Here is a 72089-nt window from a genome sequence, read left to right as displayed (position 1 = left end):
TTTGCTACTTTCTGAGGGAGGATCCTCTCCTAAGCTTCTAATCTACCTAACCTGCCTAAGCTTTTAACAACAAAATGACACGTGTCCATACTTACATCTAATGGCTCATATGATTTAGCACTATATCTATCTATTTTTTATTCAATCAGTGCAACTACACCAGTCTCTCTCTCTCTCTCTCCATCTACTTCGATTTGCTTCACATGCCCTCCAAATCGATGTGTGCCGCCGACAAGAAATTCGCTGTCAAATAGAAAGGAGGCTTTGAGCAACTATCGAAGGTATTTCGTCCTCCATCATGATCAATGCTTTAAGTTCACCATTGACGCTTCGATTGGTTTGGTTTAGGATCTCCAGTTTGTTTGATTACTTTTGGTTGATTTTATTCTCTTTGTCTGGGCTTGTTCTTCATCCCTCGAATTTGGGGATTTGCATTTTGAATTGGAAGCACTTTTTATTTTACATTGCAAAATTAGCCCCCTTCTGATTTGGGATAACTCCTAATCAACAGTTCGTCATGAGGTGTTGTCATGCAGAATTTGTGTTCTATTTTCATTCTGTTATTGTTGTTTACTCTGATTGTAAAGAATTGCTCTTGGGCTTCACATATGATAGTCGTCAATTATGATTTAATTCTAGGTTTTCCATGTCTAGATGTGATCATTATATGTAGTTGGCAGGTCTTATTAGTTATTTGCCTTAATCTTATGGTTTGTAGTTTGTAGGCATATATCATGTCAAGATTTGATTATTATATGTAGTTGGCAGGATCTCCCAAGATTTAACAAACCAAGAGTGGTTCCTGAACTTGATAAAATTGTTGGTTGTTCTTGCGATGAGAATACAGAAAACATATAAGTATAAAACTATCTAAAATGGAATGAATATGCATAAACCTCCAAGAGCCTGCATATTCATGAAGCTATGTTAAATGAAATCTATTACCAAGCAAATTTACAAAGACAATATTTTTACAGAAACTGCATATCTTCGAACTAGTTTTGTTCAGATGGTATGATCATTGTATCTAGTATTTCAGCCAAATGCTATTCCTGGAGCTAACTGTTTCGCTGATTTTGGACTTGATGGTGGTAGAGAGAGAACTGGAAGAGGTCAGAGAGTTGTTTGTCCAAGCAGCATATCGTTGTTTGAACTTGAAGAAACCAGAATGAAGACGGTTACTAGCTAGCATTCTTAATGAATCGAGGAGACTGCAATTGTTATAATAGAGTGTCTGTACAATTGCCTTCTCCTTTTGCAGAAGTTTTTTGGGAAACCAATTTGTATAATGGAGAGTTCTTTTGGGATACCAATTTGTGTTAGTTTGTGTATAATGCAGAATTCTTTTGGGAAACCAATTTGTATAATGCAGATTTCTTTTGGGATACCAATTTGTGTTAGTTTGTGTATAATGCAGAATTCTTTTGGAAAACCAACTTGTATAATGCAGCATTCTTTTGAGAAACAAATTTGTATAATGCAAAATTCTTTTGGGAAAGCAATTTGTATAGTAGTGTCATGCATTTTGGGAAACAGGTTTGTATAATGCAGAATTCAATGCAAGCACACTTAAACATATTGCCTTCATGATTAGTACGTATGAAATGGATCTGATTAATCTTAAAACTGAATAGCCCTCCCTCCATCGAAGCATCAACAAACATTATTACTACCTATTACTAAACCATTTCTTTCAAAAATGAAACAGAACATAAAAAAAGAAACAGAAGTAGAATAAGAGAAGACAAGCATACATATATTTATAATAACAGATGTTACAGGGAACATGACCAGTTGCCCATCTGGAAATACAAAACCATAAAGTACCAGCTGCAAACTTTAAATATTATCAATATCTTCATCCTCAAACTCGATGTAATCATCAGCAATTCAGCACCACCTTTGTTTTTATCTTCAAGACCCCCAGTAATACCGTCGTTAAGACGTGTTCTCTGGAAGCTCTCCATAAACCTTCAGCATCCTACCCTTTTAAGGTTTGCAAAATCAACATAGCCCTCTCCTCTTACAAAAAATATGACATTTGCTGCACAATTGCATCTCCTCCTAAAAAAGTAAAACATAATGCTGCCCAAGTGCCTTCTTCCATTCTTACAAATCAAAACAGAAGCCTATACAATTGCAGAAGTCTCTTACAAAAACAAAACAGAAGCCTGCACAACAAAACAAACCATAGAGGACATATTCATATAAATTACAGAAAATGAAAGACCAACTAAGTGAATATTAATGTACCTGACTAAGTGAAGATGCACAAAAGTCTTGTTCTAGAAATTGATCTGCATTACTTGTTATATCAAAAGTATCACTCTCTGCATTGTTTGTTAGATCAGGAGTAGCATTCTCTTCATTACATGGTGGATCAAAGTTCACCTTGTATACATTATTCATTGGATCAGGAGTAACCTGAATCATAAAAATCAAAGAATGATATCTGTAAAATTTAAACAAACTAATAAGAAAGTAGTTTTATATACCTCCTCTGTTTTTTATTTTTGTTCATGCTTATCTCTACCTAACTCTTGATTCTCCATTTTCTTCCTCTAGATGTTTCCCTTTTCTTTAGCCCTTTTGCATTCACCACATTACCATCTGCATTGAGTTGTCCAGTAGGAGTGGATTAAGTTGTATGATCATTCTCATCCACATTAGCATTCATTTCAGACCGCAGCAAGTCTTCGATCAATTTCTTTTGCTAACTTCCCTGCAATATTTGTCATGGCTAATTTGTATGCTTTTTCATTTTCAGAAGCTCTGCTTGATATTCTAATGTAGGTGGAACATAAAGATCTATACCAAGAGGCTTGTTGTAACTTAGGGTCTGGTTGAATTTCATGTCCATGCATGTCTTGAACACTTTCAGCTCTAGCTTTTTTGGTCCATCTTTTTAAGATATAATGCTCAGGAATTTCTTTGATTTGCATCACTTCTCTAAGGACCTTGATAATGTGCCTACATACAATCCCTTTCATCTCAAACAATCTGCAACTACAAGAGAGTATATTATCACCATCTCTCTTCACTTGCCGTTCTCTAGAGTAACCATCTCTAATCACTGTATATATCTTTCCACCATCAACATCAACACAATTTGTTATAGAAGCTTCAAGAGACGATTCAAATTGATCTTGAAACTCTTCAAATATTAGTTTAGTGTAAACTCTTCTTGCTTCATATAGCATTTTGACTTGCATTTTCACAATAGGCAACCTGAAGCACATATCATATTCTTCTTTTAACTCCTTGTACCTTTTATCAGCAACCATCCTCTCAAAGTGTGTAAAAAACTCTGACAGATTGTGGTCAGAGTCTAAATATTTTTTCAAGGCAAAGTTAAAACTCTCACTCAGTTGAGTGCTTCTTATTCCAGTTGACCATACTCGCTTAACATACGGAAAGCCCCACTTTTCTCTTAAATCATATATGCTACTCAACCAAATATTGTCATGCGCACCATATTTATCAAGCATAGCATCCCAAGCAGATATAAACTCATCTTCTTCCTCAATATTTTTCATGAACCTTGACAAAATACTTGTGATTCCACCATCTTCTGTCAAAAAACTACTCCCATGCTTTATGGCATTTTTCATCATATGCCATTTGCAAAGCCTATGATATGCATCAGGCATAACATGTCGAAGAGCCTTTGTCATTGCAGCATCTTGATCTGTAAATATTCTCTTTGGAGCCTTTCTAGACATTGCCCTCAAAAAAGTCTCAAACAACCATATAAATGAATCTGCTATTTCATCATACATTAAAGCCACCGCCCCAAATATAATAGTCTCACGGTGGTGATTGAATCCAACGAACACAGCAAGAGGTTGATTAGATTTGTTAATCTTGTATGTTGTATCAAAACTAACAACATCCCCAAATTGGCCATAATCAATGATCATTTTAGCATTTTCCCAAAATAAGTTTGTTATTTGCTCCTCACTGTCTAATTGCATAGCATGGTAGAATGAAGGGTTTTCCAATGTTTGGTCTGAAAAATATTTCATAATATATCCAGCTTCTCCATACTCCAAGCTTCTTTGTCTCTTTGATCTAAGGTAATTTTTCACATCTTGTTTTGTATACCCAATAGCATCTTTTTCACCTGCTTGCTTACCCATCAACTCATATAGAGACGTGACACCAATTCCAGAATCATGTGCTAAGTCTATATCAATGCCTTGAGAGTCTTGTACTTTCCGTTGCGAAGGAAGCATGTGGGAACATTCTTTCACCACAAGAGGATGATTGTGCTCTTCAACAAAATGGGTAACAAAGAACTTATTGTTCTCCCTATTCAATTTAATACAAAGTTCAGCACGGCAACCTGTTCGTGTCTCTACTATGGGTTTTCTAATCATGTAATCCCTCTTATCTTTGGATCGAATACCTTCCTTACAGCAAACAAATACTCTTGAAGTGATTTCACCAGTTTTCTTATTCTTAGCATGACTCTCCCATCTAATACTAAATCCCTGTTTTCCTCCATATCTATTGTAGAAGTCATAAGCTGCTTGTTCAGAATCAAACTCCATTCCTTTTCTTGGTTTCCAATCCAATTCCAAATCAAAATTCTCTACATTAACATCTGTTGCACCCAATGCATTATCCATCTGCAACCAATTCCTTGTACAGTAAACTGAAAAGATACAATCAATACAGAGAACACAACCAATATAGCAAAAAATTTTGGCCCCTAGCCTCTCATACTTTTCACTTTACTAAGCAAGACCAAAGCCAATGCAACTACAGATACAAGAATCAGTCCAAAAAAAAAAAATTGTTACAAGAATGATCGCCTTGATGCTTTGTTATGGTTTGATATCAATATACGAAAGACAATAGATACATGAATAGATCAAAACTTGAATGAAAATTGCATTTTGGGTCCTTTTTTCCTGTAATAATGAAGCACGGAATTCCTCTTTGTCAATAGCAAATATAGAGTTCCTAAACTCTAAAACGCACAATATGAAGAGAGAGTTCAGAAAAGAAAACCCAAAATAAAAGGGGATTACACTTACATGTCGTAATGGAGTGCAGGGAAAGTGAGATGGATAGAAGAATCAAAGCTAAAGTTTTGAAATTTTGATTAGATCTCTCTGCATGTATCCATTGCATTTCACGACTGAAGACTCATGTGTTTCTACTTCATCAGGAGCGCCAAAGAACAAAAGAGGGAGAAAGCGAGGGAAACAAAACCAACAGCGCGGCAACCTGAACTCAAATAAAAATGGAGATAAAAAAACCTAAATTTATTGTAGGCCATTGGATGTAAGTTTGGCCACGTGTCACTTTGTTGTTGAAATCTTAGATAGGTTAGGTAGATGATTAGAAGCTTAGGAGAGGATCCTCTCCCTTTTATACTTCTATTGTTGATATGAGACTATGGATTGGCCCTGTGTTGCTGTGGTATCAATCTAAAATAGGTAAGTAATATAGAGAAAAATACATGTTATATAATTAATTATATGCCATAAAAATAAAGTAAAAATTAACAATAAAAAAATTCAAAATCGCCTAGGCGCCACCTAGGCACCCCCCTAGCTACCTGGGCGCCAGTCCCTTGGCCACCACCCAACTAGCGCTTAGCCATTTTTCGAACCTTGTTTTTAAGTTCACTTATTTTAGCAAGCCCACAATAGACTTGTAATGAGTTGCTTTCGCTTAGAGTAAAGTTCTAGATTTTCTTGCTGGCTATCTTGTTGCAAGTAAATGCAGACTCTAGCCATCGGCTATTGATTCATAATGATATCGATTTCTATTTCAAAAAACATGATAACCTACCATAGGTAGATGGCTAAGACGCTAACTTTGATATCCATTATTAGAAGTTTAGAATTACAATTACCCACCTTTTTCAACTTGGTATTAGAACAATAGCTATCAACTACTCATGGAATTAATCTCCATTTGAATATGCTACCTCAAATGCAGAAGAAATGTACTTAAATATCAATTGTTGCCTAACGGTATGTTCTAGTCCGGGATTTATTTATTTGATTTAGCTGTGATCAACTATATAAAATAACATAAACTTTCGACCAAGTATAATGAAATAGCAAGTTGATTTGGGCTAATTTTTCGTATAAATTATTAGAACACTTAGCAAATTTAACATACTAGCGTCGTATTGTGCTATGACTGGAGTAATATAGTAGAAATTTTATGTTTTTTGTTCTTAAATTTTAGCAACTAAAAAGAATAAAAGTTGGGAACCGCAACAATTTTTGGATTGAAATTGTGTTCCTGACCCTCTTTCTTTTTCTTTTTCTTTTATGATTTCCTTTTATTTGATTCGGTAATTTACCATAATGACCTTTTAGATGTTTTTCATACGAATAAAATTTAACTTATTCAAATGATATATATGATAATTCAAAATTCGGTGAAACCTTTGAACCAAAATTTTGGCTTCCTTTTATAGTAGGTGGAGATATACCAAATAAACCTCATACTCTTAGGTGTATGGAATCTCCATAATGTCATCTAGAAAGGCTTCGGTCACTACAGCTGGAGGGTCATTCAGGATACAGAGACCTTGAGAGTGTTGGATACTGTTTTTTGCCGACAGATCTGCGACCATATTTCATCATCGATGCACATGCTACATATGGATAGTGGTAAAACGACTGAAAATACATCTTCCTGTTGCCGCAGGTTAACCAAGACTCCAGAATCTGACTCCACCTGAAGATTAAAAATGTTTCGGAAACTACCCCCAGGCTTCAGCATGTTAAACATCCCCAGCACCAATATTAAGCATAAAACCACTATGCCAAGATCCAGAACTATCTCTAATGGCACCACTTGCACCAGTTAGTCTAGTACTAGATCTTGATCCATCAAACATTCAATTTAAAATGACCAGAGGGTGGCTCATGCCAAAAGAGATGCTCAGTTTGCACACATTTCTAAGCACAGAATTAGCATTAGCACGATTGCATTCATTAGACTAACTAGAGATGATGTCAGTTATATTGTAAGGATGGGTAAAGGAGAGGTCAAATACACTCTTGCACCTCCTTTTCCATATAAACCAGCAGCGAAAAAGAAAAAGGAAAAAACGACATTACAATTCAACTGTTTCATAAAGTAAGCTTTTTGCTGCAAGTTTGTTAGAATCCGGCTATTTCAAGGCATATTTAAAGTATTTAGAAAGCTTGAGCTAGGAGCAAAAGCTTGCCATACCTGCTTAGCTTTAACACAGTCACAAAACAAATGGAGCATAGACTTATTCATACATAACAGAATTTACAGAAGGGGTCACCAGCAGTATTTCTTCTAAAACGTTGCTCATTAGTCAGGAGCTTACCATGCACAAAAGACCACAAGAAAACCTTGAGCTTAGGTGGGATAGGAAAAAAACCCATGTTTTTAATCGTAAATGGAATCTTACTTGTAATTTAGAAAGATAATTATGCATTTTTCTTTGGCTAATAATGCAGAAAAGAGAAGCTAACCTTAGTAATTGAAAGGTACATTTTATTATCAGAACAAATAAAAACCCCAAGTACAGACAGCATTGAAATGGGCTTTTCCAGATACTCAAAATTCTGAAACAAAAATTGGGAGACAAACAAAACTCATTCCACACAAATGGCCTCAAGCAACTTCTTGCTGGCTTCACTAACCTCCACATTCTCCATTTTCAATCGATGACGCATGGCTGGAGTCGTCTTTCCAGCAGCGGCATAAGTTCTAATTAATGATTCAAACACCTCAGCCCCTAAGGACTCCGTAGCCTTCTTCAAAATCTCCAGAAAACCTTCTGCACCTTCAACATCCTTAGTTTGTTCAAAGTGCTCCATCAAGGTTTTGATGGTCTCATGTGATGGTATCCACTTCCCACCATCCCCTTTACCAATCGATATTGCATTGGCAACAGACTCAACTGCCAAGTCATATTCTGCATTCTTTAAATAATAGTCCACAAAGATCTCCCAGGTTTTTGCATTAGGCTTGGCTCCTCTCCTACGAGCCTGTTCCTTGAGCTCCTTAGCCTTCTCTAGCATACCCTCCTTAGCATAAGCTCCAATCAGAACATTTGCTACCCGAATATCATAGGTTGAACACCGAGATTCCCATTCCCTGAAACATTTCTCTGCACCTGGTAGATCTCTCAAGTTAACCAACACCTGGATCATATTCAGATAACTTATGTTTGCAGTTTTAGGGAAAGCAAGCCTCAAGGAACGCCATACCCTATGTACTTCAAGCAGGTTCCCGGTTCGACCATACAATGTAATAAGGAATTGGAAAGCTGAAAGATCTCGGTGGGAATTTTTTTTCTCCAATTCACTAAGTGCATTTTCTGCCTTCTCAGGCATGCCGGCATCAACATAGATGGAAGCTAAGTTGCTATACGTTGTCCAATCGCTGGCAACTCGTCCATCCCTCTTCATCTCATCAATAACCCTTTCCACCCCAGAAATATCATCGACAGCAGCTAGCGCCCGCATCCAGACATTGTAAGAATATGAATCGAGCATGACATTGCAACCCTTCATTTCTTGTATAATGGCTGGGATCTTTTCTGGCTTCCCAGTCTTTGAGTAAAGCGTCATAAGGCTGTTATAAGGCATAGAGGTCAAAGGAAGGTTAAGTTCCTTCATCTTCTCCAGTAGAGCTTCAGCCTCTTCAGTCATCAATTCCTTACAGTAACAGTTGAGCAGGGCCCCGTAACTGAGATGATTTTTGGACAATTCAGGAAGATTCTTGAAATAATCTTCCGCAGCAGGAATTCCTCGAGCTTTGGCAACAAGATCGAGATGTATAGCCTGATCACTAACGGTCTTGTTCATTCCCCTTTTAGCCATAGTTTCCGAGAGCTGTAGTAGGAAACAACTTAGCATCTATGTCTTGCAGTTCAGATTGAAGCACATAAAACAAATACACATAACAACAAGTAAATACAAATATGCAACACGATCAGCTTCATCCTATCCAATCACAATTCTACTAATATGGGGCTGTGAATCAAATTCAAAATGGCATCCACGGAATCGAATCATTCACATCCAGAGTAACTTTCCATTCACACATTCCGATACACCTAACCGTTTAGTACAACAGAATGTGACATTTCTTGAAGACTGCATTCACATTTACAACAAAAACTTCCGAAATTTCTATCAGGTTTTAATATCATTAGACATTTAAGGCTTCTGGGCTGAGCTATAAATTCTACCTCAAAACGAGATCAATTAGCTAGAAATAATGCTGTTTTGTTTGAGGTGAAAAATTGAGGAACAAAATTAGGGAGTACCTTAAGAGCAGGGTAGTAGAGCTTGCGTTGGCGAAGCTTCTTGAGAGTGTCGCCGACCTCCCATTTGAAGACTCGCTTGCGGCTCTTGATGAATTCATTGAGCTTCTGACAAACGCTTAACTCGGAGCCGCCGTCTTTGAAGAGCCAGACGTACAGAGCTTCCTCCACGTATTTCGACGAACGCTTCGTCACGCTCTTTGTGCGCCCAAACTGCTGCATCATCGCCATTTTCTGACTAGGGTTTTGAGAGGGACACAGAGAGAGGGGTTTTTCTCAGAGTGAAAGTGAGAATGCGGGTTCTTGGGTTCCGACTGTTTTTTGGGTCGGGTTTCTTTTGCAAATAAACTTACAAGGGAAATGAGGGAAGTTGGGGCCCTACTTGTTATTTATTTATTTTTCTTTACGAAGAAAATAAATTACAATACTAGGAATATTCACACAGTATCAAATAACAAAATTTCACCCAAGGGGTTTGGTCTAGCGAAAATCTGGTTAGGCCTGTAAGCTGAGTGAATGTGAGTTGGATACTTAAAAGAGATCCAGCGTTCGATCATCTGGTTGTGAAAAATATCTCTTAGGGAGAACTTCATTTAAATTAGGTCCCGACTCAGAGTGGAAGCACACTTTGCCATCATTTAAAAACAAAAAATTGTACCAAAAATAACAAAATTTCAAAGATATAGAAATAAAAATAATCCATGTACTATTTTGAAGTAGTCGATGACCACAATTTGCCAACTTGCATTGTCCACCATCATATATGCTCTTTAGAAAACATGATTGAAGGTGATATCTGTAGAAATTGAGGCAGGATGTTTGATATCTTGAAAAATAGTAGAAATTCGGCAAGGAACTTGATATGAACCCTTCAATATCTTGATTAGAAGTTTGAGAATCCCTTTCAACTTGAATATGAGTAAGACCAAGACGTTGAGCCCAAATTAAACGAAAGCGCAAACCATATATGCTTCTGCCTGTAGAACTGATGGAAACCCAATGGGCATATATAGAACCTGCAACACAAAATACTTCCTCCAACATCTCTGATTACAAAACCAGCAAGCGCCTTTTCTGAATAAGTCACAAATCCATCAAAATTTAATTTATAGAAGTTGTGATTAGGAGGAGACCAACCAATCAAAGTATTATGTTTTTCCTAGAGAGAGAGAGAGAGAAAGCTGCTGGTTGGATCGAAAATGTTCTCTTCGTTATAGTATTTTATTTAATTAAAAATTATTTTTTTTAAAATCGTTGTACTACCCTGTGGCTGCCAGGTGTCCCAGCCGCGAGGAGGAGGCAATCTGGTGCGGCAAGGTGTACAGAATTGGCACCGCTCGTTTGGGTGACGTGGGCCGGAAAGGAAAGCTGGGCTGCAGCTTTTAATTAAGAGTCCAACCGTATTAAATTACTACGTACGAAAATTTTGAGGATTTTGACATAATTATCCATGACATATTGTTAGAATAGGAGGCCCCCTCAGAATAAAACTGAATAATCATATTGACTGATCTGAAACAATAAATTTTGTAGTTAACTTGATGTTTTTAATCATTCCCAAAAATAAAATACATGATGTCCTTTAAAGTTAGTTATTCTTAATTTATAGTAAAAAGATGAAAGAAAATTTGTTCACCTGCAAGATATACGCATAATAGTTACGACACGTAAGATTTTGACCATTATTGTTCCGACTATTCACATCTCATCCATATGTTTCATATGGTAACAACAATGGATACTGTAAAGGATCATAATACCTAACACAATCTTGAATATTATAAGCTGGCCCTGCTTCCATTCGGAATGCGTTTCTGGGTTTGCACCGAGGTGAAGAAAGAGGTTGGACGGAGCATCTTGCCTTGTTGGAATGAAGCTTGGGTGCCCAAATCAATTATGGGCGCTATTGGCATCGGCGAGTGGGGTGAGTGACCACTGCTCCAGCAGAGAAGATAGCTATGGTTGTGACCAAAATTGATCTCTAATTAACCGAGAACAGAGGTTCCCTTCCCCTTTTGGTTTCTCTCTCATCAACTCGTTTCATTCTTCTTTGCCAACCCAGATTCGAGATGGCCCTTGTTGTTTATAGTTGAGAGATGTGTGACAGAGGTGACTGCGAGGATAAGCTGCCGCCAAGAGAGTCACCGAGGAAGTCACGAAGTGAGGAAACTTGATTAGTTTCTCTCACCTCCATCTTCTGATGAGTCACGAAATGAAGAGTCCCACAAGCAAGCCCAGAGCTACAAGCTGAGAGAGACGAAGATTGTAGCTGTGTGATTAATTAGAAGTTGCAGCTGCGTTTGATTTACGAAGAGAGAGGAGGTCAAGTGTTAAGAGAGAATCTAGGTGTCCAGAACAGTTCTGGGCGGCCATGGTGTCGGCGCGTGTAAGGCTTCTAGCCGTCGCTGGACGACGTAGAGACCGGGTTTGACTCGTCGGAGGACACCGTGGTGGTGGAGGTGAGGCACATTGGTGCCTAGATACTCACTGGTAGAGGAGAGAGAATCTCAGATCTGGTTTCTCTCTCCTGAAAACTTTCTGCAATTGAAACCCAAAAACCATATATGGTTTGATTTTGCTGTGAGGAAGATGAAAATCCTGAAGGATATGTGAATGAAATGAGCTCTTGGTGCGTTAGCAGATGGGGATCCAAGAGTAGAGAGAAAATTAGTGGTCGGAAATTTTTTTTTGGTGAAATTGCTCATGGTGAGCTATGAGGTTATTTTCCACTAGGGAGGCCCCTCATTCTAGTGCCAAATGTTTCGGTGGTAGAAACGGGGTGGTGGTGAGAGCTTCCATCTCCGAGATTCGATACTTGTCAACCATGAACAGAGGTCAGAGGGAAGACCGGGCTAGCCGGTCAGAGGGAAGACCGGGCTAGCCGGTCTTCGACTCTCCGATACTTAAGTCAGATACATGTGAGAATGTAGACTAGGTAGGAGTTAATGGAGCTTGGTAGCTTACCTTGAATGAGTGGAGAGACATGTATTTATAGTGTGAGGATGGGCAATTGTCACCCCTTTGCTTCCAATGTGGGACTAGCTGTGATCCACCCAATACCACAAATGTATGGTATCGGCATCATGTCTAGGCCTTATTGGCGTTACTTTAAGTGGCTAATGAGCCTTGTGCTTCCGATACTTGTGCCTGAGAGGTATCTATACCAACATTTTGTTTGTACAATAATATCACGACCAGTCAGATTTTCCACATCATCTATACCCAACATGATTTTGAGTAAGGCTAGTTTTTGTTTTGAAGCAAAGTTTGGTGTAGAACTTTTGTAGTTGGTTGCTAATATGTTTAGCCTTTGTAGGTTTTGGGGTTTATTTTGTGAATTATGTAGAATCATGAATTATGCTGAGAAAATTAATGGAAAGCCCCAATTTTTGGATGATGAGAAATGTATTTCTTTTCCCAGCAGCAGCTAGATGATCACTTTGCACATCATGCTTGTCAAAATGAAGTGATGTATATAAAAGCATAACAAAACAGTTATGCCAAGGAAAACGAAGTCAATTGAGCGATTAGAAATCAGTACCAAAATAAAAATCGATGTCTCATGATTATCAACATATTGAAATGTGCTCACAAAATCGATGTATCCAAAACCAATGCACATCAATTTTCTAAACATGAAAACGTAATCTATTGTAAACGTACAAATCACTTACTATAAAGTAAACCGATTTACCGTGAATTGCAGAACATCGATTTTAGAAAACTGAAGTGATGTCTACGACAAAACAACACATCAATTCATATGAAAAGAAGCGATGTACTGAAAACAAGTAAACATCGGTTTACATAAATAGAAACAATGTTCTGTGCAAAAGAACACATCATTCTTAATAAAATAATTGATGTCGCCTAAAGACACAAACATCGTTCCTAGGAAAATAAGGTGACAAGATGCACGCAAAAATGACCAAGAACAAACAATAGTTTTTTAAAATTGATGTCTAGAAGAGTATCAGACATCATTTCTGAAATTGTAATTGATTTAAATATTCACATAGGTATTTTTTGACATATACTTTATTAAGCATAAAATGTGAAAATATGAAGAATTAAATACAGTTAACATACAAAATTATGATGATTATAACGATTATACATCGATTTTTGTTTTAGAAGCGGGTTGGTTTTTATCCTGGACATCGATATTTGACCGATATCTGATTTTCTTAATCTTTTACATCACCCACTAAGAGATCGATCGGATTTTAGTTTTACATCGGTTCTGGACTCATGTCTATTAACATAATTCTAGTAGTGGCTGTGGGTGATTTTTTATTAATATTAATTACTTTTGCTACAAATCCCTTAAATTGTGAAAACCACCCCATCGTTCCAACCAGATTTCAAATTAAAATCGAGTTATTGAAAGACCACACCCAACCACACCTCCAAACACACTGTTCTAGGGTAAAGGACACAATAATGATAGGCACTGTATTCAAGTCACAACCTTAACACATTTCAAGGAACAAAGCTTCCGCATGAAATCCTCTAAGAAGTTTTGACATGACTTATCAGACAAGCAAGGACAAAGAAGAACCCTTAGGACTTAGTGGTGAACTTTGGTCTGTGAAGATCACCATATCACACATGATGAATACTGATCTATTTAAACGTCTGGTCATATGGTTCATGCAAGCACCTTCATTTTCAATTGCCCACCATTGTGTTCTTAAATCCAAAACCGATGAACCCATCTTCAAGAGCTTCTTCATTTACTAATGACTTCAACCCAATTACAATAACCGCATATTCTCCTATTTACGGGATACTATATGCCATTCCAACCTCCATTTCAACTATGGGAAATTGTTTTGCTTATGAGGATATCTAACAGAAGTTGAATGAAATGGAAGGAAGGCATTTCAGTGAAATTCCAGACTAGTTGCCTATGGAAGACATTGAAGGTAATCCATTTAATCGCTGGTGTTACATTTTCAATTGGGATGAAAACTTCGGTCACATTGGTGAGTGGTTGGGCCAATTGTTCCAATCTATATGAACCCACATGAAGCCAGTCACGATTTTGCAGCTCCATCATCATCTACGGTACGACAATATAAATTTCCTTGCCGCCCTCACAATGTACATAAATGTGCTCGATGCTCGCAAACTGATAGCTTCTACAGGAAACTAGCTGCATGATTTCCAAATCTACCACCTAAATAAGAATAAGTTATGTTGAGTAGTAGGAACGTACCGGCATGTGATTTTAATTGTAGGTAAAATAATTTCCAAAAAATGCACGATAAAAAGCTTGGTATTTTCAATTTCATGTTAATCTTATGTTTCCTGATGACCTACATATGTAATGTCACAATTTTATTGTGCAATTAACTATTTCTCAAATGTAATGTATCTGAACCCTATCTAATATGTTTAATGTTGCTAATGTTATCACGTATATGTGATTTGTAATAATATTGTTAGGTTAGGGCCGTGTTAAAGCTTAATTTCTCGTTAATGAAATTAACCGATGAAAATTGATAAATTTTATGAAACAAAACATTATAAATATGATGTGATAAAACTGCATGACTTCGAAAAAATCATTATCAAGAAAAAAGTCGATATTATTCAAAAATCCTAAACCAGACTAGTACTATTAATTATTAGTTGGTGTTCACTAAGGATAATTGTATAACTGTAGGAGTTGTGAGAAAGTAGTCATTTCTTCCAAGCTCTTTATCGTGTAGAATATAAAAGGGCTAAATACTGTTTAGTCCCTGAAGTATAGTTTCGTCCTCGTTTCAGTCCCTGCCTTTCTGATTTAATCCCAAAAGTCCCTGAACTCACAATTTTCAGTCCAACCGGTCCATCACCTCCATTTCCTCCGGTTGCTCGATGACGTGTCAGTTATTGGTATGCCAGCTCAGCGCCACGTAAGACACTGATATTGTAAAGTGACGAGAATGCCCCTGCTTCAGTTTCTTCCAAAATTTCCTTTCTCTTCTTTCTTATCTTATTTCTCCCTCTATCCAGGTCTTCGATACAAGGAGAGGGGTGGTGGTACGGCGGTGCTAGTGCTAGTGCTAGTCGGTGGGTGCGCCGACGAGTATGATGGTGATAGTGGTGAGCTGCGGCAATTGTTGAAGTTTGTTGACCATTGAGAGAGAATCTGAGATTTAGTTTCTCTCTCATCCATCCCTCTCGTAAACAAAGCCAGAATCACAAAGCGTCCGGAGACCAAGATGTGTGATGATGATGATTACTTGGAGAAGAAAGGATGGGAGGATGGGGTGAAGGAGGCAGAGGTCGTGGGTGCCCAGAGAAAATTTCTGGGTGTTCACTGCGACGGCGCGTGGGCTACTACTAGGCATCGCCGGATGACAGAGAAGCTGCTGGTGCCTTTTTTTTTTCCTTTTCTTCCTACCTTCTTCTTCTTCTTCACGTCCAAACCACCATAACCACCACCACCAAGCTCTCTCTCTCTCTCTGAGCCCAACCACAAATCCCATTACAATCAACACCAAGCTTCAATTACTACTGGACCCATCTTCTTCAAAGAAGATATAAACAGCGATTGCATTTATTTCATACAAAACACATCAACCCTTTGAATCAATTACTACTGGACCCATCTCTCTCACCTTTCCTCAACCTCTCACTGCCTCGTCTGAAACCGAATCAACCTCTCTCCCTTCTCTCTTACTCAAAGAACTCGAACTAGAATTCGAATTCCCTCTGAAATTCGGACCTCTCCTCCCCAAAAACTCATCTTTCCCTCTGGTTTTTCTGGGTTCTTCCTTTCTAGAATCAATCACTGTCCTCACCTTCCTGCGAATCTTGACCTCGCTGGACCCTGCAATCTCCGACCTCCCTCTCGTAAGCCCTAATCACTCAAATTGAATTCGTCTCTGCGGCCCAATGCTGCCAAAGCCTTTATTAGAGGTGGATTGATTGTACATATCGATCGAATTTGACCGATTTTTGTTTCGATTCGATTTGATTAAACTGTGTTATTGATGTACAGTGTGGAAGGTGATGGCGATGTGCTCTGGGTTACCTTTCATTTTGGGATAGTTTTGTTTCATTTTGTTCTGGTTTTGTTAGATTCGACGATTGGGAATTGTGTGATTTCGAGGGAGTTGATGAGTTGAGAGAATTAGGGAAAAACTTCCGGAGGGATTTGTTGGTGCATATCGAAACAAGACCTTAGGGTTTTGGGCAAATCTGAGGATGTTTTTGGATGGAGAGCTCGGTGGTGGTGGATTTTGGGTGTAAAGAGAAAGAAGGAAGAACAGGGGCATTCTCGTCACTTTACAATATCAGTGTCTTACGTGGCGCTGTGCTGGCATACCAATAACTGACACGTCATCGAGCAACCGGAGGAAATAGAGGAGATGGACCGGTTGGACTGAAAATTGTGAGTTCAGGGACTTTTGGGATTAAATCAGAAAGGCAGTGACTGAAACGAGGACGAAGCCATACATTAGGGACTAAACAGTATTTAGCCCAATATAAAATTACTAATTAGTTTGGGCCGCACATGGGCCGTGTTGGGTTTCTTTTATTAAAACCTCTTTTGATGTTGATAGAAAGGAGACAAATGAAGTAAGCCCTAATCAAATGTGTCTGTTCCGGCGCTGCAAGTACTTGCATTTACAAAACCAATGAACATAGGTCCGGCATCCAATTAGTGTGTTAAAGTCAACCCAAAACCCATTTCTTTTCAATTTCAACTTATTTATGAGGAGAGTTTGGTGAAAGAGATCATTTGATAGGGTTGTTGAGTGAGAGGCAACGACAAGCTCAATGGTTGGGTGAGTTATTGCATCAAGAGGAAGAGGATGACTGCATTGAAGGAAACTACATAATGCAGGGTTTGTGATATTCCTGGAAAAGCAAGACAAAATAGGTAAAGTTCACTAGGACCATCACTTTCGTCGTTTTCTGAAAATGCACTTTATTGCCTGTCTTGGCTTCACATGGTAGCAGTAATTGAATACAAGGGACTTATATATTGGATTGAATATACATTTCAGCTTCCCCAGTTTTCAGGGTTTTTTTCATTAGATCTTTGTCTTCTGGTTTGGCTTCAATGCGTATCTTTGGTCGTTAGGCTTTGCTTGGCTTACTGTTTGTATATGTAGCCATGGGCCTCTTGATGATAACTCATTTGACCCAAAAAGAAAAAAAATATGGTCTGGTTGAACAACCTCATTTGCTCAAAACTGATTTGCTTAAACCTTATTCCCCATCCACTTGCATCCTCTAACCTTATGGTGTAGACGTCAAATTGAATTCTCTCAAACTTATTGGACTCAATATGCTTATCTTCTTCTCCAGTCTTCTGAATTTTTTTTTTCATTAGTTCCTTGTCTTCCCTTTTGGGCTTAACTAGGGCCCTAGTTGCTCGTTGGGCTTTGCTGATGGCTTGGCTTACTGTTTGTATCTGTAGCTATGGGCTTCTTGATGATAACTCATTTGACCCAAAAAGAAAAAGAAGTAGTCTGGTTGAACAACCTGATTGGCTCGAAACTGATTTGCTTGAACCTTGTTCCACATCCACTTGCATCCTCTAACCTTACGGTGTAGACGTCAAATTGATTACATTGTACTGCTTAAAACTTAGATTCATAATATGCTGCTGGAAAACTTAAGAACACTTGCATCCTGTAACCTTATGGAATTGTTTCCGTTGTTTCATACAGCCATCTATATTGACTAGAAGTTTGAGGTTGGCAGGACCACATTCATCATTCCATGAAACCGGGAGAAGATTCTATTGTGGTAAGTGAACAGACTACATCCTGATATGCTACTACTATGTAAAATATCGGCTATAATGAGGGAGTCACAAACCTTTATATCTAAAAATCTAGGGACCCCAACACAAAATCATTCAAATTTTAGATTCATTGTCTGTGGGGAACAATCCTCATGGTAACCAACATGAGAAAGATGAAATTGTGGCAACTAATAGCAGTTCTATAACCCCAGGTGCATGAATTCAGAAACAGGGGAGGATTAGTGGAACAAAGTTTTATGTTGGAGAAACTGATTTGGTTGGTAATATGGTACGACGTGAGGACCCAACAACAAAACAACCTTACTATCGTAACAGTTTAGAGACTCTAGCTAATATGGAAAAACTTCAGAAGGTATGTGGTAGCTCTAGAGGAGAAGGTAACAAGCATTCCCCAACAAGTTGACAATCTTATCAATGCAGTTCATAACATACAAACTTTGGTTGAAACAGTCCCCACAAACGTAGTGAATAACATCGTGAAAGCAGTCTTCAAGAAACTAAAAGAGATCGAGTATGATAGAGCTACATTACACAATAATACATTACACAATAAAGGCTTTGGATTCAATACCGGCATGTGTGATAAAGAGGGAATGGGGTCCGAGGCATAGTTAAACGATCCAAATAACCTCTTTGTAGATAATTGTGGAGTACGCAATTTACATAAGGATGAGGTAAGAAGTTCATTAAGCCTTTGCTCTTAATAACAAACTTCAGGACTAGATTAGGAATGTTCATTTTGATCAATGACTAGTATAAACAAAGCAACTAGGGGTTCAAATATAAAATATATGGTAACATGTTGTCACGCCCCTGATTTTTAACACAATAAAAATCGATATATAATCTCATACTCATATATGCGCGATCGTTCAGCCATCAATACAAAATACCTGGAAACCTTTCCCTTTTAACCCAAGTACACATTGATGCCCTGAACCCACAATAATAACATATACTCGCCCTCCACAGAGTTATGTAATACAACAGCTTACGAATTAAATTGCCACAACAATATAAAACGTAAATGCTCCTCATAGCTCACTACAAGCGGAAGTCTTAATAACGGTAAAGTCACAAAAATGACTTCCTCCCATTAAGCTGCAAGCACGCTACCTCAGCATCAGCCACGATTATCCTGACCTGTAGAAATAACCCCTACACCGTTTGAATGGTGCACCGAGTTGCCACACAACAAACCCGGTAAGCTTTTGCAAGCCCGTATGAGTAACTCAAAACACACACGCACAACTCATCCAACGAGGAAACCCATCAACTGGTGAAAAAGAACCACACACCTTGTTTTCCCAACACAGCACATTCTTTTCCCAAACAGCACAACACAATCACCCCGTGACAAAAATCATATTAATTGAAACTCTGACAATTTAAATATGCTACACAAGTCCTCCCCGAACATTTAAAAGAAACCATCCCCGAAACTCCCTTTTAAAAACACGTACTCATGAGCATCAGATAGCTCCCCGCTACCCCCCTTGATGTACCAACAACAAATCAGTCCAATCTAGACACACAACACATCAACACACACCTCAATCATATCTATCGTTAACCTAACAAATAGAATATGATTCACAAGTCCTCCCAGGACATTTAAAAGAAAGAATCCACGAAACTCTCTTTTAAAAACACGTACTCATGAGCATAAATTAGATAGCTCCCCGCTACCCCCCATGATGTATGTCACGCCCCGAATTTTGAATAATAAATTCAAATCCGAAACCTGAATAATTACAATTACAAAAAACCAAATCTCGAAACTTCGAGTTCATTATTACAATTCACTCTCACAATATATTATAAAGCTCAAATGAGCATAACACACCTCACAACTTACAATTGTTGTAAAACTCTAACAATTGCTCTAACCGCACGATCACCGTCCTGGTTCTCCTGTCCTGTAGGATTACCCGCTACACAATTTGAATAGTGTACCGGGAGTTGCAACAACACAAAACCCGGTAAGCTTTTTACAGCCAGTATGAGTAAACAAGAAAGAACTGTTGATTTATTAGATTTCAAGACTACCACAAACCCACGTTACTTTCTCACTCTCATATATATATATAGCCACTTATGAGTTACTCTCAATTTAGCTCATAAGATCACTCACTCTCATATATATATATAGACACTTATGAGTTACTCTCAATTTAGCTCATAAGATCACTCACTCTCATATATATATATAGACACTTATGAGTTACTCTCAAATTCGCTCATAAGATTTCCCAACATTTGGTAGACAGACTCATATATATATATAGACCCTTATGAGTTACTCTCAATTTCCCTCATAAGGTTACCATATATATATTGACACTTATGAGTTACTCTCAATTTCACTCATAAGTTCACTCCACATTTGGCAGACAGACTAGAGCTCTAACTGAACGTAACCACTCGTCCGGCCACAGACGTGATTACGATTTAATACTATTAATAACCACCAGCCCGGTACGAGAGCGTGATTCACTAATAGATGCCATGGTCACCTCGTGACCTAGTGATCTCCACAGATCACAACAATTTATTGTTCCTCAACAATAAAACTCAACACCTCTCACAATATATTGTTTCTCAACAATAAACTCAATATCTCTCACAATATATTGTTTCTCAACAATAACTCAACACAACTCCAACAATACATATTATTTCACGTAATAATATATATACAGACATTCACACAGGAATGTCTAGTAACACCAACAATAGTTCATATGATTGCAACAAAATAAAGCAATTAATTGTATTGGGTTCGTAATATGAACCACGTGAGGTTTACTCACCTCGATAATCCCGCTGCGTCTTCAATTCAGCTCAAAATACGATCCACAATCGTCCACCAACTCAAACCGTCAATCACCTAGTCCAATAATGATCTTGACTTAGCCAACAACTCAAATATGTAATTAAACGACGATCCAACGCTCAGATTCAAATTAAACGATGATCCAACGGTCGGATCTGAATTTAATGATGATCCAACGGTCGGATCCTCACGGATCGCCTTTAGGATCATCCTTCAAAATTATCACGAAGATCCAACGGTCAGATCTTCCTGAATCGCCTTTACTAACATCTCCACAAAATTATATGAAAATCCGACGGTCAGATTCTCACGAATCGCCTTCCGAATCACTATTTCTCAATTATACGAAGATCCAACGGTCGGATCTTCGCCCGTGACCTCACAAGGTCACCGGGACAGTCATACGATCAACATATCCAAAATTGAAGCAAAACCGATGGTCAGATCTTCACAGATCGTAACCCGAAGATAAACGTAAAAACGTTAAATAGTAACGTCAAAACGTAAATCCACTATTTATCAACTTTTTCTAACATGACCATGTTATATATCAAAACGCTCGTATGGATGCATAGATCATCGCCTAGATAATGAAAACTCGAAATATGGTCTGATGCGCCGCCACAAACGGTGGTCAGTGGGCGGTCAACGCGGCGGTCAACGCCGGTCAACCACCTCAGATGGCAAAGTGACCAACTACAAACTGGTTCAAAATGAAAGGGTGGTCGACTTTCATACCTGGAGCTAAGCCTGGTTCGGCCTAGATCGTCCTAGATCAAGCGTTGAAGTTGGATTAATCTCGTGCGTCTGATCAGATTCCAGATTGAATCAGGGACGTCGAAATCTTCAACTCGTGATCTTTCACTCCACACTCCAAATCGTCAAGCAAGGAGGATATGAGGATGATCAGGGGAAGGAGGAGATCACGAAAATGGGGAGGATCGGCCCGTGCAACGCCGGCGTCGATGAGATCCGGTCGGGTCGGTTACTTCGCCTGGGGTCGCTTCGATCCAGGTTTGGGGGCAACGGCGGTGCAAGACAGTGGCACCAGGCGACTGGGCGGCTTGCGGCGATCACAAGGAGGGCCGGGTCGTGGCCGGAGGACGCCGGAGGCCGGAGATGGGTCCGGGTCGGGTCAGTCGAATAGTTCCGGGTCTGAGGGTTTTCGATCGAGAGAGAGAGAGAACCGGAGGAACTATTTAGCAAAAAGGGAAAAGTTTCGTCCTTAATGAAAGAATTTGGAAAATTTCTCTATTTATAGAAAAAACCCAATTTTAAAATATTCATAACTTAATCATACGAACTCCGAATATTGCGTTCCACATGTCCACGAACTCGTATCGACGAGCTCTACAACTTTCATGAAGGAAGTTTTCCCAAATTTTGAACGTATAAAAAGTCAACTTTGTTGACCCCCTAAAAACGTTCGTTTTCGAAAATAAAATCGTTCGAACTAATTCCACGACTTCTCCAAGCTTCGTACTCGCTCCTACTATCGTGAAATCATTTCTAAAAATCCACGGAATTTAATTTGGATTTTTTCGGGTATTACAATCTACCCTCCTTAAAGAAATTTCGTCCCGAAATTTGAGCGTAAGTCAATTCCTCTCGATTAAGGTTGACCTAACCATAGAATCTCCATCTTTTCCAAATCTGTAGTAATCTACAGAGCCTCAACCCTTTGTATAAAAATACATTCCTATGGCCACTAAATCCTTTCATCACAAACGTAAACGCACAACACAACTGTTCAACATCAATCCACATCAATTACACAAAATCATCACATGGATCATCTCATAGATCCTCACATAGATCTTCACATAGATCATCACTCTGTGCTGGCATACAAGCACAGTAAACACTCTCACAAAGTGTTTCGCTACTCAATTAGCATCACGGTAAATCTCCATAGTAAAACTTAAGCATGCACCACTCTTCACAACCATAGAGATGCATCACTCAAAACAAATCATCCCCAAAAGCACGCCAATTAATTATGTCACCCAATGATGATGACTTGGGCTTGCTCAATCCTTGGGCTAAGCACTAGGGCTGGCCAATTGGGCCTGAAGAAATCGGACCATCCACATTTCGAACCGGCCCAAACCACTTTGGGTTTAACATTTGGGCCTACTATTCGGGCCGAACAATTGGGCTTACTATTTGGACCTACCAATCGGCCCACCAACTTCCAGCTCGGCTACGGTATGAAATTGTACATACCGTATATACGTATACATACCGTACAGATCGTGTATACGTATGCATACCGTACAACTGTATATACGTATGCATACTGTACAGACCGTATATACGTATGTATACCGTACATACCGTATATACATCCGTATATCAAGCATATACGAGACCCAAAAATATTTGTAAGAGGTAGGGTTCGAACTCCCGACCTCAAACACGAAGGTTTTGCTCCCAACCACTGAAGCAAGAGCTGCCTTCATTAATATATGCTCACGTGTTATATTTATTATGTCATAAGTGACATAAATAAAATAACGGGGAAGGCAAGGTTCGAAACCTCAACCTGCCGCACGAAACCTTTGTCCCCCAACCACTGGAGCACAAGCTGTGCTTAATATAATGTGTACAAATTTTATACTTATTATGTCATAAACGAACATAATAAAAATAAACGAGAGGCGAGGTTCGAACCTCAGACCTCTTGTACACGAACTGTACACTCAACCATTCGAGCACGGCTGCTCACGTTATTATCCATACCAATCCTTTTATTTAAACCAACTGTTTCAACTGTTTCAACAATTCGGCCCAACTCATCCAAAACTGTTTCAGAAACTCGGCCCATCATGTCCAAAACTGTTTCTGAAACTCGGCCCATCAGGCCTCCACCCACAGCTACAGTGATGCCTTGATCCGAGACAGGCCCAAGTACGGCCCACTTGTGTCACGGCTTATCCCTTCCGTGATTTACGGCAGTCAAATCTGCTTTCGGCTAAAGCTGTCTGCCACAGCATCTCGAGGTTCGGCCTGTCCCCTTACACGCTCTCCACGCGCCAACAACTTTTCCGGGTTTTCGGATGACTTTAATCCAACGCGTGGATTCAAATTCTGAGATCGTTCATCCAACGGTGGAGATCTGCTCACCTTGTTCTATAAATAGGTGCATTCTGGGGAAAAACTGTTCACTCCAAAAGAAAAGAAATTTTCTTCCGAGCTCAAGCCTTTCTCTCTCAACTCTTCAGCCTTTCTCTTCTCAAATCCTTTCTTCATCAATTTCAATCCTTCTCTTCTGATCTTCTCTCCCATCTAGTTGATTCAATCCCATCTTTCCTCTGAACTTTCAGATCTTCAATCTTTTCCTCCAAATCTTCAATCCTTCTTTCTCAGATCTTTTCTTCCATTTGAAGATTCGATCTCATCTTTCCTCTGAGAATCTCAGATCTCCAATCACCAGTTCAACAACTCCAATCCTTCTAACAAAATCTCCCTCAAACACTAAACCATGTATTCCTCGATTTCCACATCCTCTCACCCCATGACCCAAGAGCCACGAACTCTGCAACTAATGGAGCTCCAAACCCCGCAACAAATGGAACCACAACAACAGCAACCAACAGAGGAGGGAGGAAACACCCAAGCAGCTGGAAGTAGTGCCAACATGGATTTCTGGCGAAGCCGTACCAGGTGGATTCCTACTCCAGAACAAATAAGAATCCTCAAGGATCTTTACTATGTCAAGGGATTTAAGTGCCCAACTACAGAGCAGATTCACGAGATCTGTCTCCAGCTGAACCAGTATGGGTATGTTGAGGGTAAGAACATTTACTTTTGGTTCCAGAACGTCAGGGCTCGAGAGAAGCAGATGAATAGGTGTAATCAGGCTGCTCCAGTGCCCATGGGAACTAGTTCTCTTGGTACTGGTAGATCCATTGATCTCAATTTTGGGTCCACTGGTTCTACTGGTGCTAGTGGATCCATCGACATCAATTTTGGGCCAGCTGGTGGATCCATTGACATCAATTTTGGGTCCACTAGTTCTACTGATGATGGTAGATCCATTGATCTCAACTTTGGTTCCACCTATTCTACTGGTAATGAAGGATTTCTTGATTTAAATTTTGTTTCATATTCTTCCTCACACTTCAACACTAATACCAGTCCAACTCTTTTGGCACAACAGGAGGACAAACATCCCTGCAACAACGAGGAGGAGATCACCAGGAGGTTCAAACTCTTCCTCTGTTCCCCGTGCACGGCGAGGACGTCTTTGGTAACCTGAAGACTACTTCCGAGGAAGGTAGTGCACATGATTACTATTTCGGTGGCTCAGGCGGTTACAACCGTGGATCTCCAGTTTCTCTTGAGCTCAGCCTCAACCCATCCGGAGCTGCTGACTAGGCTTAGTACAGCATAGTCCTCGTTTTCCTTTTTCTTTTTTTTTTTTTTTCTTTTTTTTTTGTAATATAAACTCAATAAGATGGTGTGCATGTTTTCTTTCCTGTTTGTTTAACCAACAACAACACCAAGGATCGAACCTTGGTCACCCAATACTATTTTCAAAACCATAAACAACTCTACTGCACACATCTTTCATAATGATGCAATAAAAACAATCACTCAAAAAGAATCCAACAATCAATTAAGTCGCATCGAGGTCTAGCTAGTATCCTCTGAGTCAAACCAAACACAACAATTTCATCGATAGGATTAGGGATTTATAAAGCTAAACACATCCTGAGTTAGCTAGGAAAAACCCACGTTTTTAGAGTTACTCTTACAACTCTTATAGAATCTCGATAATTCCATCTATCAATTGCTTCAACAAAAACTCACCACAATTCAATCCCTAACATTTAGCGATTCAGAAATCGAATCAAACTCCATATCACATAGTAATTCACTTGAACCACTATGGATACCTAACAAAGTCACTAAAATCAATATCTGAAATTGCGTTTAACTATATCACCTAAAATCAATCACCAAAGGCAAACCCTTGCCTGACTCTAACATGTCCTCCATGCTTCTTCCTGCACCATACATAGGCCTCAAAATTCAATTTCATTCACTTGAACAAAACTATATTCACAAGTCTGCTATAGACATCAGGGAAAAACCCATACTTTTACTCATAACTTTTCCTTCTAAAAGTTCATCACGTAGTGTATATAAAATCACCACACAACCTTCTTAGTCTACACTAAGAATTCAATCTCACACAAGGTCAGCATAATTGCCTCAGAGTCACTTTAATCACGTATCACATGTCAATTACCAAAACTCCACTAAGACGTCTCTTTATAAAACAAGATATCTAATCCTTGATACGTACACCTCATCTAAACATCTGTACGTCCAACTTAAGAAGACAAAATTTATAACAATTCATACTCGTATCCACACTAGGTACGTGCATAGGTCCACACCATGTCTTCAACCAAACACTTCAACAATCAAAAGAACCTCATTTCCATAAAACAATCCTCGTTGACTTAACAGAGTTGAATCAAGAGGTTCCTATTCCTCAAGGATTGTAACTCGCGGCCACTGAACTTATTCCAATACGAACCTACAAGACAACTGTAAGGTTCTAAGTACAACCCCTTCGAATCTCCATCACCTAAGGAGTATAGTATGCTTGGCTAAGACATGTATAACACTTAAAACACAGTATAAGTCAAATACAAATTCATATTAACCAAGTCAATACTATAGGGAAGGTATTCACGTTCCCTAAACGACCTAGCGGCCTAAACAACTCCCAACACTCACGCATACCCAATGACTTAGCCAATACCGAAGAGCACACGATGGGGATCCGCTGCAGACGGGCCATCACTCGGAAGGTATTGACACATCACCAAATATGCACCTTACGCTCTGATACCAAACTGTCACGCCCCGAATTTTGAATAATAAATTCAAATCCGAAACCTGAATAATTACAATTACAAAAAACCAAATCTCGAAACTTCGAGTTCATTATTACAATTCACTCTCACAATATATTATAAAGCTCAAATGAGCATAACACACCTCACAACTTACAATTGTTGTAAAACTCTAACAATTGCTCTAACCGCACGATCACCGTCCTGGTTCTCCTGTCCTGTAGGATTACCCGCTACACAATTTGAATAGTGTACCGGGAGTTGCAACAACACAAAACCCGGTAAGCTTTTTACAGCCAGTATGAGTAAACAAGAAAGAACTGTTGATGTATTAGATTTCAAGACTACCACAAACCCACGTTACTTTCTCACTCTCATATATATATATAGCCACTTATGAGTTACTCTCAATTTAGCTCATAAGATCACTCACTCTCATATATATATATAGACACTTATGAGTTACTCTCAATTTAGCTCATAAGATCACTCACTCTCATATATATATATAGACACTTATGAGTTACTCTCAAATTCGCTCATAAGATTTCCCAACATTTGGTAGACAGACTCATATATATATATAGACCCTTATGAGTTACTCTCAATTTCCCTCATAAGGTTACCATATATATATTGACACTTATGAGTTACTCTCAATTTCACTCATAAGTTCACTCCACATTTGGCAGACAGACTAGAGCTCTAACTGAACGTAACCACTCGTCCGGCCACAGACGTGATTACGATTTAATACTATTAATAACCACCAGCCCGGTACGAGAGCGTGATTCACTAATAGATGCCATGGTCACCTCGTGACCTAGTGATCTCCACAGATCACAACAATTTATTGTTCCTCAACAATAAAACTCAACACCTCTCACAATATATTGTTTCTCAACAATAAACTCAATATCTCTCACAATATATTGTTTCTCAACAATAACTCAACACAACTCCAACAATACATATTATTTCACGTAATAATATATATACAGACATTCACACAGGAATGTCTAGTAACACCAACAATAGTTCATATGATTGCAACAAAATAAAGCAATTAATTGTATTGGGTTCGTAATATGAACCACGTGAGGTTTACTCACCTCGATAATCCCGCTGCGTCTTCAATTCAGCTCAAAATACGATCCACAATCGTCCACCAACTCAAACCGTCAATCACCTAGTCCAATAATGATCTTGACTTAGCCAACAACTCAAATATGTAATTAAACGACGATCCAACGCTCAGATTCAAATTAAACGATGATCCAACGGTCGGATCTGAATTTAATGATGATCCAACGGTCGGATCCTCACGGATCGCCTTTAGGATCATCCTTCAAAATTATCACGAAGATCCAACGGTCAGATCTTCCTGAATCGCCTTTACTAACATCTCCACAAAATTATATGAAAATCCGACGGTCAGATTCTCACGAATCGCCTTCCGAATCACTATTTCTCAATTATACGAAGATCCAACGGTCGGATCTTCGCCCGTGACCTCACAAGGTCACCGGGACAGTCATACGATCAACATATCCAAAATTGAAGCAAAACCGATGGTCAGATCTTCACAGATCGTAACCCGAAGATAAACGTAAAAACGTTAAATAGTAACGTCAAAACGTAAATCCACTATTTATCAACTTTTTCTAACATGACCATGTTATATATCAAAACGCTCGTATGGATGCATAGATCATCGCCTAGATAATGAAAACTCGAAATATGGTCTGATGCGCCGCCACAAACGGTGGTCAGTGGGCGGTCAACGCGGCGGTCAACGCCGGTCAACCACCTCAGATGGCAAAGTGACCAACTACAAACTGGTTCAAAATGAAAGGGTGGTCGACTTTCATACCTGGAGCTAAGCCTGGTTCGGCCTAGATCGTCCTAGATCAAGCGTTGAAGTTGGATTAATCTCGTGCGTCTGATCAGATTCCAGATTGAATCAGGGACGTCGAAATCTTCAACTCGTGATCTTTCACTCCACACTCCAAATCGTCAAGCAAGGAGGATATGAGGATGATCAGGGGAAGGAGGAGATCACGAAAATGGGGAGGATCGGCCCGTGCAACGCCGGCGTCGATGAGATCCGGTCGGGTCGGTTACTTCGCCTGGGGTCGCTTCGATCCAGGTTTGGGGGCAACGGCGGTGCAAGACAGTGGCACCAGGCGACTGGGCGGCTTGCGGCGATCACAAGGAGGGCCGGGTCGTGGCCGGAGGACGCCGGAGGCCGGAGATGGGTCCGGGTCGGGTCAGTCGAATAGTTCCGGGTCTGAGGGTTTTCGATCGAGAGAGAGAGAGAACCGGAGGAACTATTTAGCAAAAAGGGAAAAGTTTCGTCCTTAATGAAAGAATTTGGAAAATTTCTCTATTTATAGAAAAAACCCAATTTTAAAATATTCATAACTTAATCATACGAACTCCGAATATTGCGTTCCACATGTCCACGAACTCGTATCGACGAGCTCTACAACTTTCATGAAGGAAGTTTTCCCAAATTTTGAACGTATAAAAAGTCAACTTTGTTGACCCCCTAAAAACGTTCGTTTTCGAAAATAAAATCGTTCGAACTAATTCCACGACTTCTCCAAGCTTCGTACTCGCTCCTACTATCGTGAAATCATTTCTAAAAATCCACGGAATTTAATTTGGATTTTTTCGGGTATTACAATGTACCAACAACAAATCAGTCCAATCTAGACACACAACACATCAACACACACCTCAATCATATCTATCATTAACCTAACAAATATAATATGATTCACAAGTCCTCCCAGGACATTTAAAAGAAAGAATCCCCGAAACTCTCTTTCAAAAACACGTACTCATGAGCATCAGATAGCTCCCCACTACCCCCCATGATGTACCAACAACGGACTAGAGCTCTAACTGATCGTATCCACTCACCCGGCCAAAGGCGTGAAGTCCTGATCGTCAGACAGATCACCACACGGATCACTCCCAGCAACCCCGAATCCTCAGACCTCCCCAGGTCGTCAGCTCAAACATTAGACAACCCACACAAATCTTGACACTTCCCAAACAATAGGAATTCCCAATTCCTAACACATTGTCTCCCGAAAAGTCAAGCCTCAAGCAATAGAATGAAACCCATCAATCCCTATTGCATAAATCACCCATCAACCCACAAGAATATACATATTTCACGTAAATATATATATATACACACATGGTCATTCACTCAGGAATGCCACTAATACCAACTATAGTTGCAGTTAACTAAATAACTCTCAAAACAATAATGGTAACTCCGTTCATTAATGAACCTTGTGAGATTACTCACCTCGAAACTCCCGCTGCGTCTTCAATACAGAACAAGGCAGCCACACCACAAAACAACCGTCCAAGGATACCTCGTCAAGTACCTAATCACATACGGTTTCAACTTAGCAACAATCCACAAACGATTTAAGTCTGAAACCCCTGTTTTGAACTAAAATCCCCAAAGTGACGCCAATCGAGGCGAAACCACATCCGAGACCACCCAATGTCTCCGGAATACTTCTACGATCGATATGCCAAAACCACAAGTCGATCGGAAGCTCGAATCCTCACGGATCGAATAAATCGACCGGTATGAAACCGTAAAAATCATAACAATTCCATACGAACTCCAAAATTTGCATATTATATATCGAAACGCTCGTATCAACGAGTAAAACATATATAATACCAAAAACAGTTCCCTACATGGCCGGAAAGCCATCAGAACGCTGCCACAGGCGGTGGCGCACCTGTTTGTAACACGTGAAATATTAACAATAAGCCACTGCATACACATAATAATTTTGGGTTTGTACATTACTTGTGTTTCATGTGTAATAGTACTTATAATTGTATTGTAAGAATAGTTTTGATATTCGAACATGAGTAACCATTAATAGTAGTGAAATTCAACTGTTTTAGTAACGATTTTTTTTTTGGCCAGGAAAGGAACTACAAAGCTTGTTTTCTTTTATTTTTATTTTTCCATTGTTCGAGTTTCATTGTCCATATCATCCTTGTCTATGATTCAAGTAAATATTGTTGACAAAAAAGTTTTGTATTTGAACAAATTATAAACTACCTAACTAACGACTATGACCGCTAACAAATAAAAGAATTGAAGACACATGAATTGAAAAAATATTCAATAATTAATCGGTTGTGTTGGGTTGATTACAAAACTTCTAATACATTCTAGTTCAGGAAAGTCAAGGTAGTAAGTTACCTTCCCGTCCTTCCAGTTGATTTTCATCAATACTTGTATTTTTCATATTTTGCCGCATTTGATAACTGGCGTGTCTTTGAGCTGAACTCTCCGCTCGTTGTGAGGAATTTAATGACTGTCGCCTTTCTCTTTGTCGGGCATTCCTACGATGTCTTTCTGCCTCTAGTGCATCTAGAGTTGTACTTCCTATATTGTTAACCACATAAACATAAAAATATCAATATCTTTCTCAAATCTATCTAGGAATGGAAGTCATAAATTGTAGATGTACCTAATCTCCGTCAGGTCGTGTAAGAGACTGTGATGAAGAAGCCATTTAACCAAAGAGTACTTCACTAAAAGCGTACCATAGTTCAAACTATGTCCTGAGACCTATAAATGTAAATTTAGTTTGATATCAAACCACTACCTGAAAGGAGTTGCTAAAACACAAATCAATTGACAGAAAACAAAATACCAATTGAAATCATCTATAAAGTCTTGTAACCTATATTGTGGTTTCCAGATGCACACATCCCATCCATGATTTGATAGTGAAGTGCTTAGCTAGTTATGTCTTACAACATATGTATATTTATATACAACTAATGGAACTAAATTCACTATTATCTTAAATGTGAATGGAATCAAATGTGAGAATTTGAAATCTTATTATATATAGGCTTGTGAGGAAAGAGTTCAGAAAGCTACACTATTAGAAAACCCCCCATCACACACGGATGAGAATTCGTGTGAAATCGTAGTATTCCATACAGATATCCGTGTGAAAACGTTAATACACACGGTACAACGAATGATTAATAATCTATACGTATTACTGACGTTGCTAATACTATTTTCACACGGATTTGTCTAATCTATGTGAATGCATTTGTTGGGTCCCACTTAAGCCACAACTCCTGCTCTTACGTCCAATCACCCAAGAATCCGTGTGTTTCAATATATAATACTTTTTGCTATTAATATTCTTATTTTACTTTTATTAATAATTATCTCACACAGATGAGAAACTGCGTGTTTTGTCAACATAAAAATAATAAAAAAATATTCAATTTAATTTATGGTCATCTATATATTTTTTTAAATAACTAAATAAATCATATATTTAATGCAACTAAGACCAAAAAAATAAAAGCTCAAATATTCACAATATCCATCAAAGCATAAACAAAACTTTACATTAATATATAAAAACATACACCATGCTTCACATTAATATACATTAAGAGTTTATGTTGTTGCATTTTTCCTGATACAAAATAAGGCCTATTTCAATTCCCTAAGATTATATAATTGTTGGTCAAGATGAACAAAATTTAACAAAATGACCAACATTAAACAGCATTCATGTGCATTTATATAGCAACAATAAAGTACTGTTTAATAGGTAACTGAAATATGCTCACCAACACATACCTATTGCATTTCTCTTGATGCATCTTGCATTCTCATGGTTAGAGCTTCATCTGGAAGAGCTGATAGCATTTGAGGCATTGAAGTTTCCCCTTGAGATGATGACACTAGAGAAATTTGCTGAAAATATTTCAAAAAATGTGTGTTATAACCAGCAGCCCCTTTCATCATGTCAACCATTTTTGTAGCAAAAGATATTTGCATATTCTCTTCCATTTTCTTCATCTTCTCCATCATTTGTTTTTGTTCATCTTTTATTTTTTCCAACTCTGCCTCACGTTGTTTTTCTCTTTCAGCAACTTCATTCCTCTCTCTTGCAGCTTCACTTCTCAATCTTTCAACCTCCATGGATGCTCTTTCAAACACTCTTTTTTGTTCCTCTATAGCAGCTCTTAATGCCTCCACCTCCTTTGAAACCACTCGTTTCTCTATATGGATAAACGGAACATCCGACCATGCATGTCTACCCGGTCCCCATTCCCCTAATGCGGTTTCTCTTCTCAACACCAAACACATCTGCATATATGTCTTCTACAACTTCAAGGGTTATGTCGATATTTTGGTTCCTTTTTTCTGCTTCTTTTTGTTCCAAGCTAAGCTACAACCAACACACATAATCATCAAATTATATCTATTTCAATGACTATATGGCCTTTCAAATAAAACACATAACCATAATATCCTTAATAATAACCACAACTTGTGTGGATGCTTCATCAATGTATTGTGTCTTGGAACCCTTTTTTAGGTGTGTTATCTTGAATCTTTCCTTACGGTTCGGCGATGCATCTTTGTTGGTTTCAACTTGCTGTCAAATAAGAACTTATTAGCTTTCTGGTAACATGCAGTGGTTATAATATTGTAGAAGTATAGATAAATAATACTACATGAAGATTTTGAACTTTGTACATCATATGGTTAACAAGTTTAGCAAGTTTAAAGATCTTTTGCATTTGATATATATTTCCCAACACCAAATCACAGATGATATTAACAATATGAGGCTAATTAAAGCATGGTTTGATATGAAACACACTATATATGATGTAAGAACAATACTTAAATGTGTAAAAACACAAATTTACTTCCTAACACCAAACTAATCATAGATGATACTAATAATATTACGGTGCAGACCTAGATGACGCTCATTCAATGGGACATGTCAAACCATTAAAAGAATGACATAGTAGAAGTGAAATTGGGATTCTCATTAAATAAACATCAAATAAAACACTCAATATTGTATACGATCAGATATAAGATCATAGCTTAAACTCACCCATTGATAGATTTTAGCTGCATAAGTCAAAGTTCCAGTTGTGTGGCTAATCTTCTTTTGTTTCATGTTATTGACATTTATTGCAGCATTTTCCTATTCACAACCATCTCTAAGTTAACACTAGTAATATTTGAAACCCCAATTTCAGTTACTAACAAGTTTTGGATATATTGTTTTCTTACCTTCATCTCGACTCTGTCTAAGTTGTCCACAAACTTAACCCATTGACCGTCGTCCACACCATGTTCACTGCACAAGAACCGTACAGGAGAATCTTGATGTGGTTCCCAAAACTTTTTTTTTAGTTGATGCTTATGTTGCCTCCAACGAACATTGATTATGTCCACAACATACTTCCTAATCTTGTGTTGTTTAGACAAAGTCTCTGGAACAGACCAATCTATAGTTCCCTGCAATATGATGCATAAATCAGTAGACAAATTAATCTAAACAAACTCATTTATTCAAGTATGAAAAGCTAAAAATTGGTATTTGATACATTAACTCTTTCCCACATCCTATCATGGCTGTCCCACCGTTTGAATTCAGCAAAGGATTTGACATCAATAGGGTAGAGTCCAGCATTAGCGGCCAAATACTCAAGATAACGAGAAAATTCTCCACACTTCTCCGTTGGCCATATTGGCGCACCACTGTCATCCCACAAAACATTTTCCCTCTTTCCGCGCCTACCCCATTTTATTATAGTTTTTCCTCTCCCATTGTTGTTTTGATCTTCATTGTTAACATCATCATTACCATTTGAAGCATTCTCATTGTATACATTACTTTGTTGTTCTTACCTTAGGAGAACATTCTGCACATCTGTTGTTTCACTAATGCCTCCTCTGGTGGCTTCCCCCATGTTGTCCAAGCCTAATTGATCAAAGCCATAATTAACATCACCTGGAAAGCTCTTCATATCTGAAAACAAATGCACTATAACCTATAAACTTTATTACCGATACAACTATTACTTTTCCAGCACCACATCCAAAATTATTGAGCACATCAAACATAAAACAACAGGATACTGTAATCGGCTAACTAAATACTCAGGTATGAAATAAATAGTTGATGTTGCATATAAATTAAAAGTGTAGACTTAAAGTCACAATCCATTACCAATTTAGGCCTTTGTCAATAAAGGTTATTACGGAAAACGCTTGAATTGATAATTTATGTTCTTGGCACACCGTCCTGGTATGAAAATTGGGATGGCTATATATGATTTTGATAGCTTTTAACAAGCAAACTATAAAAGTTATGTTCTTGCTCATATATGATAATATAGTATAGATACATATATGAAACCTGAACAAGGAATGATCAAAAACACAAGTAAGGCTTGTCTTTAGAAGAAAAGTATTATGCTTGGGTATGTGCAATCAGTCTACCCCATTAAGAACGACAGTACCTATGCAAATTTGCAGCTTCTTTCCAGTAAAGACCACTTAGTAGCTTCAATTTTTGGACAATACCGGCCTCACAATTTGCATAAAACACTGAGAAACAGCTGACAAGTACAGGACACGCCTTCGATATATACTGACCTTCGATTGAAATCGAGATAATTACATGAGCCTAATCGACCGAGCGGCCTACTACAAAGAGATTGAGGTTTTGGGGAGAAAGAAAGACATTGTTGAGAGATAGGCTTCTGTGTTTAGGGTGTTTGGGAGTAAAATAAATTGATAAATCTGGTACATGCACACCGACATGTGTATTATCCCTAAATTTCCATGTTATTCCGTGTATCACATCATAAAAGTTGGCATAAAAGGCTTAATTTTGGCCACAAGAGTCCGTATGGGTTCCATTGGTGCGGGACATCCATTTCGTCTCCCGCCCTTGTTCAATTTGTGGGGTTTTAAAATTCTTTTGGTTTTCATCATGTTTGTACTAATAACATACATTTACAATAGAAAAAGAACTATGACTACATCAAAACTCATTGACAAGAATACAAAAATGCACTTCCAGGGAATATAATAAACTAAAGGTTATTTGCTTCATTTTCTTATGGTATCTATTAGATTGTTAGACTCTCTTTGAGCATAAAAATATAAGTGCATCCATGCTGAATTTTATAATCCTGCTTAAGATACATGACCATTTTGTCTTCCATAAGTTACATATATTGATCATTAGTTAATCCTTCATCAAAAACATGGTCTAGCTACCAGCTTGTCCCACTATTCATGTTTGACGTTCATAAGCATTGAACACAAAACATGAGTACTACAATACCAAATCATTGAAGTCAGCTAGTTAATAAATTTGAGATGTTCCTAAGATGAGGGTTAGGAGAGTAAGGACTAGCAACAAAGAAAGGGATCAACTGATAATAAAGCTAAAATCATAAGAAAACTAAACCAGATGACCATTGAAAAGAACTCAAAATTAATGATCCAAGTCATTGAATGAACAAACAAAGATAAAAAGAAATCTTTAGGGAAGTCAGTAGGACGTTACATGAGCAAAAACTCTATCTTCCTTTGCTGCAATTCCATCATGTTCCAAAACCACATTATTTACAATAATACAACTATATACATGCAGGTTTCACCTAATCCAACTCAATGTCTGGCATATCCGTTCTCGGAACAGTCACGTCCTCGCCATCATCATCTCCATTATGTAGTTCCTGAGGTGCATATGGCTCAGGTGATAAGTCTGCCCCCATGTCAAAATAATCTCTCGGTCTTGTCCTCACAATCACATCCCAATCCAACTCAACAGGACACTTTACGTAAAATACATGTAATGTTTGTGAGGCAAATACTAAAGTGTCTGGCTTAGGAAGCAAGTGATTAAAGTTTGCTAATAAGAATCCATACTCATCCTTCTTTATCCCTCGATTAGCTGTTCGGTTATCAATCCAATCACCATCAAATAATAATACTTTCCGACCACTGTGATAGTCGAGCTCTATGATATTTGTTAATATCCCATAGTAGTCAAGCATTCCATCTCTTGGTCGATGGTCATCAGCAGTAGCATAACAGTTAGATCCGGCATTAACAAATATTCCACTGTTTTGAGCATTGGATCTGGTGTCCAAAGACTTCACATGAAAGCGAAATCCGTTGATGACATATTTCTTGTATCTCCCGGCAGTTTCATCAGGGCCTGCAGCTAATGCTATAACATCAAGGTCGATACCTCTATCACCATTCCGAACCTTTGTCTCTGTCTACATCATAATTTACCAAAAGTTAGTTTGAGAGCTGAGTTTGATAATGCAGTAGACAAAAACGGTCACCATTAAAATGTAAAAGCAAGAACACTTTACAAGGTTCTTGAAGTATGCAGCAAATGATAAGTTTGTCAATCTCTCAGAATCTTGACATGACCGGCGACCTCTTTTATTTTTTTCTCTTTCCACATGTTCACTGTTAGTAAGTATCCATTAGAAGAATTACTAATGATATAGTGAAACAGAACAATAGAATTTTTTAATAATCAAGTTTTCAACATGTAGTGAGTTAATAACTTACTTTAGATAAGATTTGATCTCTGGATAGTTGATGAGAACATGTGTATGAGCTCGTAGCAAATCCTCTTTAGTTAACTTGAACTCATATGGTTTCTCTAGAGCACGCCCTTTTTTTATCAAAGACTGGCAATCCCAACCTTGGGACATTGTTCGGGTCATCGGCGTTACGACCTATTTTTGTTCTTTTAGAATCTATTCCATCAGATAGATACATGACACAAAATGAAAGACATTCTTCTATTATGTATCCCTCAGCGATACATCATTCTGGAAGATTTTTGTTTCTCACATATTTTTTTAATGTGAACAGATACCTGCCAACACCAAATAGAATATGTTAATAAATTTAGGATTTTGCTATTATCTTGATGCATTTAAACTATAAATATATAGATAGTTGATAAGAACTATTATACCTCTCAATGGGATACATCTAGCGGTATTGAACTGGACAAGCTATAGCAGCTTCATCAGCCAAGTGAATTGGTAGGTGTTCCATGACGTCGAAAAATGCCGGTGGCATGATAGCCTCTAGTGTGCAAATAGCTAAAGCAATTTGACGAGACAAATTTACATAATAATCAGCTGATCCCACCTTGGTGCATAATTATCTGAAGAATGAACTTAATTCCAACAAGACCGTGGTTAAGACCTTACAACTAATGGCACGGCGAATGGCAACTGGAAGAAGATGTTGCATAAGAATGTGATTGTCATGACTTTTAAGTCCCACCAAAGTCATTTCTTCAACACGAACACAATTACTAATATTTGAGCAATTAGTGGTCTTCTCCATATTTTTTAAGTTGAAAATAGCTGGAGGATATCTTCCGCCTGGTGATTTAGGGTGAAGACCCTTTTTCACATTCAAAAGTACCATGTCTTCATGAGCTTTTGCACTATCTTTGTTCTTCCATTTCATCCCAAGCAATGTACCAACCACACTATCTGTGACGTTTTTTTTTTATGTGCATAATATCGAGATTGTGGCGCAAGAGCAAATGCTCCCAATATGGCAGATCAAAAAATATACTTTTTTTCCTCCAATTTCCTTTGACTGGCTCTTGCTGCAATGTTGATGACCGTGATCGTTTTCGAACCCCTGCAGGTATTTTTCCCTTCCCAAATTGAAACCTCAACCCACTCAAAGCTCTAAGGCAATCAGTTCCTGACATTACTGTTGGTCTACCACGATGCTCTGGGAGACCATTAAAGCTATTTCGCCACCTCTGATATCTGTGCTCAATAGTTAACCATCGTTGATGCCCCAAAAAACATTCTTTATTTCCATGATGCAGTCTAATAGAATCAGTTTCTTCCATGCAAACAGGACATGCCTTATAGCCTTTAGTACTATAACCAAACAACATGGCATAAGCTGGGAAATCTGATATAGTCCATAATACGACTGCACACATTGTAAATGTACTCTTAGTAAAGGCATCATATGTATGAATCCCTTCATTCCATAAATTCTTTAGCTCTTCCACTAAAGGTTGCAAGTAAACGTCGATATCATTACCGGACCCTTTGGGTCCGGGAATGAGTAAAGATAACATCATGTACGGTTGCTTCATGCACATCCAAGGTGGAAGATTATACACAGACATCACAACCGGTCAAGTGCTATGTGATGTACTTATGTTGCCAAACGGGTTGAACCCATCACTAGCCAAACCCAAACGGACATTACGACTCTCATTTCCAAAATTAGGATATAGCTCATCTACCTTTGACCAAGCAGGAGAATCGGCTAGGTGACGGAGAAAACCATCTCTTGGTCTTTTTGTAGAATGCCATATCATTGACTCGGTTGTGTGCCGAGACATATACAACCGTTGCAATCTTGGTCCTAGTGGAAAAGAGCGAAGTACTTTTGCTGCTATCTTTTTAGCAGATGTTCCATCTTCAGCTGCCCCTTTAATGTACCGACTACTTGTGCCACAAATACTACAAGAAGTAGCTTCGGAGTGCTCTTTCCAATATAACATGCAATCATTTGGACATGCATCTATCTTTTCATATGACAACCCAAGATCTTTCACCAACTGTTTGGTTTTGTAAAAACTATCAGGGAGGTTCTCTCCCTCGGGAAATGACTCATTCAATAGCTTCAATGACTCTGTGAATGAAACATCACTCCAACCATGCAAATCTTTGAGTTGATAATATCTAATCAAGAAGTCAATCTTCTTTTTCCTAGCGCCAGGGAACAACTCCATGTCAGCTTCACTCATTAGCTTGTAAAATTTAGCTGCATCAGGTGTTGGAATGGAATCATGATTGGCCAAATCCTCAACCTCTATGTCTGGGAAATGTTCATTATCATGAAGGCCAAAAGCATCCTGCAACATATCTGGTATATCGCCTACTGATATTGGTTGATGTGGCTTAAAGGGTCTTGCTACATTAAGTGCTGGTAACTCAGGCAACTTCTCACCATGTTCTACCCACGGCAAGTTTACATAGTCGGGGTTAAACCCGTCAACATAAATGTGATCTTCAACCTCTTGCACTAACATGGGCCATCTGTTACGACATTTACTACAAGGGCATGAGATTTTATTCGAAATGAAGAAAACTGTAATGAATGGTTGATGAATGCTTGGAGTCCTTTATACTCATCAGTGTCATGATCAAGAAAAACCCATTCTTTGTCCATATTGCTTACATTAGTGTGGATACAAGATCAACAACACCTAAATAGTTATCACAGCGAACCCATCCTACAGAAACATGAAGAAATAAAATTTCCAACACCAGTTGACATTTGACAACCATCAATGACCAATATAATCGAACTACGAAATACCCAAACCCATTCACCTATGATCAGTAATTAAGAAACCCAACTACAAGCATAATTCAGCATATAACGAATTCACTTACCTGTAGAAGAAAAATTTGCCTCTGAACTTTCATATGAAAAGCCTTATGAAGGAATTGATAGGCAATTTTTTTGGAAGAAAACAAAATGTTTGATCGGTTTAACTGATGAAGAAGGCTGAATTCATAGAGATGTATATAGCACCAAGCAATTGTATATTCTGTCAGTGCGGCAAGAGAAAGAGTTGGAAGTTTAATGGGATACGAATTCATCAATGAATTGGAAATAGAATTGAAAGAGGAAAGTTAATTATACTTTCACACAGATTTCTTCTCCGTGTGTTTATTAAATGAAAATACTTATTTAAATATAAATGATAAAAATAATTAAAGAAAAAGTGATAATTATCATTATACATTATGTTTTAGATGTAGCTTTGATATTGTTTCTATTGTAAGCTTTTGCCAATAAACTTAATTAATGTCCTTTATTATCCGCAATTGAGTGTCAAAAAGAAAATACGATATAATATTTTACAAAAACTCCAACAATAATGCATTATAGATAGTACATACTAAAATGACAACATATATATTAAAAATAAAAAATAAAAAACACACATATGTGCATCTGGTACATACACAAACAAATTAAACATTTGTTTAGTAGCCGCATATAGATAAAGAAATATAAATGTTATCTTATTATAACAACGTAAAAGCACAAACATTCTCATTATTCATCAGATGAATCATAAAGTACAATATCATAATTTGGACGACTTGAGCTTGCTTCCAGTTGTTCTATCTTAACCCGAGCGTCCAAGGCACGAGTCTCTTCTTTGGGATCATCACAAGTGAGCTTAATAGGGTAACGAGGGTCTTTCCCAGGATAAAACCAGGCTGGTAAAACACGACCTCCCGGACAAACAACACCAGAATGTATAGGGTGTACTACCTTCAACGTAGGTGGAGCATGTTGAAAGCCTTCGATATAACCCACTGGAGATGATTGGTTAACAGGGCGCACTTGTACATTGATTTGTTCGGTGGAGTTTTGAAGACAATCACTATATGGAGGAGATTGAGAGCGAATACGAACTGGTTCATGATTACGACTCTTGCTCAGACCCCTACCTGACATTTTGAAAATTATACGTAAAAATGAAGAGTTGAAACTAGAAGTTGAAAGACCACTTCAGTTTCTAAGTATGATGATACAAACTCACAGACGATCGATTTACAAATATATAAGCTTAGTACAATTATTGAAGAATCTTACATTCACACAGACAACTGTGTGTGCAATTAAACGACAAATTTTGATAAGATGGAAAGCTGATTTGGGAAAATCAAAAAAGATGTCAAAAATAAATTTTCACACAGATGGCTGTGTATAATCGTAATTCATAAGGAAATCCGTGTGAATTTTCGACAATCTCTGGAGCCGAAATAAGTTTTCACACGGATGTCTGTGTGTCTCCATAATTCATATGATACTTTGTGACAGTGCCTGACACATATGCAGGATTCCCTGAAGTTTTAGATAAATTTTCACACGGATTTCTGTGTGTCACTATATTTTATACAGATCATCTTTGTGAGTTTCTTCATGGTCTCACTTTCAGAATATATTTCACACAGATTTCTGTGTGAATGTTGTTTTCATACAAAAATCTGTGTGCATTGCCCGTTTCCTCATACAGAATTGCATTTGTGTGAATATCTGTGTGAATGTCATCTGTGTGCATTGGAGGGTTTTTCTAGTAGTGTTAACTACTACAAAAACAGTACAATTGTTGATAAGATTAAATAATATTTGTACTCATACAAATGTGTGTTAACTAACAGATCAATTAAGATTCATCTTTTCATAAGATAAACAACAACCAATTGCGTAAGAGGACATCCAAATAAAACTTGGGAATCCAATAAATACCAGTATAAGTAAATGATACATGAGAAAAAGGCAAAATGTACATTGAAATGCAGTTGCTTACCAGTTGGGTTTGTTGGAAGCAGACCACCTCACCTTGCTTGTCAAGACTCTTCACAACTCTAGTATTAGAAACAAAGAAAAGCAAAGAAAATTATAAACCTCTATAATCAATTTTGAACATAAACAAAGCAGCTGAATTGAGGAAGCAAAACAAAAGAGATGGAGAGATTTTGAAATTCATTTAAAAGGGTACCTTAAAACTTGAAGGTGTATTCTTCCTTATTTCGTCAATAGTTTATGATTTTAAATGTCCTGCACCCCTTTTCAGAGGAAAAAAAAAAGGAACAAAGATCATCAATGACCTTTCTTTGCACTAATGAGAAAATCTACTAATGAGAACAAATATACTGCATTCTCATGTAACATTCCATGGACCTACCGACGGATTTGTGGAAATCAGCTACTCCCCAGCTGCTTTTACAGCAGCAATCAAAGGTCCAACTTGATTTGTGTAGGGTATATGCACACCGAGCTAAGTAATTCAGTAGTCTACTTCCCCATGTCGTATGATCTCTCAATTTTACTGTCACCACAGAGCATCTTAATAAACACACATAGCCTGTGTCAGCAAATCAGAGTTTGATATCAAACTAAATGTACATGATCTTTGTTGGCGTATTTTCTTCGTTTTCTTTCTGGGTTGATCGTCCACTTCCTTTTTTTTTTTTTTGGGAAATAAGGGCTGTATGGCTGTCCTCAAGCCTTGATTAATGCAACAGATGAATACATTGAAAGGGGGGGGGGGGGTGTAGAGCCTAAACCCCATATTACAATGCACCGCATGAGGACCTCCCGAATAATAATTGGAGTACCTACAACGACAATGTATTCAAACATGCACCAAATAGCAAAAGGTGTCAAATCGACTACTCTATTTGCTTTACAAGAATGGTGGCATATCGGAAAGTTAAAGCAATGTCATAAAACTATTAAAGTAGCTTCCCCAATATGCTGACAACGGGGAAAAAATCCAACGACATGTCGTTTCATCCTACCAGTAGGAGATTGGAACCAATACATGATTCGCCTTCTCTCTAGGGCAGCCAAGGCATACTGAGTATGCAGACAGGGACATAACCTACATTTCCTTATCAAGAGTGGGCAAGGATTTATTGTAAATAAAATACACATAAAATCTAGGACAGAACCACAAGCATAGGCCCAAACCCACCGGAGAGGCCCAATGCCATAGGATATGCCCACGACCCGGAATTGTCATTAGCCTCCCGCGTGTGCCCTTGGAAATGGACCACCGCTGAAGTTGGAAACTACAGGAACAGCTGCTGGACCACCCAACAACAGAGGGCGACACCTCCCTTCCATGACCACGACCCGTAAACAGAGGCCGGAAAGGCCCAATGCCATAGGATATGCCCACGACCCGGAATTCAGCAATAGCAGACTGCTCCTGCGAAGACCAGAACTCCACCGTTGCTCCTTCCCCTGCCGCCTTGGATTCTCACTTGGGGACTGACAAACGAAACCTATCCGTCCGACGACAACGTGCGTCGCCGAACGGAACACAAAAGCAAGATGTGCAACTGGGGGAGCAGTTTTTCTCTTCTACAGAAAACGCGGAGCAGAAGTTTTTTGTTTTAAGCCAATTCCTCTTAATGCATTACAAGTTATCTGCATGTGTGCAAGTTCAACAATGGTCAAACTATTAGGTTGAGTTTATACATACTAGCGTTTCTCCACACATGCTCTGCATGTGCAATTTTTTTTTTTAAGAAAATAAAAAAGAAAACAGTTATTACAGATAAAAGATAATGGGAGAGAAAAGTAGGTTATGAGTTCTTTTTTATTTATTTTTTTAATAAAAATATATTTTGTGAATGTCATAGTTGTCCTTGTGATTTAATTAATTCTCAAAGTTATTTAATCTTCTAGGGTCATTTCCGTCAAAATTTTTGATTACTCTATTCTCTTAATAATAGTAGAAATCCATATTCATAAAGTACTTTATACACTAGTTCTATACAATGAAAGTAATTTAAACATGATTTCTCCAAGGAGCTCTCACACATGATTAAGAAATTCTACACATGGATATACAAGGATTGAGCTTGTAATAAAGGTGGTCTTGAACAACAATTAAACAGGATCATGTCCCATCCACCTGCCCTCTTTGGCTCCCCTATTAAGATGTATCCAGCAAGCTATAGTCAGTAACCACCAAAAATTAAAATAAAGCGATGCTAGGAAAAACTTCGGAATTTCATACATCTCCAAAAATTTTCCATCCAACATGGCAGCAAGATTCCGATAGAGGGGGAAAAAAAAAAGGGAGCAAGATTCTGATAAAAAATAAAATATATGGTAGCAAGACACGTCAGAGACAAGAACATTAGTAACAACAAGAAAAGTAACAACATAAAAGCTAGTGCTCGAACATCATAAGCTAGTAGCATACTAAATACCTACAACTCGAAAATAACAATAATCGAGACCATCCTTTTCAATTTAACCCTCTTAGGTACAAACTCTATCTCTCTCTTTCTACCAAAAAGTATATTGTCCATACGTTTTCTCTCTCTGAGAAACCCTAGGCCGGTCTCTCCGCTTGCAACTTATTCTCGTCCGGCGGCGCCAGGATGTCCGGCTTGGCCTCCGACCTCGCCGTCGTCTTTGGGTTGCTGCCGGACGAGAGATCTACTGCCCAAGGATTTCGTCTAAGGGATTCTCTCCTGTTCGTCAGATGGTTGGGCTGGGATGGTGGTTGGGGCGATGGTCGTGCGGCATAGGTTGATTTACTGATCCCCGCAGTTGGCTTATTCGATCGACGGCGCCATGGGTCTTGCTCGACGGCGATGGGGATTGCGAGGCCTGGCTCGGGGAGGGCGTTTTTCCGTGGTCATGCAGGTTGCGCCAGCGTGGCTCGGCGGTTTGGATCGCGGAGATGGTGCAGCGGTGCAGATCGTGGCGACGCGGCGATGTGGTTGGCCGGAACGTGGCCGGACTGTGGTGCACGACGGGTCTGGGAGGAGCGGTGGTCTGGTCCAAACCAAGAAGATGGGCCTGAGTGATCTCTTTGGTGACCCTTTTGGGCTCAAGTTTTGGGCTGGGGTATGCCCTAGTCCATCATTAGTTTTTAGTTTCTGTAGGCCTCTTATGGGGCAGTCTAGTGGATTTTTTTCCTATCTAGTTTTAGTATTGGGTCTTGGTCTTGTCGACTTAATTCTCAGTATCTCTAGTTGTACACCAATTGAGGTCTCTAGGCGACTAGATTTACTGTTTCCGAATTAGGTTGGGAGGCCCGGATCTTTCTAGCGCCTCCGGCGTAGTACCAAAGGGGGATTCCCGCTATGTCTACGTATTGCTTGTACAATGAGTGGGTCTAGTTTCTATGTACCATTGTGGGTACTACCACTATCTTCTTGTCTGTCTATAGATGGCAGCGGAAGGGTATGTAATGGCCTATTCTGGCTTGTGATGAATAATATTCGCCCTACGAGCTCGATTTCAAAAAAAAAAAAACAATAATCGAGACCATATCTGGTTTGGAAACCGTCTCCCCTGAATTACTAAACTCACCGGAGGTCTCCGCCAGAAATTTTGGGCAGCAACAATAAGAAGAAAACTTATACAAAAGAAGAGATCTTTATCCACTTAGTTGAATCAAGGCCTGGGAAGAAAGCAATTTACTGACATGATCATTTGATGCCAATTGCCAAAGGAGCTGGTATCGTCCATTTTGGTTCCAAATGAACAGAGCTCAATCCTCTTCAAGCCTGCATATGCATAGAGATACTAACATCAAATAATAAAATGACAAGGAAGAGGATCCAGAAGAATTGAAAGAGTATTAGCATATTACTAAATCACACACATACAAATATTCACATTTTGGTTCAATGCATTCATTATCAGTCAAGACAAAGTAACCCTCGGGCTGCAATTTTGGGATTTTAATTTCTAGAATAAGAAATGGTCTCTCAGAAATTGCCATTGAATTAATGCATTATAAATTGTCACTCTCTCAACAATTGAGTTCCTTTACTTCCTGGGACAGAATTTTTTTCTATCGAATTAATGAACTAATTGGTTAAGCTTGCATTTTAAATCGAGGAACGTTTTTATAACCCTGTCCACCTATCAATTGACATAAACCAGAGAATATGCTAACCGTCAATAGTGAAAAACCCGTCTCTGAAAATATAATTTCGAGTTTCCATAAAATCACTTCAGAAAACCTGTTGGGCCCCTTCTAGTTCTTAAAGTATTGAAACTCCAAGTTCACCATCTTCTGTCCTCTATAGCAAACTCTAATTGAAATTAATTCCAACTCCTCCGGCCTTCAGTGACATTAGCAACACCTGACACACGATAACAGATTCAACAACTATGCTTCCACTCTTATGTCCAAACTGTTTTAACTCATAAAGAAAATAAACAAACAAAATATAATAAAGTCAGGAGTCACTACCAGAATGTCACTGTCTTCTGAAAACTGTTTTAACACTTTTTCGCTCTGCTGTTGATTCAGAGTCCCATCCAGGCGAAGAAACAGAATGTTACTCCTGTTAGAAGATGAATAAGATTAATCGTAACTCTAACGTAAGAAACTTTCCAAGAACAAACAGAACAAACAACAGCAGCATATAATGAAAAGAGGTATTATATTTCTTACATCATTAGCATCACTGGTACTTTTGTGGCAAATCATGTCAAGATTTAAAGACATCAAACAAAAAGATGAAAACAGATAAAAAAAGGATATGACCACTGGTGGATACATACACTTTATAATGCCAAAATGCCTCCTTGATCATCCATAATGCCAAAACTTATGAAAGTAGTGTACTTCACAGATACCATAATTCATGTCAGGACCATTCAGTTTTTGAAGCTAATAAACAAAGAGTTTAATGGTTCCTTCATATAGTCAAACTAGGGAACATACAAGGCATGCATATGTTCCAAGATAGTTTTCTTGTACAAAGAGCATACGACTTTGATTTCTACAAATATATTAGTTAATCTTCGGCATTGTCATATACTAACAAACCAATGTATGAGTATGTGGTCATTATTACCGAGAAAGAGATATCTGCAGGAGATCCAGAAAGGCCATCCACTGGCTGAAGACAATGCTCTTTGAGCCTGATGAACGAAGACATTCAAGCTCACTCAAAAGAAGAACTATTTTGGATGATTCCACCCAGTTTTTCTCAATATCAACATAGAACCGACTCTCAGTGCTGTAATTGGATCTTGCTTGCTTACACTCTTCCTATAATGGTAAAACTGTTAAATTTCAAGCCTACAATAGTAAAATTTATTATACGAAAGGCAAACAAGGAAAATTAAAATTAAATTCCTAATAATAAGGCAGCATTTTGATATACCTGCAAACCAGACACAAGCCAGAAGTTGAATTCCGCCAACTTGCCAAGAGACATTCACGGCATAAGTGATGAGCACAAGGTGTCAATACTGCATCTTCAAATGCTTCAAGACATATTGGACATTCTCCCTGTTCCCCCTTGTGTATTTCTTCAACAACTTCTTGAACATAAGCCCGTGAAGGCGCATCTTTGGCTTCCCCTTCCACAGAATTCCGGCTGCCTTTTAGGAACCGTCTAGCAAGCTTATTCAGATTCGAATATTCTTGTGTATCACCTCGACTGAACAAATCAAAGAAACCTCAATTTTAGTTTTAAGAACTTGGTGGGGGGGGGGAGGAATTCTCACCTCCGCATCTACTTTTCATTTCATTGGAATTCATTTAAAATTGATCAGTTCATGTGATTCAAAAATTGCGATCTAAAACATATCAATCAAAAGTAAAGAATAAAATACAAGGCAAACAAAGAATTTTGGCCAATTCAAACCACAAGGCTAAGGGCAGATTGAAAAAGAAATAAGCTGCTCAGGTTAAATTCAGTGCATTGGATAAAGGATTAAAGCACACCTCATCAGAAGAAATGGGTGATCACAACATTGGCGAAGGCGTAAAATTCCAATATGGATGCATAATTATGAAGAACCCGTCCTTACTCGACAAATTGATCAAATTTCACCTGAAACGTTGAAATAAACGTGTTAACTACAAATGCAAGATACAGTAGATCAAAGCAAATATGAAAAGTCCAGTCAAGGGAATGAAAGAATACCTTTGATCTTTTAAACAGGGCCTCATAAAAGTCTTTTTCAGCTTCTGTGAGTTCACAATAAATCACCTCAATATCAGCAGGAGGAAGGACTAAAATAGGCCTGAAATGAACAATAAACCTTGGGATCCAAAAAAAAAAAAAAAAAAAAAATATCCTGAACCAACAACTCACCTGCCTTCACGATCAGTGCTAAACTTGGTTCTCCCTAACATAATCGTCTTCAAGATAGATTGAACCAGCTTTAACCCTCTCTCATCACCCTCCTCAAAGGGTTTCTGGATGAGTTTATTCCACCTAGATTTAATGAAAATCAAATAAATCATACTGTAGTTTAAGACACTTAACTTATGGGGAAAGTCAGACATAAAGTAAAAATTGAGATTCTATTAATCCCAGTTTACACCAGTTTTTATTTTAAAAATTAAAAATAAAAAAGAGGAAAAATTTCCTTCCAGACAATAGGACGCATTTTTTGTAGATTCTGATAGGTTGACAATGGATTATGATTAATGTAAGTAAGATCAGTTCAGTAGCATATGAAATCGCAGACTAATGAGATTTATACAGTAAAGCAAAATTCTACAAAATGTAGTATATAAATAAACAATGTAGAGAATACTCTAGATTATACAACATAATTATGTTCCATGGAGAAAACAAAAAACAGAGCTTACCAAGCCCAATTCGCCCAAGGGCCAAGGTTCTACCCTCAAAAACCGGAGTAGACTATAAATGTCCTCCAGATTGTTCTAATAACAACAAAGTTAATGTCAGGACTAGTGGCAGAGAATTAACCTCCAAATACTAACAAGAATTTCAATCTCAAATACTAACATAAAGCTCATAAAAAATACTTTACCTGTATAGGGGTGCCAGTAAGACACCATCGGTGACCAGCAACTAAAGCAGCAGCAGCAATAGAGAGTTGGCTTTTAGAGGATTTTATGGTATGCGCCTCAACAAGAACCAACTAACTGAGTAAAGTCCCCATTGTCCTTAGAATTCTAGATGCAGAGAGGCAAGGAGAAAGGAACAGATGCACAAACTCAACTTGTATACACAAGTGCAGAACTGATAAACAATTACGAAAATAGGATTTGTGATCACTCCTTATGTAGTGATCACAACATGGCTTTGAGCTAAAAGATTTGCATCCTTTGGTCCACTTTGTCCATAATGAACATATACTGATACAGATCCAGGTTGCACATGAGATTCAATCTCTTACCCGCCAATGCCAATCGATTGACTTATTCGAAACCCCAATGTATCAACGGAACACAGATGTAAGATGCGCGACCAGAGCAGTTTTTCTCTACTACGGAAAACGCGGAGCAGAAGTTTTTTTTAAGCCAATTCCTCTGTTTTTATCAACTCTGCTAGACTATAATATTCGTTCAGGCCCCGGAATTCTTTGATTGAGTACGTCAACAATAGCCTGTCTATTCGTTGTTGGCAGTTCCCGGCCTCCACAACTGCTTTCTTCTTCGTCTCAATCCTCTCTTGTTTCTCGATCCCCCACTCATTCACTTCCCCAAATCCCACATTCACTCCCAGACGACATTCCCAAAAATGGGAAAATTATGGCTTATCACCCTCCTCTTCCTCCCTTGCTTCTTCATAAGCGACGACGTCGTTGGCGTCCAGATCCTCTCCAAATCGAAACTCGACAAGTGCGAGAAGACTTCCGAATCCGGTGACCACCTTAACTGCACTAAGAAGATCGTCCTCAACATGGCCGTCCCTAGCGGCGCGGTAAAGGAATATTATTTTCTCTCTTTCAATTTCTGCATGCAATGTCTGCTAGCTTGAAATTAATAGTGGGGCCGGGAACGTACGTATGATTGATTTTCAGAGTGGAGGTGAGGCTTCGATTGTTGCCGAAATTGTCGAGGTAGAGGAGAATTCAAGCAAGAAGATGCAAACTTTTCGAATACCACCTGTCCTGACTGTCAATAAATCCGCAGCTTATGCCTTGTACGACCTTACGTACATTCGAGTAAGACAAAGCTCAATTTGTTTTATTTTTGTTAAGTCTCTTAATTAGTTTGTGCTTCTCAATTTCGAAACGTTGCGATTGATGCTGTAATATTTTATTCAGGATGTTGCATATAAGCCTGAAGAGTACTATGTTAAGACCCGAAAGTGTGAGCCAGATGCAGATGCAAAAGTTGTCAAGATATGTGAGAGGCAAGGCAAACAATCTAGCTATTAGCCTTCTTGTTAAAATTGGGTTTAATTTTGATTACTGTCCTTATTCTTTGATTGTTTTAAGTTAATATGGTACTTACCTACCTTTGGATTATAATTTCCAAGAGTTACTTTAGCTGCTAAAATTAGGATTTTCGGTGAGGATGATCAACTTTCGCTGTATGTTCTGTAGGTTACGAGATGAAAATGGTACCATTATTGAGCATACAGAGGTAGGTAGCTTTTCCACACTGTTTAGTACCCACTTTGACACTAGTTCTTTCATTTATTTGCTATCTAAAAGTTGATTAGTAATTTCAACAGCATTATACATGATTGAAAATCTACGATGTGATTTACTATCTGAATCAGATATCAGGGCACTGCTACGTGGTGTTGGATATTTGGAATTTCATGAACATAAAATCATAGTTACTCATATTCCAAATATGAATTTGACATAAAAGGGATGACTTTCCTCACAAGTTAATGTCTTTGACGTGTCATAAAAATGTCCACATTACTTGTTAAGCCGGCAGAAATTTAGCTCTCATTAATCCAGCAGATATGATTATCAATTGATCATTTACTTTCTGTCTATTGTACTTTAGTGGATCAAGGCCAAAACTGTTTTCATTCATCACATTCTTCCATTCTTTCCTATAGATCAGATTCTATAGCATTGTACATATATGGCCTTAAGGAAGCAGTGAAATGACTAAGTTTCCCAATTTAAATTGTTTCTCACATTAGTGTAGTACATGTTGTGATGATGTTAGTTGCATTATGGTTATTTTCTGTGATTGCTTACACTTCTTTTGTTATGTGTATATTTTGCTCCTGGTGATCGAAGTACTTAGAAAATATGTACTCGTTTCTTGTTTATTATGCACTCTCCAATTAGTTTGTTCTGTTTTTCGTAGCCAATGTGCTGTCCTTGTGGGCCTCAGCGGCGGGTACCTTCATCATGTGGAAGTGTTTGTAAGTGCATTAAAATGATTTTATCATGTTTAGTATTTCTTAAACATTACATGCACAGTGCCTTTTACGAGTTTGTTGTATTGACCTAACTTTCTTGTGATTAGTTGACAAGTTGATGAAAGGAAAACCCAATACAGCCCATTGTGTCCGCTTTCCTAGTGATTGGTATGGTCCTTGTACTAAGTTTTTCGTTCTGATTATATTTCTCGAGATTCATATATATTTCATTCTTGAAAAGATCTATCAGACATGCAAGAGCTCTTTGGTATATGCGCATGTCATCACATGAACTTGTACAACTGAGAGTTTGACACTATTTTTACTTTTGATATTTGCTTATGTATGGCATCATATATTTGATGAGTTAAAGCTTATAAATAGTTCTTTACGGTGGCCAAGATGTTATGTTTCTCGTTCTTTTTGTTATATTTTGATCAAAGCATTCTACAAGGTAGACTGATTTTTTCTTCATTAAAATCTACTTAGGTTCCATGTTTTTGGTATTGGACAGCGCTCACTGGGATTTAGTGTTCTCATTCAAGTAAAAACAGGATCTAAAGTTTCGGTACGTTGCTTTTCCTCATAATTGCACCATATCTATATTGATTTCTTATGGTGTAGTGCTCTTGTTTCTGCCATGAAAAATTAGTCATTATACATGACCTGATTTTAGTCGGAGACACGTGTTAAAATGTTCTGTCTTTTTGCTATGCTGAAGAATTAGAATGTATTTCTCCTGTCCTGAGAGCTCATTGAATGTGCATACTGAACTATACACAGTTCTCTTTCCCAATGGAATGAAGTCCTGTTCTTTCTTTACTTTACAGCACTCTATCTACTATAAATTCAGCAAGTTTCATTTCATCCTGATGATCATATTGCTAGATTGATCTAAAAGCGGATTTGTAAGTTGTTAACTGTTAATAGAGCGAAATTTTGATTGATTTCATTGAATTTTTATTTTCTCTTATATGTTATGTGATTTATTTATTGAAAGTGAAAGGAGAGGTTATATAAAGGTCACTAAGAGAGTTTTTTGTACATCTTTGTTTTCTGCCAGGAAGTGCTTATAGGTCCTGAAAACAGAACAGCAATATCCAATGATAAGTTTTTGCGAGCTAATCTTATTGGAGACTTTGTTGGATACACAAATATTCCTTCATTCGAGGATTTTTACCTTGTAATTCCGAGGCAGGTATGCTTGTCACTCATACCAATCTACATAATGTTGGAAAAAAAATTTGGAACAAACATTTCCTGCTTTTATAGACTAAATATTAAAGCAAGCATATTAGTTGGGGTTTTGTAAATTTGTAATAAGTAAGATGCACTGATTCCGAATCAGTGTATAAGGAGACAAAGTTTAAAAGAATACATAGCCCTGTCCCCTATTTTCAGTAAAATGAGTCTTCTTTCTCAACTATATGAATGTTCAGTAAGTGTCCACATAGAGAAGTTAGTAACATCATTTCACTAACATCTATCGTTCATTTCATCTGCTACCAGACTGTTATATTTTAGTTCCAATAAATGGTCAAGCTTTTATTTGGCAAATTTGTTTATAGAATCTGACATCATATTTTAGATATCTTAAATTGCTGACAGTTTCCTGTTCTTTGTAAAAGGGGGGCCCAGGTCAACCCCAAAATTTGGGAAGGAACTTTTCTATGTGGATGCTGCTGGAGAGAGTTAGATTTACTTTAGATGGTGTTGAATGTAATAAAATTGGTGTCAACTTTGAGGCTTTTAATGGGCAGCCAAACTTTTGCTCTTCGCCATTCTGGAGTTGCTTGCATAATCAGTTATGGAATTTCTTGGAGGTCTGTGTATCCCCTTCAAAGCTTTATCTTCTTTAACTTTCCTCTCCCCAATTTAGTCTGTCTTCTCATTGTAAGGTTAAATTTACATACTGGTATTAACCTCTTACACTTGGTAAAATTATATCATGTGCCAGTCTTTTTTCTTTAAGCGTTTGATTTAAGGTTGATTAGCATGGACTCTAGCATCAGAATCTGAGAGCTACATGCTCTATTATCTATTAGTTATTTACATACAAGTTATGTCTATATTTGTATGAAAAGCAAGAGTCTCTTTCCTTTAATGAGATGTTTCATAGGATTCTGGTTGTTTTGTATTTGATACCTAAGTACTTTATTATTCTTGTGAACAATTGGGTGATCTTATCTTTATGACAGGCTGACCAAAACCGTATTGAAAGGAAACAGGTGCCACTTTTTGGTGTGGAAGGAAGGTTCGAAAGGATAAACCAGCATCCAGTAATGTATCAACAATATTTGAGTTATTTTTCACAAGGAATTTCTATCATTTGGATTCATATCATTTCTGATTGGTTGCAGAATGCAGGGACTCATTCGTTTTCCATAGGAGTCACAGAAGTCATTAATACAAATCTCTTGATAGAACTAAGTGCTGATGACGTAGATTATGTCTACCAAAGGTTAGTATTTCCAGACTAGGTTTCATGTATCTACGGTCCATTGATTATGCTTCACCAGTATCGTTTTGAAACAATTATGCAATCCAGTACTTGTCTAATAACTTAACTTTCCACATAGAATGTTCATTTTCTATACTTAATGGTATGTATTATATAGGAGTCCAGGGAAAATCTTAAGCATCAATATCCCAACATTTGAGGCCCTTACTCAATTTGGAACTGCTACAATCACAGCAAAGAATACTGGTGAAGTGGAAGCATCCTATTGCTTAACGGTACACTATTGACTATTCTATTTTTAATGCACTATTGTTTCCCTTCCCCTTGATGTTTGGGACTTTGGATTTCTTTAACTTAAGTAAAGGACGTTAAGGGTTCTTAATTATAACTTTTGGTTTTGAATGGGGGGACTTCAACTAGGTTGTTTATACTAGGATACTCTCTTCAGCTGAGAAATAACAAGTTACGCACAGCTAGTTGATAGGCCTTTTACCTATGAAGTGTCTAATTTTGGTATATTAAGGCTTAATATCATTTCCTCTTGATGATTATTTCGTGTGCTACTATTTAACATGCTCTGTTTAAAACTGGTTCTCAATTTCTGATAAACTTTTTGACAGCTTGGATAGTTAGTGATGCTAATGAACACCTAGTGACAGTATTAATGCTTACATTTCATTGTGATTATTGCATATGAAGAGATTTTATCTTGTTTCTTTTGGGTCATGAAATTCTATAAATATATTGTCCACTTGCTTTGAAGGTTAAAAATCAAATATTGAATCTTCCATAGTACTTGAAATGGAAGCATAATTCATTTACCAGCTTGAATGAAGTAGTTGTCTACAACTTCAGTGGATGGCTATTGCAATATGTTGTGACACAAATTTAACTTTCTTGCAGTTTGATTGCTCAAGTGATGTCACCCTTATGGAGGTACTTTTGCCTCTGCAGCTCATGTATTTAGACTTGTAACAAGATGAGTATTAATTTGTTAGAGAACCTGTTTTTCAGGAGCAATACTTCATTATGAAGCCAAAAGAAACGTTAACTCGATCATTCAAACTTTACCCAGGAACCGATCAAGCTGCAAAATACATCTGTGCAGGTATGATCTGCCCAAGCCAGAGTGATGATAAAATGGCCTAAAGTAGTCACGCTCGGACTCATTTCTGGATTTTGAATGCAGCTATACTTAAGGACTCTAATTATAATGAAGTGGATAGAGCCGAGTGCCAATTTTCTACTACGTCTACTGTCATTGATAATGGATCACAGGTTAGTGGTAGCTTAGAGACAAGAAATCTCATTCGTTTTTGAAGACAGTATGAATGTTGCTAAACCCCGGTAGAATAAGCAGTTTTGGTATATGATCAGTATATTAATATACAACAGCTGATCAACCTGATGCTATTTCGTGAAATTTTATAACCTTCTACAGTTGATTTATATGAGCCACTCAAGTCATTATGTGTTGCAGGTTAATCCCTTTAAGCCACCAAAGACAGGAACAACTGGTTTCTTTGACTCCATTGAAAGCTTTTGGAACCATGCGTGGAAGACTTTTATAGATTTCATCACTGGAAAATCTTGCAGGTACTTGTTGCACAGTGGAATAATCAAAATTCTGGCTCATTTCTAACTGATATACTCTAGATTCAGCTATTTAATACTGGAAGTGGCTATTGAGTCATATTATGTGTAACATGGCTAATGCCTGTTCAATGTGCTGGTTGCATTCAGACCATCCTTTCATGGCTCATAAGTATGATCAGAAACTAATCGTCTTCAAACTATCATCTCTCTCCTTCTGTGTGAGAGAGCATAACATATATATATTTTCTCTCTACAATTATACACATAAGCCAAGCTTATTTAATGGCATTTGGAATTGCATCTGCTCAATTATACAAAGTTTCATTCATTTCTTCTTGCTTCTTTTTTCTTTTCATGAACAGAACAAAATGCTCTGGATTCTTTGACTTCAGATGCCATATACAGTACATATGTATGAGTTGGATTCTGATGTTTGGTCTACTTTTGGCAATTTTTCCAACAGGTAAACCTACTTTTCCAAAATTAGCATATTTTTTAGTGGGATTATTTTGGAGATGCAAAGAAAACATAACATATTATACGTTGAGGTGCAGTCATTGTGCTACTGTGGCTTTTACATCAGAAGGGACTTTTTGATCCTTTATATGACTGGTGGGATGATCATTTCTGGGAGGATAGTCCGACCACCAAGAATACTAGACACAGAATTAATGTAGATCATCGACATGTTCATGTCCATAAACATCATGGGCATGAAACAAGGCACCACAACTATGGCACTCATCATAAAAGAAAAAGCACTCACAATGATCACAAGCATAGCCACTTTCAAAGAAGTAGTGATTACCATTACGACCTTCACCATGTCCATAAGGATAAGCACAAGCATGGCCGAAGAAGGAGTTCAAGTGTTATGCAGAAAGTTGATGAGAACACTGGATACCACGGCCAGAAAAAACAAAGGAGAGCAACAAAAGACTATTCAAAGTGACCAGAGTCACCAGACACACAATCAAGTGAAGCAACAGTGAATTTGGTAAGTCTGTTGCATACCAATCGGTTTGCCTTCTATGCAGAGATAGTGCATGGAACTTGAAATGATACCAGCTTCATATCGTACATGTTAACATTACAATATCACTCTTTAGTGAAACTTTCTTATCTCAGCTCCTATTTATTTCTCTTAACCTGTTTCTTATCGTAGGTTGTAGGCAAGAGATGTAAAAATTTGGATTTCCATCTTATCGTCGTTTATTTTATTTTATTGGATTTTTTAAATTACATAGTACATTTTCCAACATTCTAGTCTGACCTTTGAACCTTACTAATTCAACAATATAACATTTAAAGGAGTTCCAGAGGCAGCAACCCTCACTGAACAAGAGGTGGTGGCTCTGACATGGTGTAACCCGTGTTAACATGTCCAGTTTAAGTATCTGGAGTTATATGATGTTTGCTGTTCCTTGTATCTTTCTGCTGTATCCGGACGTGAAAACCACCTGGAAATTGTATACCAGGATTTCGGACTATTTTTCCTCCAATCACTTCCCACCTGAAAGTTTGGAAGTAAAAATGTTAATCAGTCTCTACCTCCTGTCCTCCTCTCTCTCATCTCTCTTGCCCTCCGATTGTATTTGGAGGATACGCTTACCTGTACTTTGTGACTAAGCAATGGACAAATACGGCCATCCGCACCTTACCAAATTCTGCTCCTACGCAGGATCTCAAGCCACCACCAAAAGCCATATATAACAATCAACTTGTGTCTGAGCCGAAGGAGAGATACTGCTATGTTGATACTTGATAGTTGATACCATTTGTCCCCTACGTCTAAAGAGAATGGTATTAGTTCATATCACCCATTATGTTAAAGAAGTGATTTAGTTTGGCCAAAGTGAAAAAGCGGCAAATCTTTTTAAATCTATGAAGATTGATCTTCAATGTTCGATCACAAGCTTGGTATTTTGGTGAAACTAGAAGCTACCTGGGAGACGAAGTCATTTTCATTTCTTCATTGTTAGATTGCTTTGATAAATGCTGGTTTGAAAGTTCTGTCTTCATTTCTCCATAGTACATTACACTACTCATCATACTTTATGCTCAATACTCAATATGCGGGGATCTGCTTCTTCTGAGTTCTGACATTCGACTTTTAGACCAAATGATATTAGTTAACTCTTGAATCAAATGATATGTCATATGCAACAGAACAACAAACTTGAAATGAGAGTATTTCAATTGTTTCTCCCTATTAAAGTATCAATTAATCAGCCTAGAACAACCAAAACATGATTATGGTTAATCATTTGATTTGTAAATTATTGGCCAAAAGATACATTAAGGCCTTTACAATATCGTTCATAAGGTAAAGATTTTCGACTGGAGCAACATGTACATTGATCTGAATCTTCCTGGAGCTTCTGGATAATCTGATCTTTCTCAGCAATGATTTCTAACAGTCTCCTATTCTCTTCCCTCAACATCTCAAACTGGCACACAAGCCCTTCAATCTGTGCTTCAATGGCCTCATCACTCAGCTCAAATGCACTTTCTACTACCCTAACAACTCGCCACAAACTGACCACAACAAGCAACCCACCCCCTATCTTGTCTAAAAACACTTCTAACCCCAACGCGCCCATCAAAACGATCCCATCAATGACATAACCCGGACGCCTAAAGAATGTGGTGCCGAGCCCCACAGCAAGGGCAATAGTCTTTGCTGAAAGCAGAGTAAGAATAGCAACGCCAACCCAGTGGTACCAGATTTCTTCTGTAGCTTTGTGGTTCTCGTTTGGCCTGCAACTGGTAGCAAGTAAAGATGAGGAGAGTTCAAGGATGGTGAAGATGAGATCGATAATGAGGAGACCGAGAGAAACTGCATGAACTGGTGTGGATTCAAGGAAACTGGCCAGATGGGTTCTCCATGGAGTTCTATCAAGTTCTTGTGGTGGTGTGGAGTTGAATAAAACTTGCCATTTCTGCCGTCTGTACCAGCTCCTTAACAGACTTCGTATCGAGGATTCGACAGACTCTATAGAGCAGTTTGCTGTGGAAGGTCTCTGTTGCTGGATTTGAGAGGAGGTCCCATTCTTGGTGAATGATATTGATACCTGGTTCATTATTAATTGATGAGATTTTCAGTTTGTATAATTTTGGGCATATACACATGATTATATGGCAACAGATAAGTACTTACGTGAAGTGCAAGCTTGACGTTCTTATGCTTTGGGGTCACGATGAATGCCATATTTTCCGTTTTATGTATGTGTCACCATTGGGGATGCTTTAAGCATAAAGCACCTTATCTTCAATTCCTTTGTCACAAGAAGGAAACCTCGAGCTCACACGCACACAAACATGTATTTAAAATTGGAAGAACATCTTAGACAAGGGAAATAGTAGCAGCAAAAGGATAAGAAACTCATGGCAGACTTTTGAGATGTTGGAGTATTTTACAGCATCAAAGTGTTCTCTTTTCCTGAAATAGTATATTGATCTAGAATACATACAGTCAAACATACGTAAGCTGATTTAACAATATCTCAAAAAGTTCTATACCCTGTTTGGTTTCCTTCTCCACTGAATTGTAACTCTTTATATTCATACCAATCAAGTAATGTTTGTTACTGGCCTGTGTGATGCAGCCTCCATGCTTAAAAACCAAATAGAAGAACATGAAATCAGATGAGAGAAAATGAAAAAAAGAAAATAAAAATGTCTGGGTTCTTTAATTGGAAATTCTGGATATTGTCGATCTCATTTCTCTCAATTACAAGATTAAATACTTTTAGATTGGCTAACAAAGCCCTACATTATATCTCAGTCAAAACCTCTACTGGCTACTACTAAACTCACAAATCAGCAACTTAAATGAAACTAATTGTTACAAAGAGATCATTACAGATTCTTCTACCATTAAAGAAAATGATTTAGACTCTCTCCTCCTGAGACACGATGCAGCAGCTTCAGGAAAAGCCATCTGGTTGCTGAACTAATCATAAGTTGTGAGCTCTGATGACGCTCAATCCAAGTAGTAGTAACTTGACCTTGGGAGGAACTTTTGCTTTGCAAATTACTTCCGTGGGTTCAAACCTTGGTCGATGGAATCATCACAAAGAAATCCAAAGTAAGAATTGCAAGAAAAATCAAATCTAGGTTCCAACCTCAAAATCCAAAATAAATTTTGGACTGCAATGTAACAAAATTCCAAAATTCCCAATAGTTAAGAACATTAGACAACTCCACCACCAAGTCACTCAAATTCCTTCCAAACCCCAAATCCCAAATCCGTGTGGAGTGAAAAACATATGTGAAATTCAAACCATGGTAGTTGACAAATTGTACAGACACAATCCATGTTTTCACATCCTCCCCAATCCAGCCGTCCTCCCAAAACCTCAGTATTTTACTGTTTTGCAAAACCTCACCATCTTACTATTTTCCACAACTTACAACAGTCCAGAAAACCAGAATACCTAGAGAAATAGCATTTCACGGGTTTCTACTACACCCTCTTTGGATCACTTTGGGATCCCAGCTATTTTCTTGCAGAACATGCTAACTTTTAATCATAGGATGCCAAGACCCTCTCTTTTTATCAAAAACCTCAGGCCAGTTTCCCCAGCAAATTAAGATGGTAACTGGGTTACATATACCACGCATATCGATTGAGAGTAAAGAAATTAACCTTATCCTACTTTGGTCGGTTATCTCCAATGACTATTTTCATCCATTTGAACTGTTTAAGAACTATGATTCCCCTTCCATGACATTCTAATATGAGAAACTAAACACAATTTTTTAGTTTATACTTCATGTCTCTAGGTTGACGCTTCACTTGCCCAAGCTTTTGAGTTTTGACTACAACAAGAGTACTGAATGTCCAGACAGAAGTGCAACTGAAAACCCAGAAATTACAACACTACCATACCTAAACCAAGTGTGTATATGAAAACATACCTAGATATGTATGTATGCATATCTGTAATATGGTACAAAACTAAACAACAAGAGTTTAGAGCACACTTAAGAGTACCTAAAATGTGGTGCAGAAGACCAGCTGCTCTACTCACATTGCTCTGCATCTTCTCCATAAAACCTGCTCTGTGGTAGGAGAAATCAAAGATCTTCCTTGAACATGAAGCTAATTTGTTTAACAGAAAAAATGAGGCCATCAAAAAAGTGGTGCAGTGAGAAGGTAAAACAATGAGGATAACTTACATGTTACATTTTGAGTTTACTATTCAAAACCATACACACCGAAGCAATTACCTCCATGACCTTAATTCGACACTTTACAGACTCTAAACCTAGGAGCTTTTTATGGCCTTGGTGGTTTTTCCAGGTGAAGGACTCACTTTGAAGTGCAACTCCTGAGTCAACATGCACCCATTGATCCAATGACCATTTTTGGCCACTGGAAGGGTACTCATTAAGATAGCCCATGTGCAGCTCTGCTCCAAATGAATTGATAACACTAGTGTCCACTACCCTCTTCTACAATCACAAGCAAAATGATTTCAGCAGCCATTGCTGTGCATATGTGTATCATTTTCCTTCCCTCAGTAGAAAAACTAAGTTGTCACGGTGTGATAAACAGATCAATTTAATAAACGGAATTTAAAGCCCTCCTTTCTTCCCTATAACTGTGCTTTCCATTGACACTTCAATTACTTAATGTCACAGATATTAGCAAGCTTGTGCACATGTGTGTGTGTGTGTGTTCAATAAGAGATTTGGTAAACATCCGATGTATTGCCTAATTATTGGTTACAGCTGAAGCAAAGGGATTTAGTGATTGAATATTTATTTATCAACTCGTAAGGCCTTTCAACCTAATCCAGTAGGTGGCAAATGTTCTGACATTAATCACCTTTGTAGCTAATTCTAGTACTTAAGCTACAGCATTTTGATTATGGTGCAGAGCTCTTGCTTCAATTGTTTCTTCACCACAATCCAAAACTTAGAAAGCAGTATGAAAAGCCACATTATAAACAGCACACCACTTAATTCAAAGCCAATGATTCCTCCACATAGAGGGCAGAAAAATAAGACAGCTCAACACTAAATATTCATTAACTCACACAAGAAGCTTGCATACACAAACACTATAATTGAACTTCAAATTATCAGGATAGAGAAAATGTTTGACCCGTATCTGTCCACACAGTAGGTCTCTTATTGTGTAGTCATCGAAAGCCAATTCATCACTTTAGGAACAGATAATAGGGATGCAATCAAATTTAGAAAGATCCCTTAAAATGCTCCAATTTGGGTACATATTCAATGCATAAAATAAATTTCATTTACACTGCTTCACAACTTGGTTGTATTAAATAAGTAAATGAAATTATCACTCAAGCATGAAAATGAACTTTCAATGCCAGTGCAGACCAAAATAAAATTTAATAAACGAAATTTTCAGTGACATTCATACCAAAAATTATTTAACAATATTGGAGATTCAATTCCAAGAAGGAATGCCCACCCGACGAAATAAAAAGCAGGAATAATATTAAAGTCAATACAACCCTTGCGGGAAGTTGTGATTGAGGTAATTTCAGAACTCATTGCAGTGAACTACACAAAAGATCACTGCCTGTTAACTTCCAGAGAGTGTTCCAAACCAATTTCTCGTCAAATGAATGAAACAAGCCACTAAAATGACCATTTTTGTATTATAAATAGTATTGCGGTTTATTCATAATGCACTTTAACATTCTAATGCTGTGGTTTTAGCAAGATGGTCTTTTAAAGATCGTACGCAAAACATTATTGCACACAGAACAAAACCAAAAAGTATCATTAGATGCCAACCTGCTTAGACACGCACAAGATTTCACGTAGATCAGATACAGTGGCACATCTCAAATCTCTTTTGTACTTTATCGCATATTCCACTTTCACTGCTTGTTAAGGATCCAATACTTACTGGCTAGCAGGCACTTGAAACCATGGCCCTAAGCAAGAAGACCAATGTGATACATCAATTTTGGAAGAAGAAGAAAGGACAGGAACTCATATACTTTTATTCAAATCCCACACAGTACATATGAAGTAGATAGAGATATTAAACACATAGAAAAACAATTCTATTCAACCACTTCTAATAGAATATGTCCCCAACTTCAAAAAATTAATGAAAATGCTAACAACCATCGCTTTAGGTTTTCTTCACACAAATTTTAGCACAAGACTAGGCCCTAAAATGAAAGTTCCATAATATTGCAAGTGATGCCCTGGACCCAAACGCGGACTGTGAGAAAGCTATAAAAGACACAATTTTATCAAGCAAATGCATGATACAATAAAAGTGGACAACATATACCCGCAAAACAAAAACAGCAGAAGCTCAAAAAAAGAATAAACAGGTTGCAGAACCAAATTGAATCAACCATATAATACAAATACTGAAGAGGTCAAACTACCATGTAGAAAAACTTTAAGGCCAGTATAGAAACAATAAGCCCCATTGGTCACACTATCCTGCATTCTAATATCCCATATTTGAAGTTTGAACATCATTCACTAGAGAGTGAAAATGCATGTTTATTATTATGGCCAGCAAGACTAGGAACTTAGGAAGTGCCACTGGAAGGCACATTCTGCGAAATACCGGTTCGGTTTTGACCAACCATACTCCCAAAATCTCTAAAACTTGCACACATGGGGATATAATTATTGTTAAAAAAACTTTGCTGTGAATTGAAAGGCATTGTGTTAAAGACAGTAACATAGATAGTAGTACATGAGCAAAAAGAAGGAAAAGGTCGAATAGAGATGATACCCGGATGAGGGTTGATTGAATACTGCAATCAGGGCACAGTTAACTCTCTCTCTCTCTCTCTCTCTCTCTCTCAATATCAATGGCTCAGGACCCAGATTCAGTGAGCTCTGAAAACAAAACACAAGTCAAATCTTTTAATTGGATCAAAAATAAGAAAAAAGCAAAACAATTTGAAACAACAGAAAATTGGGAGTGTGCGTGGTTATGCGGCCAACATTCTCGGCTCTCTCTGCTTGATACCAAAATCCCGCCAGGCAAACCATATTTGTTTCGGACTAACATACTGAAGTACGAATGCCAGGGTAGGCGGTTGCTCGAAGATCTTGGGTAGGTCAAGCAAGCCAATAAAGAGACGCCATGTAGGTCGATGTATTAAACTTATTACCCCAAATACCCCTTTACATAGTCTACGTGACAGTTCGGAGGATTTGAGTTTTGAAGGTCATTTAATTGACGAAGTTAAGTTTTTAATTCAGTCTTTTCCTTATTGTAGTTGCCATTTTGTAAAACGGGAAGCTAACAGAGTGGCTCACCGTTTGGCAAAAGAGGCTTTAAAAATTAGTCAGCCTTTACTTTGTTTGGAGTCGGGGCCTGTTTGGCTTCAACAGTCTGTCAGTATGGATTTCCAGTGTGAAGTCTAGTTTGGTCAATTGATTTGCAAAAGTAACCATATTGGTGCTCTAGCAGTCTTTTGTTCCACAAATCATTGTAATCTATTCATTATTAATGAAGTTTCTCTTTGATCAAAAAAAAAAAATACCCCTTTACATATCCCGAACTTTCCAATTTTGTGCGATGTGTCACTTTTTCTAAGATTTTTTTTTGTATTTTCAAAGTCTATGGGTATTCAATTGAGATTTTAAACTGTCCTTTAAAATCTTGATGTATTTAATTAAGATTTAAAATTATTCAGCGCTTCTTGGGCTTGGGCTCTTTTTGCTGCATTAGTTTCATTTTTGACTTCGGGCCGGATATGGATCCGCATTTGGGACCCGGGTCGTACCCTAATTCGGATCTTGGATCCGAAACAGCTACTCATATTGTTCTGGTATTGGTTATGGTTCTTGAGTTCGTCTGCTAACATCCGAGTTTCTGACACCCTCGGTTGCTTTCGATCTCTTGGTGAGCGAATCACCTCTCTTAGGTGGTCATATCATCGGCTACAGTTACGGTTACTCTTCTATTTAAACTGCTTTAGTGACATATGCAGTGCAGCGATGCCTTATGGCATCAAGTCACATGGTTACCTGATTACCTTTCATTCTCGATGCGATTGTGCATCTAGTTATGCTTTTTTTACTTTATCATAGATGCGTTTGTGCATCTCGTTATGTTTTATTGCTTTCTTTTGATGTTTTATGCATCGCTCCATGTACTCCTCAGTTTCACTTAATATAGTTTGTCGCCCTTCTTTCAAAAAAAAAAAAAAAGATTTAAAATTATTCATTCAAATCTGCCGATATTCAAAAGTATACGGATTTTTAAGGATTTCATTAAATGCTGAATTTTGGAGGATTTCATAGTGTTTTTTATACATATCAAAGCTCAAAAACAATCCAACCGCTTCCCAATAAATTTTGATAGATTCTTTCTCACTCAAAAAATGAAGAAGTTCTTCACCAAAAAAAAAATATGAAGAAGCAGCCCTCAATAGGTGACATTCATCCATTTTGTCTTATATCTATTTTCCCACTATCCTCCTTTACCTCTTCTCTCATCTAATATATATATTTTTTTTTTATCACTATAACTCTGGAAGCCTTAATCCTTCTAGCTAATTAAGCTCACTTTCAATGGTATTGTTAAGATGATACATACACATTTTTTTTTTTTAGGGAATTAGTCAACCACTTTATTAATAATAGTCATAAGAAAAATTACAACTTATAGATGTAGAAACTACATCAAAATATAAAATAACAAGAACAATACTAGATGCAACAATGTATCGGAAATAAAACCTAACAAGGGTATTAAGGGATGCAATTAAGCATTTGATGAAGCACCGGACATAATCCGAGCTATGTAAAACGGTACCAATAGTATGGCCGACCATACTTCCACGCAAAGATATACGTCGAATAGAGGGTAACCTTCTATCAAAGTAACCGGCAGTAGTGTGACCGACCTTGCCTACTCCATGCAAAAAAATACACCGAATAGAGAGCAATCTCCTACCTAAGTAACCAAAGAAGCTGATCCAAAATTCATAACAATTTAGGGTCCATAGAAAGTCTCCTAGATCCCAAATGCGAACCCGAACAGCAATGGGCTCGTACACCAGTTGCAAAGCCCCAATAATGAAGACCCAACCCAAAACCCTACTTGGGTCGTCCAACAGAGCAAAGGCCCAAATCCACAACCTGTTTTGGGCACACAAAATCTCTCTTGGCACTTATCCCTTCCCTGACCACGGCCTCGATCTCTGTTCCACCGCCCTTTGTCGGAGAAGGAGCATCCCATCCCCACAAACTCGACGCCGATCTCCGCCACCAATACCACCAACCGGAACGCGGATCCTGCCCAGAGTCCAATCTCTGCTCCGCTCCAATTGCAGCTCCAACGCACCAGGAAACTGGGTTGAAACTTGGCAGATCCCCTCACTCAGCCACACTGCCACCAAACCAAAGCCGCACGCCGCGCGACTTGAGTCATGCCCGAGTTGGCAGAAGACTCCCGACTCTCGGTGCAGACCCGATCCGAGAAAGCAGCGCAGCCATGGCTTCTCCCCTTTGAACGGCGGCCCGGTCAGAGAAGATCTGAGAAGAAGAAACTGTCATAGGGCGAGATGCAATCCACGACCTGATAATGGGCACGACAGGAGCCGTGCGCGAGATAACCGACACCAAGAAATGTACCGGAACAGCACTCCATCAATGATGGAGGAAGGTACAGAGAGGCCGGAGGCGGCACTCTCCCAACCCTAGCAGAGCAAACCCTCTAGGTAACATACTCATAAGATGATACATACACATATTTCTTTTGTAAATTATATATGAAATAAATTATTCATTAGTTTACCATTTTATTTTTTGTGTAACATTTTGGCTGATTAGTTTTCTCTTATTGTTCATACATCATTATACACAACATAAAGAATAGTAGATTGCCATACTTTTTTGTCATTGGTATAACATTATAGTTGGATCCATACATCCATTGCTTAATTAAAGAAAGAAAGAAAAATTAACCTACCAAAAACATCATAAGTACTTGTAAAATCTAAACAAATACTAGTAAATCAATCCAATAGAATCAATCAGAGTCGATATACAATTTAAAGAATCCGTGGATTAAGTAAATCCATGGATTATAAAAACTCAAACAAAATCTTTCAAAATCTGAATTGAATACACCCTCATAAATCATTTTTGTTGTTGTAGATTGTGAGATGGTCAACCGCAACTATAGAAGCTTATTTTGTTAGATATCGTAATGTTTTGCAACATATTTACATAGAAACATCAACTTCTTTTTTTAATTTACCTATTTTCTTAATAAACCACTTATAAGATAGTACAATATGATTCTAATGTGAATGGCTTTGTTCAATTCAAAATGACAACCACAATTCCATGATATCCATGATTTACTTAAGTTCTTCCCGGCGACGGAAATCAAACATGTCAAACATGAAGCCAACTTCCTAGCAGATGCTTTAGCTAAAACCGGTCATACAATGGCAGCTCAAGCGTGGACTAATTCCTTACCACTTTTTGCTTCTCAACCTTACCTGTCTAATACTTTGCATTGTGGTTGTAATAGAGAGTTTGTGTTGTACTTTTATCTCTCCTTTTCGAAAAAAAAAAAAAAAAAACCACAATTCCATGTATCTTAAATACAAACTAATGTTCAATAATAAAAATATATATATCAGCAAGGGAGATTGCAGTTGCCCCTTGTATCAATTGTAGTTCACACCCTAATGGTTGTTCATCATTCAGGATTACTAGGCAATAACATGGAGTATGCAATTGCAGATGCCAAATCTTCCTTATGTTAGTCATATCCCTGCATCCTCACTAATAAAAATGCAAAAGAAAAGGCAGCAAATCCCAAATATGGTTAACCAACCAATCAAATAATAAAGACTTGCCACTATCCTAGGGTTTGAATTATTCTATTTCACCATTTTTCAAATTCAAGTCCATTGTACATACCATAGATACTAATCAAATTTTTTAAAGACAAATCTAGAGACCAAAAGAAACACACACCTTGCGAAGTTTCTTTCCAACACAAGCCTCTGAGTCATGTAGTAGTAATGATATACATTATCTGCACACAAATACACATCACATAGATCCATTGAATAAATGCAGCAAATTAAATCCATGAAGAAATATAAGCATAGAGAAACAAGAAACTCTTGAGTTTTTAAACAGAAAAAAAAAAAAATCAGACTTTAAACCCTAGAGAGCCGTCGTCACTCTTCTTCCCTCTCCGTCCGACAGAGTGTCCTATGGGCGTTGTCGTCGAACGGGCTATTTGTCGTCTCTGTCTATGTTGGCGGATAAGGTAATGTTTCTCAATTGTGGTAGTTCGTTTGTACTATTGATATTTAAGGGAGATGGTGGGGGAGATCACAGATTTGTTGGGTGTTGGCCTACCTTTTGTTGGCGGGGTTGGTGGTTGAGAATGCTGTTACGGGGCAGAGGCTGGGGAACACATTTGGTTTTGGGATCCGACGATGGCAGAGAAGGAGGTTTGTAAGGTGTCTACTTCTGGGTTGGAGATCTGATCTCAGAAAGTGTTAGGGTTGTGGCCCTAACTACTGGAAATCACAGAGAAAAGGAAGAAGAAAGTTGGAATAGTAAAGCAGGAAAAAAGAAAAATCCTATTATCTTCTATGACTTCTTCTACAGGATACCAGCTTATATATATATAGCTAGAAGTTAACATGTTGGACACGTGTCACAAGAGCATAAGACCAAGTACATTACAAGATTCTTCTACAAGGCTTTAAATAAAAGACATGGCGCTTACTTGAAACGGTGTGTTTCAAGACTAAACGACTAAAGCAAATTACAAATAAACTAAAACAGTAACTAACCATCTTTCTTAGTCAATACAGGAACTAATCATTAACTATCATAATAGAAAGATCAACGTCTGGACAAAGGGAAAGCAAGTCGTGCAGCGCTGGAGGCCGAGAGATTAGCAAATTCTTATGCTGGTGGTGGAGCTACCGCCTTGGGGCATCGAAGTGGTGGTGCGACAGAGCCGAGCACGGAGGGGGTGGTGCGGGGGTGGTGCAATAGGGGTTGTGGGATGTCGGTGGAGGCTGTACCAAAGTTGGGCTAGACCTGGCACGTGGGTTGTGGTTTGCTTGTTACCTGAGCTGATTGTTGGATTTGGGCTGAATTCTTGGGCCCAACCTTGGACGTTTGTTTCTTTTTAGTTTTTACTTATTTTTGTTATTTACTTTTGTTGCGCATTTTGCGAGCATTAGTTTTGTAGGGCTAGTCGGGCTATGTGCCTGTGTGTGCACTCAACATGCATTGTCTGCTCTACTAGGCGGTGAGTTCCTTTCTTCGTCAAATGATCGCTACCGCCTAGTGGCAGGGTGAAGATAAGTGTCGCCGGATTTATCCTCCGTCAGCAACATAGTAGGAAAGCTGTGTCAATGGTAATTATGCTACGTTGTAATCGAGTTATATTTCTGTTATGTCTCTGCTATGTCAAAGAAAATACAGTAGCCAATAGATCACTCTTTGCTAGTTGGTGCCTTGTTGAATACTCTTATTTGGTAGAGTCTTTTTCGATTATCATTTCAGGACGGTCTATAGATGCTTATTGTGATAAGAAGTTTAGGCTTAATGTTCCCCCCTTGTATTTAACAGTTTCATTAATCAAAGTTTGAGGGCAACCACACCAGCTCTTTATTCAATATATATATATATATATATATATATATACCTCTACTAGCAAGGCTAGTTTGCTACCTCACCAAGCATAAACAACACCCTCGTGGAATCCAACCGCTACTTGCATCTTGTAGCCCTATGTTCAAGCTACGCTACGGTATCTGGAAGTGGCAAATACGTCGCCGGGAAGCCACCTTTCCGGCCTTGCAAAGTTGCCTTCACAACATGGCTTCAAGACTAGAATAGTGGGTTCTTGTCCCACATATAAGAAAATGTAAAGGAGATGGCTTCCTTCACCTATAAAATGAACTCTCCTCCCACTTAGAAAGACATTCCATATCCAACACTCCATTACACACTTTGTAATCCCAAACACACATACTACAACATTCAAGTGGACGTAGTTTCCCGCTAAGGCGGGAAACGAACCACTATACTTCGCTTGTGTCGTTCTCTCTCTCTCTCTCTCATTCTTTATGCTAACTAGAGATCCCTCGGATCTCTACCATTAACAATATATAAGCATAACGATAATGCCATGTGAATCACATAATTTATCATTTAGAAGAGCAAAGATCCACCACCTACTAAGAAATATAGAAACATCTCGTAACCAACTAGGTAATATAACATTTGTTTCCCCTCCAATGAAGACCAAAGAAAATAATAAAAATGAATAATATATAAACATAACATCTCTTCTAATCCTGAAATTAGCCAAATAACAAAAACCAGCACGTAACTTTCACTTTAATCCTGTTAAAGCAAAGAAACAAATACTAAAGTTTGTACAACATCAAGATTTTTCCCTGTAATTTATCTTCCCTCTTAAATAGACAATCAATAGAAGTAAGGCTAAGAGTTGACATTAATTCAACTAACCCAAAAAATTTGTAAATGCATCCACCAAAAAAACCAACAACGATTTCTTTTTTTAAAGGAAAAATCTAACTACATTTAGAAGCATAAACTCGCAAGCTTGAATATATGCTCTTATAATCTACAGTCATGCCATAAATGATCTTAATTAGGTTTACATTCATTGGAGCAAGAAAGGAAATTAATGGTATCTCACAACTTTGAACACAACAATATATCTCTGAACTTTTACAATTTTTTTTTATTCACACCTTCATACCATCAGCTGCCTACTCTCTACACAAAAAGAGACACAAAATCAAAGTATGAATGTAGAACCAACGATCAAGAAAATTATTAACCATTCACAAAGCATAATGATTAACCAAAAACTGAACTAGCAAGGCACACATGTGAGTACAATCTATGCAATAGCAGATCGAACTGCAATCTATTCTAAAGCATAACCGCAATCTATCCAAAGAACAATTAGCAAGTTATCCAATAAACAATTGAATTTCTTATACCAGAATTTTAAATTTTGAACCGAATAAGGAACGTTGATTTTCTTATTTTCCTATTTGTTTGATTTTCCAATAAAATTTCAAACAAAAAATAAAAGTTCATCGAATATTGAACACATTAAGACTCAAACAAATCAACATATATGCTTGGTCTTTCCGTTTTTCTTTTGAAGTTCAATAAGAGAGAATGAGAAAAACAAATGACTAACTTATACAAAAACACTCAGTACCTTTCAATTCATCAAGTGACAATATGAGTCATCTAACTCAAATGATTACTTCTTAGCAAAACATCCAAGATTAAGGCCTCGTTTGGTTCACGGAAGGGAAATCGATTCACTTGTCTTTTCGGGGGGAAGGGAAACTAAAGTTCCTGTCAGATTTCCTTTCATGTGTTTGGTAAAGCAGGGAAAGCATCTAGGAAAGATCATTTGATTTCCCTTCCGATGTTTGATTGGCGCAGGAAAGGAAAGTAAAAATATATCACTGTTTCAATAATACCCTTCTATTTCAACACTACCAAGGGTACTCAAGCAATTAATGCTAGGGTATTATTGTCCAAAATTATTGCAATTAATGCTGGGAAATGGGATGGGAAACTCAATCCCATGAAGTTTGAGTGGAATGAGTTTACCCCTAACTTTCCCCTATGTCAGGAAAGCATTTCCGGACTTTGTGGTTACCAAACAAAGGAAAGGAATAACTTTCCTTTCCCAAATCCTCAAATCCGCGAAACAAACGAGGCCTAAAGGTGAAATGAACAGATAGGTGATAGAAAAATCCAGTAGCACATTGATCAATGCATCTAACTGGCTTCCTGTAACTACTAATAGGAATGCAAAATGGTATTACTCGGCTTTCCACACTGTTGAATTCTAAGGTTACCATATGCAATATCACAAATAGGGTGGGCTCCTGAAATCAGTCATTACTCTTTCTTGGTTGATCACATTCTACTAATTCTAGTAACTTGTGAAATTGCTTAAGATAGTGCCAGAAAAGAGATTTGATCATTACCTAACCATTGTTTAGGACCTAAACTATGAAATTAGATTGTCATACCACAATAATTAACCATGCAAGTGGCTTCAGACATTGTATATTGCGTCATTGGTGGCAAATCACTAAAATATTTCTTTGAACTCTTCATTCTGGCCTGGATGACGTTAGAACAACATGCTTCACCCTCTCTTCTATTTGCTTGCAATTTGTGATCTCCAAACATCTAAATTTCAATTCTTTGAAAGGAATTGCTCTATTGGTTGCAATGATATCGATTGGTTATGCCTCGGCAGCATGTATGACATTAATAGTCTAGGGTACGAAACATCATGAAAATGTGAGATACGGAGTTCGATCTTCAACACTTACTGGTCAAATCTTTGATATCCTGAATGTGTGTGGAACAATAGCATTTGTATTTGCAGGACATAGTGTAGCTTTAGAACTTCAAGCTATAATTTCTTCAACTCTAGAGAAACCATCTACGTGACAAGTTGTTATAGTAGCTTATGTCATTGTAGCATTTTGTTATCTCTCAGTTTCAGTGTCCAGCTATTGAGATTATAGCTGTCTTATAGAGGATGATGTTCTCATCTCATTAGGTAAGCCTACATGGCTAATTGCAGCGGGTAATTTGATGGTGTTTTTTCATGTTAGTGGAAGTTATCAGATCTTTAGTTTGTCTGTGTTTGACCAGATTAGCAATATCTA

The 72089-nt window shown here is 38.0% G+C and overlaps 6 protein-coding genes and 2 pseudogenes across 11 annotated transcripts; 2 read left to right on the top strand and 6 right to left on the bottom strand.

Annotated features, from left to right (window-relative positions):
* Positions 1-2150: 2150 nt before the first annotated feature.
* On the bottom strand, positions 2151-4631 carry LOC133711484 (protein FAR1-RELATED SEQUENCE 5-like). Its single transcript, XM_062137597.1, has 3 exons — positions 2685-4631; positions 2254-2424; positions 2151-2171 (listed from the first exon to the last, which is right to left on the bottom strand). The coding sequence occupies exons 1-3, from the start codon at positions 4629-4631 to the stop codon at positions 2151-2153; spliced, it is 2139 nt and encodes a 712-aa protein (XP_061993581.1).
* A 2855-nt stretch (positions 4632-7486) lies between these two features.
* On the bottom strand, positions 7487-9607 carry LOC133709429 (large ribosomal subunit protein mL101 (rPPR4)). Its single transcript, XM_062135166.1, has 2 exons — positions 9287-9607; positions 7487-8849 (listed from the first exon to the last, which is right to left on the bottom strand). Exons 1-2 carry the CDS (start codon positions 9512-9514, stop codon positions 7605-7607), a joined length of 1473 nt encoding a protein of 490 aa, XP_061991150.1. The 5' UTR covers positions 9515-9607; the 3' UTR covers positions 7487-7604.
* Positions 9608-32893: 23286 nt separating this feature from the next.
* LOC133711483 (uncharacterized) lies at positions 32894-34634 on the bottom strand. Its single transcript, XM_062137596.1, has 6 exons — positions 34516-34634; positions 34212-34401; positions 34067-34122; positions 33895-33961; positions 33713-33805; positions 32894-33028 (listed from the first exon to the last, which is right to left on the bottom strand). The coding sequence occupies exons 1-6, from the start codon at positions 34632-34634 to the stop codon at positions 32894-32896; spliced, it is 660 nt and encodes a 219-aa protein (XP_061993580.1).
* Positions 34635-37644: 3010 nt separating this feature from the next.
* On the bottom strand, positions 37645-39733 carry LOC133711482 (uncharacterized). Its single transcript, XM_062137595.1, has 4 exons — positions 38851-39733; positions 38245-38619; positions 37869-38159; positions 37645-37757 (listed from the first exon to the last, which is right to left on the bottom strand). Exons 1-4 carry the CDS (start codon positions 39731-39733, stop codon positions 37645-37647), a joined length of 1662 nt encoding a protein of 553 aa, XP_061993579.1.
* A 4211-nt stretch (positions 39734-43944) lies between these two features.
* Positions 43945-49716, bottom strand: LOC133711480 (DNA repair protein RAD5A-like; annotated as a pseudogene).
* On the top strand, positions 49559-56616 carry LOC133711044 (protein HAPLESS 2-like). The gene is made up of 18 exons (XM_062137216.1): positions 49559-49907; positions 50008-50151; positions 50254-50342; positions 50536-50575; positions 51266-51323; positions 51428-51488; positions 51810-51888; positions 52384-52518; positions 52949-53143; positions 53519-53599; positions 53681-53781; positions 53939-54056; positions 54685-54717; positions 54796-54889; positions 54971-55059; positions 55262-55377; positions 55740-55840; positions 55932-56616. The coding sequence occupies exons 1-18, from the start codon at positions 49725-49727 to the stop codon at positions 56327-56329; spliced, it is 2115 nt and encodes a 704-aa protein (XP_061993200.1). The 5' UTR covers positions 49559-49724; the 3' UTR covers positions 56330-56616.
* Positions 56617-57500: 884 nt separating this feature from the next.
* LOC133712662 (uncharacterized) lies at positions 57501-63441 on the bottom strand. Of its 6 annotated transcripts, none has more exons than XM_062138771.1 (6): positions 63128-63441; positions 62158-62300; positions 60562-60901; positions 60377-60484; positions 58538-59433; positions 57501-58451 (listed from the first exon to the last, which is right to left on the bottom strand). In XM_062138771.1, exons 5-6 carry the CDS (start codon positions 58586-58588, stop codon positions 57657-57659), a joined length of 846 nt encoding a protein of 281 aa, XP_061994755.1. In that variant the 5' UTR covers positions 58589-59433; positions 60377-60484; positions 60562-60901; positions 62158-62300; positions 63128-63441; the 3' UTR covers positions 57501-57656. The 6 variants fall into 6 exon arrangements, with proteins under 6 accessions (XP_061994755.1, XP_061994757.1, XP_061994756.1 ...); XM_062138773.1 differs by having other exon boundaries at positions 60377-60444; XM_062138772.1 differs by having other exon boundaries at positions 60377-60439.
* Positions 63442-67817: 4376 nt separating this feature from the next.
* LOC133711479 (lysine histidine transporter-like 5) overlaps positions 67818-72089 on the top strand; it is a 4353-nt pseudogene continuing 81 nt past the window's right edge.

This window comes from Rosa rugosa, chromosome 5 (assembly GCF_958449725.1).
Source record: "Rosa rugosa chromosome 5, drRosRugo1.1, whole genome shotgun sequence".
Lineage (NCBI taxonomy): Eukaryota > Viridiplantae > Streptophyta > Magnoliopsida > Rosales > Rosaceae > Rosa > Rosa rugosa.
The sequence above is the reverse complement of the archived record's forward strand: the minus strand, read 5'-3'. Positions and strand labels throughout refer to the sequence as shown.

Coding starts and splice junctions, on each gene's coding strand:
- LOC133711482 (XM_062137595.1), bottom strand. CDS start 39,733: ATGTTAGTGCAAGAGGTTGAAGATCACATTTATGTTGACGGGTTTAAC. Junction 38,160..38,244: donor AGGAAATTGGAGGAAAAAAA/GTATATTTTTTG, acceptor AAAACGTCACAG/ATAGTGTGGTTGGTACATTG. Junction 37,758..37,868: donor CATTCGCCGTGCCATTAGTT/GTAAGGTCTTAA, acceptor AAATTGCTTTAG/CTATTTGCACACTAGAGGCT.
- LOC133711484 (XM_062137597.1), bottom strand. CDS start 4,631: ATGGATAATGCATTGGGTGCAACAGATGTTAATGTAGAGAATTTTGAT. Junction 2,425..2,684: donor TTGATCGAAGACTTGCTGCG/GTCTGAAATGAA, acceptor TTTATGATTCAG/GTTACTCCTGATCCAATGAA. Junction 2,172..2,253: donor GTGCATCTTCACTTAGTCAG/GTACATTAATAT, acceptor TTTGTTGTGCAG/GCTTCTGTTTTGTTTTTGTA.
- LOC133709429 (XM_062135166.1), bottom strand. CDS start 9,514: ATGGCGATGATGCAGCAGTTTGGGCGCACAAAGAGCGTGACGAAGCGT. Junction 8,850..9,286: donor TCTACTACCCTGCTCTTAAG/GTACTCCCTAAT, acceptor TTCCTACTACAG/CTCTCGGAAACTATGGCTAA.
- LOC133711483 (XM_062137596.1), bottom strand. CDS start 34,634: ATGAAGAGCTTTCCAGGTGATGTTAATTATGGCTTTGATCAATTAGGC. Junction 33,806..33,894: donor TAGACAGAGTCGAGATGAAG/GTAAGAAAACAA, acceptor GGTTGTGAATAG/GAAAATGCTGCAATAAATGT. Junction 33,029..33,712: donor CAGCTAAAATCTATCAATGG/GTGAGTTTAAGC, acceptor TGTTGGTTGTAG/CTTAGCTTGGAACAAAAAGA.
- LOC133712662 (XM_062138771.1), bottom strand. CDS start 58,588: ATGGCATTCATCGTGACCCCAAAGCATAAGAACGTCAAGCTTGCACTT. Junction 58,452..58,537: donor ACGTCAAGCTTGCACTTCAC/GTAAGTACTTAT, acceptor ATAATGAACCAG/GTATCAATATCATTCACCAA.
- LOC133711044 (XM_062137216.1), top strand. CDS start 49,725: ATGGGAAAATTATGGCTTATCACCCTCCTCTTCCTCCCTTGCTTCTTC. Junction 50,152..50,253: donor ACGACCTTACGTACATTCGA/GTAAGACAAAGC, acceptor TATTTTATTCAG/GATGTTGCATATAAGCCTGA. Junction 53,782..53,938: donor GTAGATTATGTCTACCAAAG/GTTAGTATTTCC, acceptor TGTATTATATAG/GAGTCCAGGGAAAATCTTAA.